A 63,177-nucleotide genomic window follows, 5' to 3' on the forward strand; every position below is an offset into this window, starting at 1 on the left:
AGTACCCTGCCAAAACCGCACAAACCTCTAACCCTTGTAATCTCCATTTGGATGGAAACACGGACCTTTTACGATGAAAAATGGGGGAGTTTGAACCCATTAATGAAAATGGGGGGTGTTTCAACCTGAGCCATTTGACCTGCCCTTGTCGAAAATGGGGGAGTTTGAACCACTTTAATGAAAATGGGGGGTGTTTCAACCCCATTTGAGCTGCCCTTGTCCTTTATGTTCAAGTGGAGGTGTGTTAAAAGGTAATTAGTTGACAACATTGCATTCCTTTATTTTTGTGTGCATGATGATTGGTTATGCTAATTTCTTATTTATCAGCTCAGAGTAGTTGAATTGTGATTTGATGAACATGGTTATGCTGCTTTTTTTTCTCGTGCCTTTGGTTCAGTTTAAATATATGTAGTTGAAAGTGAATGTTGAAACAGTGTTGCTATGTTATAATTCACTAAATGTATGCTTCTTTTTTTGGTAGATGATGATGCTTGTTCTGTGAATTAATGGACTTTTCTAAAAATCAGTCAGAATGCTTGTTTCTATTTAATTGCAATAAGTGGAATAGTCTCTTTGTTATGGGCTTAGTTTTGGTTACCATAGCGAAGGTTTGATCTAGTTCATAGTGTGTTTCTAAAACTAAGAAGGCATAGGTAACCTATTATAGGCTTCTTTTCTTTTGTAATAGTGGATACATATTGTGCCTTGAGTAAATCATCAACTAGTTTCACCTTAGTGGACCCCCACCCTCCTCTCTCTCCCTTCACCCCCCCTCCCCGCACACACACCGAGCTCTATTTGTTATGTTGATGAATTTGGCATTCTAAGTGATTACCTCAATTGTAATTTAGTCTTTTTGCCCATTATATGTAGCTTCTGTTTTTGTGCATATTAGTTCAATGAAAGTTAGTTCAGTCATTTTAGACACTGTCTGAGCCTTAAGATGTACTGAATAGTTCAGCGTTTATAGACACTTTCTGAGCCTTTAGATGTTCTGAATAGTTCAGCCTTTATCTTGTAATGTGGTTCAGTCATTTTCTCCATGAATCAAACTACACATATATCAACTAGCAGAACTATAGAATGGTGCAAATTTATTTTAGCACTTCTCTTTCCATCCATAACATATAAAATCTAAAATTGCGATAGAATGTCACTAATAAATAAGAGCTGGGAATTGCTACTTTCTATTTTGGTAAACAATCATATACTTACATTTGGAATTTACCGTTAGGATCTGGTATCATTTGGCAATCTTATTAATTTGAAGCGAGTAGTTTTTTTTGGTCACTCACAGTGAACTTGAGGCAACAAAGCCTTCACGGAAAAGGTTTGGGATCACAAGAAATGTGAAAGAATGGGATCGGGAGAAAAGTGAAAGAAAGACCAATGTGATATTGTTTTGGCAAAGATAACTTACAAGTAGGCTTAATATAATAACTCGTGCTTCAAAGAAAATAAAACCAATATCTTAAAACCTTGATGTCACTATACTAATTTTTTTTAAACAAAGAAAATAAAAAAAAAAGAATGTAGGTTATTACCTCAACCGGACTTATTACACCCCACGTCGAGTCACCACCATCTGATGGCGCGAGATCAACAATCCTCCTTCAATCTCAATCGGAAAAGTTCAATCTCAATCGAAAAAACAAGTTTAGGCCAAGCCCTCCAATGGAACTATGAACTCCTTGATCACAGGATTTAGACTTAGGTTCAAAACCCACAAGACCTAGATCACAAGATTTAGACTTAGGTTCAAAGCCCACAAGACCTAGATCACAAGATTTAGACTTAGGTTCAAAGCCCACAAGACCCAGTCTAAGATAGCATCCTCTTAAGACTACCCAAACCCTTAGGTTCATTAAAGGTGTGCCCCTCAGGTCAAACTAGAGAAAGATATTTCAAGAGGTAGGGCGTTCCCCTCACAATATACTAGAGAAAAAGAGAGACAACTCTAGGGTTGGGGCGTGCCCCTTATGTCAACCTCGAGAGAGAAATATTTTTAGAGAGAGAGATAAGAGAAATTTTGGTGTATAGTTTTTTTGGGTAGAGGTCATCTATTTATAGAGAAAAATATGATTAGGTTTCTTACGGTTTTCCATGACTTGTCTCTTTTGTGAGATTGAACATTAACCATTGACCTTGGGTGATTTGTAGGGTGAAAGATTTGAACCATCCATTAATGAAAGGTGCTAGAACCTTTATCCCTTTTCCTAAATCATTTTCCCATCAATAGAAATTAAATAAAATAATTTTAAATATAATATTGTGTAAAATAATTCCAAATATAATAGTGTGCATGCCAAAATAATGCACAAGTCTCCATTCAAAGCTTGCTCAAGTTAACACCTTTCCAAAACATATATTAACTGACCCTTCAAGTCAAAGTTCTTATGACAAAAAAAAATAGAAATAAGAAAGCTTCTAAATGGATGGGGCATGCCACCCATGAAAGGATTTCATGGGCCCCAACATCTCGGCCATTGTGGGCCCATGTGCACAATGGGCCTCCATATAATTTTAAATATTTTTAAACTCAATAAAAAAAATTTAGAATTTTATTTGAATATTTAAATCAATAAAAATCAACATCTTTATTTTTATAAATCCAAATTTAATAAATAAAATATTCAGAGATGTAGAAATTTTAAATAATAAATATAAAATAATATATATTATAAAACAAACACAATTAAATTCATTAGATGGAAAAATGATCTATATAGTCTAGGAATTAAATCAATAAATATTGGGGTACCCCAACTTCGTGGACTACAAACAACACTTGTTTTATAAAACCGACCCAGTGTTTCTCATGACTTACATTCCATGCAGAAGCTCATTAGTGGGTTACCGAAGTCTGGCCGATGAGTCAAAGGGTTGTAATCCCAGTACGTGGATTTCATGTTCTCCCCCATAGACATTTCAAGATCACCCAGACCTGACGCGACCATAACTTTTATGGCCCATAGGGGTATGTCTCACACATGCATAAGCTTCAGCATAAAAGGCGGTTCGCTTTCTCGAAATGGTTATCATTATGCATGTCATGTGATGGTACATGAATGAAGCTTTGACCCTATTTTTTAAAGCCACCATCACACACAAGGGCCACACAGTTCCTTCGACTCACTCATCTGGGCACACTCTAACCTCATCAAATGATAACCAGTTAGAGCCCTTATCCGATATTTTTATATGCTCAGGTAACATGGGTTTTTTCCAACTGCCTAGCCTTGCTCGTCAAACTCAGTCCGGTATCAGCAAACATCGTTTGCTTAGTATAGTCCACGAGGGACCATACTCACTGAGTTCATGTTCCATTATATCAAAATGTTTTATTACAAGCACTTATAAGGCCTTTAATGTTTTGTTGGGACAAATGAATGGTGAAAGCAAGCATCGGTAGAAAGTGGATAACCGGATCCCATAATTATATATGAACCCGTAGGAGCACACATTGCTAATTTTTTCTTTCAAAGTCCACTAGCCTTTTTTGGTGAAAAAACCTCAAATCTTACTGTGTTGTGGACTGACCTTGTCATTGAAATGCTGGCTGTTTTCCTCACTTACCATACCCAACCCTTTAGCACCGAAACATGGGAAAGGTTTCTATGCTTCTCCTACAGCATAGAAGTTCTATCCTCCTCCTACCATCCAGCCGTCCAATTTTGATCAAGAGAGTCACTCACTGTTTGATCTTAGATCCGACGTTTCAAAGTATTTTATTTTAAATTTTTTTTTTATATACAAATTGTATGGATTTGAAATTTCTTCTCATTGGGGCACACCTATAAAAAATATTAAAAATAATTTTTCGATAAAATATAATGACCAAAATACCCTGTGAATCTTTCAAGGGCATTTTGGTTATTTTATTTTATTGAAAATATTTTTTTTTTATATTTTTCACTAGTGCGAGTTTAATAGAGGAATGGACATCTAAAATTTAGTGTCAAAATAGTTTATAAAAAAATAAAATAGTGTAAAGACATGACATTGTGATTAGGGCAATCTTCGCCTTCCATGCATAATGGAGAGCTGGATAAGAGGGAGGATAGGACTTCTATGCTATAGGAGAAGCATAGAGGATTTTCATCGAAGAATAGTTTCCCCTAATGCCACAATTCACTTTTTTGTTGGTATAACTTAAAGATGCCTAACCATAGAGAAGAAGGGAAATTTATCAAAATAACTATAATATATGATGCTTAATATTTTCACATATTGTTTGACTTAATTTCAAAAAGCACCTGAAAGCACATATAATCGTGACGTCAGATAGTTGTATATGTGTAATATGTTAAATAGGGATATCCCTCGGGGATATATGAATTTTCCCTAGAAAAAGCTTTTTGTGAATTTTCCCTAGAAAAAGCTTTTTGAGTTTTATATAGTTAATCATTTGGTCGGTATCACAACACTTTATTTCTTGGTTAGTGCTATGTGTCGCTACTTTGGGACACTTTTTACGTGGTATAAAATAAAGAAAATTTTCTTAACTGTGCTTAAAATAAAGAGAAAATTACATACATATCCGTTATAGTTTCCGTTATTATGGTTTTACCAAATAGTTTCCATCATTACCACCGTATCCCTTTTTTTCATGTCAAAACGGAAATTTAAAAAAACAAAATAGACTTTACCCTTTTTCAATTCAAGTACACCAATTTCCGTTATTGAAGAACCGAAAATTTTATTGTTGAAGAATCAACTAAAAATGTTTTCTATCTCTTGTGGCGGTGAATTTTTGGTACCTCTCGTAAGTCATTGTTGTGGATAAAATCAAAGGGGAACAACTAGTTTGAGCTATTCTCTCTCTACCTTTTTGACGTCATGATTGTCGGATAAAATCAAGGGAACAACTAGTTTGAGCCCTTTAAGACTAAATTTAAGAGAAATGTCAGAGATTATGAACTTACCCAAAAAAGACACGGGTGAAGGGGAGAGAGAGTTTTTTTTTGAAAAAACCATCGTTACCTATGTAATGGAGAGAGAGAGAGGTAGAGAGAGGATATGCATACCCACGAGAGAGAAAAAAAATTAAGTTTTAAATTATTTGTTATTCAAAAACTAAAATTGGCCCTGTTTTTGGTGGTTGAACAACCGAAAGTACTTTGAATTTGGTTGTTCAACAACTGAAAAGGGTAAAGTCGTATTTCATTTAAATTTCTGTTTTGACATGAAAAACGGATACAGTGGTAATAACAGAAACTATTTGGTAGACCCGTAATAACGAAAACTATAACGGATATGTATGTAATTTTTCCTAAAATAAAAGCAATTATTTATATATAATTTCATTTTCAACAATAAGAGAGAATGCATGGTTCCCCTCAAGTGTATTTGTTACTTTATTAAGAATATCAGGTTCATGACTTTTTGTGAACCTCCAATGGTCGTGAATGTGTGGTGAGTGTGAAGAAATTGCACAAAAAAGCCTTATAAAACTCAAATGCTGCTTCGGATGCACCCGAACCTTACCCAGGTATCAAACTCATGTTAACAACACTAGTTAACATCTCATGTTCGATTATTACTACTGAACTACTAAAAAAAGATTAAAAAAAAAAGAAAAAAATTGTATAATTCCTCTCTATAATTGTAATTTAAAATAAACTCTCAAATATATGGAAAGCCTATAGAATCATTCCAAGTTAAAATAAAAAGACATTAGGCTTCATCCTTATATTTTTCATTGTCTAAATCATAACATTGTCATTTTTTTTCTCTCTAATAACCCCATTATATAAATGGAATTTGGGGTGCCTCTTTTAACCTTCTTGTAAGGTTCACGAGATGATATGAGATGAGATGAGAGAGAGATGAGATGAGATGAGAGAGAACTGAGGGTTGTAGGAAATTTAAGAGAGAGAGAAGTGAGAGAGAAAAAAGAGAGGAAGGATGGGTTCATGGGTGGGGAAGAGAGAAAAAAAGAAGAATTTTATACTGTCAAGATGATGTGATAATTAGAGAAAATAAAACGAATACTATTGCAATTTGAATATGACGATCAAGGTCCTTGTCTTTTAACTTGAAGGTAGGCTTTCCATACCCTCAGGTTTTATTTAGAATTATACTTGAAGAAAGTCTTATAGCCAAAAAAAATAATAATAATGTATAGAATGAGACAAGTTACATTTGATACAAGGTGGTCACATTAATCTTGAAAACATTAAGGCTGGTGTAATTATTCCATTGATTAAGCACAAACTTCAAAAAAAGGATTTCTCGAACTTTATGATACATTCAACCTATCAAGTTTTACAGTAAATGGTTATAAAAAATTGTAACCACCTTGTATCAAAGATAAATGGTCTCATTGTCTACAAATGCAAAAAAAAAACTATTTGTGAAAACCTTTCTCTCATGATTTACTACTCAGGCATGCCCGAAAACCATTGTTTTGACACTATTTTTCCCATTTGCCAAAAGAATTCATCTTCACTAAAGTGATAAACAAAACAAACCCACAATACTCTTTAAAACTCATGTTCACCAGGATCCCACCTTTAACTTGTAACTTTTCTACTTCAGGCTGAAGAGTGTTTGCTCCTTGTATCATTCAAGAAAAGCGTAAAAAAGAGTGTTTGTTCCTTATTTTTGAAGACTAAAAGTGAACAGCGGAATTCCACTTTCACCCACTTGAGAGAACTCGTGTCTTGCTGGTAAAAATTGGATAAAAAATACCTTATATAAAAGTTCGATGGAGTCCCGTTTAATATGATTATTGTTGTAATAAGTTTTTTTCCATTTTTTAAATCAAAAGATTCTATACTCCTATCTCATAATATTTTTAGGATTCTAAATTTTAGAAGATTCTATACTCCTATCTCATAATATTTTTAGGATTCTAAATTTTAGAGATGTAATCTTATCACACTAGTGACCCACCCCAAAAAGATAAAAAAGAGAATAAAAAATTATTCGACCTATGTGCTCATGAGAAATAACATTTTAAGATTAAACCTACACTATCCAATTTCTAGAAGTCAGATCTAAAACTATTTATTTCCCTTCTCTGTGAACATTCTTAATATCCTTTTTTTTTTAAGTTAACAGTTAAAAAATAAAATACATTTTTCCTTTTTTGAAACATTATGATAATTTTAATTTTGGTTCCCAACATTTAAAATAAATAATAAGATCCTCCCAATGCTTTGGCTAGAGCGAGCAGGTCTATATAATGTATTATAAGAGGTAAATTATATAACTCATAGATAATTTGTTCCCTGGAAAGCAATTAAAAATAATAAATTTATCAAAATACGCATAAGCATGTCCCGCTCCAGCATTTTGTTCTTTCGGTTCAATACTTTTTTCTCTCGGTTCGGCATAACCATGTCCAGGTCCAACTCTTTAGATATTGGTTTAAGGCTGTCTGCACGCAGGTCCGGCACTTGTTTCTCTCGGTCTGACATTATATTCGTATGACCACATCATGTTTGCCCCAATATAATTTCTTATGTACGAGAAAATGCATTTTCATGAAAAAATATATAACTTGAGGATATTTCTTATGTACAAGAAAATGACTTTTTTGACTTGAGGATATTTGCAATAAAAGTTAATTTTGGGGTAAAAATTGAGAAAAAAAACAGATTGAAGGGAAATTATCTAGAAAATCAACTTTGGGGGAAGGGCCGCAGGAGAGGGGGGGGGGGGGGGATGGGGGTGTTATGTGATTTTTCTTGTTATTTAACACTTTAACATTTTATTTTTTTTCAACTATTCTAACTCATGATCAAGTATATTTTGACAGATCTTTTGAAATTTAAATAAGGGTGCAGTTTGCATATGGATGCATCCGTAGGTGTGGAGGTAAGGTGCACCTTCAAATTTTATCATTGTATATAATTTTGATGTAAAATATTCTTACGATTATCTCAAAATCTATTTTTATATCTGATTATAAAAATTTAAATTTTTAAAATGGTTAAAATCAAGTAGATCTATAAACATATTAAAATCTTGAAAATGGACGGTGTAGATAATATGTTGTAAAATGCACTATTTTAGATACTTAAAATCTTTTTATTTTTCATAGTCATACATCTCGTTGTCAAGATGATCAAGCAAAGGGTTTTTCAACATTAAAACTATCTTTTCCAATGGATTTTTGAGGGGCATCCAAAGTTCTACATTATAAACCATTACAAACAGCCACGAAGATGGATGACGAACCCATCATGTGAGATCTATGCATATTTAAGATTGATGTTTTTCTGGATTGGATTGTAAATTTATTGCATTATTCAGATCCAAAGCTATCAGATCATAGGAAATTCCAGCAAAGCTTTGGTTTTTCCTTTGATTTTTGGAGGTTAAATTACATAGGTAAAGACATTCTGACGTATGGCTAGGCTCTAGACGAAGAACAGTGCCCCAACTGTGAAAACTAGATTTTCCTGAAGAATTTGAAGAGAAGCCGCATTGTACGGTGTGGGGTTGAAGCAAAGTGTCCTAATCTTGGAGGCGAAACCCTGGGTTGAGGGCATGATCAATTTAGAGAGAGAAAGTGCAGCTCCAAGAATATATGTGTTTAGCGAGATGGAAGCAGAAGCTGTAACTTGATGAGAGAGAAAAACCCTAGTTTCAGGCGTCCATCCAAACTTTATCACAAGATACAATTTTTGTATCAACAATCTTTTGGATGACCATTTGGGGCTGAATCTGTAGGTGGTTCTGCTAAATTAAGCAGAGGCTTTGAGAGGGGAAGTTTCAGGCTTGAAAGAGATGGGTTTCAGGAGGACCATTTCGGCTGCCATTTTTTTGGAATTCGATTTTGGGGGAGGAAAGTTTTTTCCTGATTTTTTGGGGTGAGGAAGTTTTAGCAAAGGATTTGGAGGAGGTTTTACGGACGTTTTGGAGGGCCCTCTCTCTATTTTCTTCTTTAGAATGAGAAGGGAGTGATTGGAAATCTTGTAGCTTTAATGGGGAGAGAGATGCAGAGGAGGGAGGTGAAGATGTTGTGGTCACTATTAGGTATGATCTGTCAGGAGGACTTCTGTCAGGTGCGAAGTTCCCCGTGGTGGGTTATTTCTCTCCCCAAACAACTAACATTTTTGGGCTTTCAGATTGGGCTAAAAGAAGTTGGAGCCTGACTTATGCTTCAAAGGTTAAAATAATTGGGGATAATAAGATCATCTTCTTTCTTCGTACTAAGGAAGACTCGATGATGGCAATGACGAACCGTTATGTTCGTATTAGGGGGAAGCTTCTGTCCCTTGACCTTTGGAAACCATATTCCCATCTCTTTTATTTATAGAAAGGAAGTATGTGGATCACGTTATTAGGTGCCTTTCATGTTTAGTCGTTGTTTACTTTCGTAAATTGGCTAACAAGTATGGGGAGTTCTGTGATGTTGATAAGGCAGCTTTTGGTGGGGTTGATTTTGCGATTTGTTAGGATTCATAGCTGAAAACTATGTGGGGCCCTCTTTCCTAAGAAGCTGACTCTTTAGGTGGATAAAGAATTTTTTTCCATAGCTGTATTGCAAGAAACAAAGGACAGAAACACTGACCTTCCTGGCTTGCAGAAGGTTACCAATGAAATGGTGGAAAAAAGTGGAAAAAATGGTTGGCAGGAGGTGGTTCGATGTCTTAAACCTCTGCCGGTACATGTAAATTCCAGCCACTTGCAGCTAGATTGCTATCGGAATTTTAGGGCAGGGAAGAGGAAGTTTCAAAATTTGAAAATCCGCAAGCGTTGGATTCCAGTTGGACGTTTTGCCAATTTACCGGCGGCTTCCTCGTCGAGCGTTACAGATTGCGTTGAAGGTCCACGTGAGGTCTCAGTTTGTGCGGGACCATCAAAATTGGGATTGTGTCAAGCCAAAAGTATGGTAGGAATATCTCTGAGCCAAGGTTTTGAGGCACAGTTTTCGGGAGTTGTGCTGACGACGGATGGAGGAAACATCGTAACACAAGCCTATCCGCAGGCACGCTCAAAAGTGAGTTTAAGGCGTTGGAAAGAGCCTCCGTTAGGGTTAAGGTTCTTGTTCTTTTGCTTGCGGGTATTCGTCTTAGGTGGACAACTGCCCTTCAAGTTGTGCTTGCCAGTTTGGCAACTATGTATCCACTGTGGCACCGCCGAGCAGCCAGAAAAAACCGTGTTTCCCAAAGGCAGGCTTTTGATCTTTTGGTTGTTAATTTGCTGCCATTGGTGGTGATAGAGGAAGGTGCTAAAGCCCATGGCAATGGTGGAAGAGGAAGTGCTGGAACCTTCCACAATGGCTTTGCTAGAGGAAGGACCACCTATGCAAGAAGCAAAGCAAGCGATGGTGGCGATAGTGGAAGTCGAAGCAACTACCCCCCTCTTTATGGTTCGTGAGGAACAAGCGCTGCTTCTGCACTTGACAACGGTGCCATCTGGGGATGCAACTCAGGTCTCTTCTGAGGTGATGACTCTGAGTGATCATGTTGTGGCTACAGGTGGCCCGTTGGTGTGCAACAATCTGGCCAGAGTGCTCAGGCAGAGGCTATTATTGGCTAGATAGTGGAGTGGATTTTGATCTGCCAATCAGGGTGGTTTTTAAAGAAATCGTTGAGAAGCTCAGGGCTGAAAAAATAAGAGTCTCTAATGCAAGGAAGAAGATACCTGAAATGGAGAAGAATGGTGGAGATGGTGGTGAGAGTACTCCTGTTAAGGAAGTGGCCAAAAAGAAAAAAGAAAGGCAAAAGCCCAATGAAGGGCACTAGATCATCTGTTCGGCTGATGGTTCGTGGTCGGCGACCTGGTACTGCTGCTGGTATTGTCATTCGAGATGAACAAGCTGTTGAAATCCCCTCTTCACCATCATCTATGGAAGTAGCTTTTGATGAGACCATGGAGGAGGCGTTGATGCTAAAAGAGGTCTATTTTGCGTCTAGGGAGGATGGTTTAGGTTCTTCCTTTCCTAAATTTTCTTAATGCTTATACTTTCTTGGAACATAAGAGGTCTGGGTGACCTCAGACGGAAAAACGATGTTCAATTTTTTGTTAGTAAGTATAAACTTACTGCTCTTGTCTTGTAGGAAACCAAACTCCCCAGTTCTAGTCTATCTGGCGTGAGGGATGTTTGGGGTCCTGGAGCAGTAGATTTTGTGGGTATTGACTCAATTGGTCTATCTGGTGCTATTTGGATTTTGTGGGACCTTTATGTTTTGCTTTCTTTTTGTGTAGTTAAAAAATACTATTTTGTGCTTGTTGGTTTTGTGGGTATTGAAGCGTATTTTCAATGGGGTATTATGAATGTGTATGGTCCCCATGTTGTTGCTCAGAAAGAAAGTTTTATCTCAGATAGGACTGAAGTGATTTCTCAGTTTGACTTTCCGATCTATATTGGGGGGGATTTTAATTTTACTAGATGGCCGGAAGAGTGCTATTTTGGTGGGGTGATTACTTTGGCCATGCGTCTCTACAATAGATTCATAGAAACCCATGCTCTTATAGATTTACCCATGCAAATCCAAATTTTACTTGGACCAATGAGAGTATTTCTAATATGTTAATGTCCAAGATTTATATGTTCCTGGTGTCTACCGAGTGGTCTGAAACCTTTCCTTTATCATCTGTTAAAGCCCTCCGTAGACTTTCATTGGATCATATTCCTATTTTGTTAACTCTAAGCTTTGGTCGGGGGGCTCAAAACTTTTTAGATTTGAAATTGGGCAGTTATAGTAGAAGGAGGTTCTTGACCTTATCAAAAGTAGCTGGGAGAATTCTATCTTCGTTGGGTCTCTAGACTTCTAAATCCATAAGAAGCTCATGAATATTAAATATAAACTTATGGATTGGAAAAGAAAAAAGTACTTTTTTGTTAAAAAGAAAATTGAACAAGTGTTGAAAAATCATGTGGAATATCAATCTTCCATATAACAGAATCCCTGACTCTATTTTCTTTGAACTCTGTAGACTACTAAGGTTATTGGAGGAGGTCTATATTCCTCAAAATGCTGATGAGGAGGTAGTTTGGGAGATTGATAAAAATGTAATATATTCAGTGAAGTCTATGTATTAGTTGCTCTTCCATGATAGATGGAAATAGTCTAGGCTCGAAATAGCCATCACTTGGAAACGACTTCTACCTTTCAAAGTGTAAAGTTTTTATGGCTGGCGGTTCAAAATAAAGTTTTAACGGTAGATAATCTCATCAAGAGAGGAAAAATATTACTAAATATTTGCTTAATGTGTAAGGAGGATGGAGAATCTAGTGATCATCTTTTTCTCTATTGTCCTTATTCTCTTTGTATTTGGAGTTGGTTCTTTGTACAACTTGGGATTGCTTTTATAATGCCGCCTTCAGTTGCTGGAATTTTACAAAATCTGACATTTGATTTACCACAGACTGGGATTATTATTTAGCAAATTACTAGAGGCATCATTTTATGGGAAATCTGAAAAGAGAGAAACGTGAGAGTTTTTTATGGGAGGAGTATGCCTTTTGAGAAAATCTTGGATAAGATCTTGTATTCAATATGGCTATATCTTTCGGTTACTATAGTTGACTAGGATATATCAAAAGTGGATGTTAGGAGAAATTTAATTAATCTTTTCCACATAGGTTTCTTAAAGTGCAGACCTAAAGAAAGATGGGTGGCCCTGGCCTTTGGGATCTACAAGCTTAATTTTGACGGTAGTTCGTTTGAGAATCTGGGTCAAGCTGGTTTTGGCGGTGTACTAGGGATTGCCGTCGGAATGTTATATTTACGTATACAAGTCCACTTAGGATATGTACAACTAATTTTGCAGAACTTTATATTCTTTTTTACGGCTTGCGCATCTTTGTGGTGAGAAATTTGAGGTGGTATTGCATCCTTGAAGGGGATTATCTGAATGTCATTAGGTGGTGTGAGGGGGAACAAAAGGGAGTTCAAATCTTTGCTACTACAAATTTTGGACTTTTGTTCTATCTCTTCTTTCTCCTTTGGTCATATATATAGGGAGGCCAATGTCTCGGTTGACTCTTTTACCAAATGAGGCTCCTTCCATTCTGAAACTATTGTTTATGATTTTGTAATATCTTTCTAGCTTAATACAATTTCGAAACTTTTATAAAAAAAAAAAAAAAAAAGAGTAGCATCCTTATATAAACTTTTTCCTTTAAATAAATATATATATAAAATATTAACCGGTTGATATGTCATGTGTATTTTGATTAATTTATCTTAAAAAAAATGATTATCTTAGGAATCAATCCAAGGAGCCCACTTTCTAAAGGCCAATCCTGAAATTTATTTGTAGAGTCGCATGCACTTTCATATATGAACCCCACCACCAACTATGGGCTGCATCCCAGTGGATGTGAAAAGTTCCATCAAATTTAATTTTATAGAAGTATTTGGAGTCCGCCCGGTACTAACCAGAAGCTTGCGCCGCAGTAGTTTCAGCACCGCCCAAATTCACCCGAATTCAAAACCCTTCTGTTTACTGTAAAAGTCAGGGTTAGGGTTCTTTAACTTTCAGCACTGAGATTAGGGTTTTTCTGCCTGCATTCTCTGTAATTTGGGGTTCACTCGCTGCACTAAAGGAGCGAGTGTATGCAGAGGAGAGTGGCTTTAGTGTTGCAGGGTTTAGTTTTGAGTATAGAGGTTTTCTCAAGTTCTGGCTAAAGGGTTCAGTAGTGACTTATGGGAAATTAGGGTTTTTGAGTTCAAGTTATGGAGCATTTGGGAGCAGGGATGAGTTGACTGATGTACAATTTGTGAAAGATTTGCTTCCGTTGTTGGGTTTGAATTGTGTTTCTGCTCTGATTGAAATGCTGATTTTTTCCATTTTTCACTGCAAATTATGGTAGTCTCAATCTAAACATGTAGAAGGATTGCCACTGTATCAGCTCGAATGCTAGGGTTTCCATTTTTGTGGTTGAAACTCTGGCATTTTTCATGCTATCAACTGGAAGTTAGGGTATCTTGACTTCGTAGATGGAATGCAGCATTTAATGGTGGATATCAACGTAATGTTGCTGAGCGATGTCCATATCATTTCCAAAATTGGAATCTTCATTGCTCTGACCGAGTAGTTGGGCTTTATGTTTTCACAAATATTTAGGGTTTCAGCACTCTATTGATGGAGCAGGTTGAGACTGACATCAATAGAGTACTACAGGATCATCATAAGATCAGTTCAAATGTGAGAAGTGAAGAGGCAAAGATAGATAGGTTAAGCAGAGAAATCAAGGATTTGGAAGAGAGAGTGAGAATTGGCGAATCAAGCGAGCTTGATAGGCAAAGGATGCATAATTTACTGAATTATCAGTCCACTCTTATTATGCGAGCATCATCACGAACACAGCTCCTTCGTGCACTCCATGAAGACCTTCTTGTGCTCTTTACCAGGAGGAAGCAACTTCGACAAACTGGTATACTGATGTGGATTTTGTTTGTTTATTTTTTATTTATTTGGATTTGTGTATTCGATTAAGTAGTTCCATGACAATAGCAATTATGCTTAATTTTTACAATTTAAGTTATTCTCTTTAATTTTTTACAGTTGCTTGTTGGGTTTGTCAATCAGTTTTGTAATACAGTAGCTTGATACTTTTGTTTCTCTTTCTGAATATCTTACTCTTAGTCTTTTTAGAGTCATTTGAAAAGTTCAATTAACTACAGAAGGAATTGATGTTTTAGTATGCTATAAACTTATTTATTCTTCAGCACCATGTTCATCCTGAAAAAGGGCTTATTCTAACTGTAAGAGAAAGGCTCAATGTCCCAAATTATCATCACCATCATCATTCCAGCCTTATCCCAACTATTTGAGGTCAGCTATGAATCTTGTTCCTGCTTAACCGGTGTTGTTCTAGGTTGATGCTGCACATGATCAGACTACCAAAGTCTACTTTCCCTCGTCTTATTGCCTATTGGAGCTATCCCTAAGTTCCAACAGATGTATTCATTCAGAATTCTGTCATTTCTTGCCTTGCCACTCATCCATCTCACCATTCTCATCTCAACTATACTCATTCTATGGTTATGTTGTTTTTTGACTGCACAACATTCTGTCTCATAAAGTATGACTGGTCTTACAGCCGTCCTATAGAACTTCCACTCCAGTTTCATTGGTATATGACAATCACATAAGAATCTGGAAGCGCATCTCCCTTTAGTCCACCCACCTCTAATTCTATGCGCGACAACTTCTTCAGTCTCTCAATTCTCATGGATTATCGACTCAAGATATCGAAAATAATCCTACGTACTTCTTGATGTCTCAACTTGTCAAAAGGCCCAAAAAAAGGTCCCCCTGATAGTGGAAGCAATTGTATTTGTTTTCCCAAGAATGTCTATTATCCCATGGTAATGGAATAGAATCTGGTCTTGGAAAATGCAACTGTTAGAGTAGGGGGTTTATCATATTAGGAGGTGGCCATTTGGTTTGCAAGCCAAAACGAGTAAGGGAGATGGTGAAGCAATGGAAAGGAATGTTTGTAAAAAAGTTAAAGCAAATGACTTTATCCTTCTTGTTGCAACCTGATGCATACTGTAGGGTAGGAGGGTTGAGAAGCACTCAATTGCAGAATGAGGAATCCCAAATACTGGATCCCAATAAGGTTGTGTACCTAACTAATACAAAATAGGCGCGTAGAAAAATTGGACAAGTGCGATTAATAAAGCAAAAGTACACCGCAAGATTTCAAGATTTACATGGTTCCCCCTAAAGGGGCTGTTTTATTGTTTCGGGTAACATATGGTATACCTCTCTCCAAACCTTGGTAGAATCCTCTCCGATTTCCCCTTCTAAACACATTGACCCCATCCAACAACATCGCCAATCAATCTTCGTCTTTTCCATTGTTACCTAGAGAACTTTGAGAGCAATTGATGCTCTCTCTCTAGAAAAAGGAAATTAGGCAAACTCAAAACCCATGGCAAAGGAAAACTACCTCCCTCTCTTTTTCTTTTTTTGTAATTAAACTACCTCCCTCTCGTAGATGCCATGTTTCTTTGTAAAAGATTTCCTTTCTCTCTCACTTGGAAGCCCAACCACTCTCTTTCTTCTTTCTCTCTCTCTAAAAGCCAAATTCCATGACCCATAATAGAGTAACCACAAAAGGATGTGTATTACCTTTCTTTGATCCCCCCATATATAGAGAGAGCATCACGAGGTTGTTTGACAACTAGAAATTTGTTTGCCAAAGGGAGAAGTTACTTGAAGGCTGTAGCAATTCCTAGTTTGGCAACCACAAATACTATTATTAAAATGAGGAGTTAGAAGCCTACGTTTTTAAAATATGAGAAATTTTGTCTTCCACCCCTCCCATGGAAAGTAAATTTCTCAAAAAATGAGAAAAGACAACTTCCTCATTTTATGGAACATTTGGTCATTTTGAAAACATTGGATCTATCTTCATCCAATTTTTGTTTTTTCCAAAATCGGATCGAGTGGAATTCGGAAAGTGTGTGCATCTCATTGAGGCACATTAAATAATTAAACAAAATAAAATGTCCGACCTTTACAATTTCAAGGGTGTTTTGGTCATTTTAATTTTTTAGAAATACGTATATATACTTTTTAGCAGGTGGACTAGCGTGAGAAGTACAAAAGCGTAAAATTTTAGCCCAGTCCAAATTATGGGATGTAAAATAAAATTGAGATACTCACCATGCTCTTTAACTCTCCAATCAAGATCCAACGATTGAGATTCATGGTGTTTGATCAATAGTGTTGCAGGTGAACTATATTTTTTGAACATGTGTTGTAGGTGAACTATAATTTAGACTATTTGGTCATTTTGAAAATTTTAGTCCTATCTTCATCCATTTTTAACTTTTTTTCCAAGATCATATCAAGATATGCACTCCTCATTGAGGTGCACTGGTAAAAAGTATTTAAAAAATATTTCAACAAAATAAAGACCAAAATGCCTCTCAAAGTTTCAGGGTCGGTCCGGTCATTTATTTTTTGAAATATTTTTTTTAGATTTTTTAAAGGTGCGTGAGGGTAAGAACTATAATCGTTTAAAATTTTAGCTGAATTTGATACATAAGAAAATAAAATTACAATACTCATACATGCTCTCAACCGTCTAATCAAGTTTCGATGGTTTAGATAGAGTCTATCCATTTTGTTCGTATTGTGGATGAGCTACGGCCTCTAATCAATAAAAAGTTCAGAATATTCCAGGTTAAACTAAACACAATTTTTCAGAATCCCTAGAATTCCAGACAGTTTAACCAAATATAGTATTTTCCACTACCAGGTACTCAAATTTCTAGAGTCCAGATTCAGACTTTGAGACTGCTTATTCACTTATAAATTATAAAAAATATAGAAGCATAAGAAATTCATTTTTTGGAAGGGTAACCAAGAGAAACGTATTCCTTGAGAAACCAAGCTTATTGTGGTTCTATCCCCTTGGCTTAGGTTTGTTTGGTTTCGGCCTTGATGGATATGCCTTTTCCACAAAATGCCTTGCCCGCATCTCCTACATTTTGAGCGGGCTGTCCTATTGACCCCTTCTTTTAACATACTATAAAACACTGTTTGTTTGCCGCATTTACATTACGTGGGGGGGGGGGGGGGGTTATTTGGAACTCCCAAAGAGGGGAGCACATGGGAGCCTTGACCGACTACAGAATATAAGGTATTATGCCCTGTAGTGGTTTCAAAGCCTTTGCAAACTTACTACTACGGTCAGTGTTTTAAAAAATGGCCCAAGCTCAGCGTCTAGGTGCCCAAGGGGCCCAGGCTGCCTCGCCTAGGCTTGGGAGGGCGTATACAAGCGCCAGATCCTGGGCGGGTGCCCAATGCCCAGTCCTGGGAGGGTGCCCAGGAACTGAGCCCCATTTCAGCTGGAAACGATAGCCCTTGTAGGGAAATTTGGGGCTTTTTGACCCATCAAACTGGGGAAAAAGGTTGTGTTCTAAGCCCCCCTACGTGGAAAAAAAATTCAATCCTAAGTAAAATCAACCAAAATTGTTGCTTTTGCAGGTCTCTTTGAATCGAGAAAAATTGTAAAATTTGAATAATCATCCCAAAGCTTGGCCAATCTTATTGGAATTATTTTTAGGGTGCTAGTGAGGGTACTAGTAGACTTTTTGATGAAAAACCTAAACAATAATCTCCTCTTTCTTTTCTTTTGAATTCCATTTTATCTTTTATATTGCATCATTTTGTATTGGGCTTATTGGAGACTTGGAGTCTATTTGTATGATGATTGTATGTCATTATGGAGTTTAAAGCTTTGGAGACTAACACGAATAAGGACTGTTTATGTTTTTCACTAATTTTTCAATGATTTGAAGTTTTGAACACGTTTCAACATTCATGCACATAAATTTGCATAAAATATTAGTTAGAATACACATAAATGCAAGAAAATACAAAATTAACACAAATATCTACATATATGTGCATTTGGACTGCACATGTGCATATTTCTGAAATTCTTTCACCTCAGGGTGCCTGAGGTTCTGGTCGCCCACCTAGGTGCCGGGTGCCTTACGCCTGGCCAGCTCCCCAGGGGCTGCCTAGTGTTTTTTGAAACTATGAGTACAGTAAAATTGGTATTCTAGCTGATATCTTGGTATTCTGTTCCAAGAGTGACTTAGATGGTGAAGATTAAAGATCTTGCCAATACTATCCCTCTGGGCACCCTAATAGATCACATGTATTATTTGAATTATTTAGAATTCTTCTGTGTCTAAGTACATATTTATCTCTAATTCTCTATTTAACTTCCAAAAGTCAGAGATATCCTCTATTACACCCAAAAATATTTTGGAAATGTATCAGGTTAGGCAAGTATGGAAACGGAAGAGGCGAATATAGCTTTTTGTGCCTGTTGATTTTTCCATTCTTTGTTTCTACTTACTAGGTTTTCTCTATAACTGCATTTGATGTTTCTTTTTTGGTTCAGTATGAAAGGATTTTTGACCACTCACTGCTACTAGATTTCTGTGTACTTAATGATGTATTTCCTTCTTAGCAATTAAAGAAATTAATCAAGCAGTTTTACTGATTAAAGGCAAATCGCTAAAACTGTCAATTGTTGACTTTGTAAAGCTATTAGTAGCAGCTAATGTTGATTGGTGTTTGGCTTTCCATATCCTCAAACTGACTTGCATCTTTTAATCAGATACTACAGGTGGGTCTTCTGTTGATGCAATGCCTAATGTTTCTCTCAGCTCTGGGTTATCAAGTGGAGATGATGATAATCAAGAGTTCCCTAGCGACTGTTCATTGCCTGTGTCATTGGATATTTTGAGAATGAATGATGATCACAATGAAAACTTGGATGAAGTGACCACTGAGCAGGAGCAACTACCGCTAAGTTTGAAAATGCTTCAAATTAATATGAATGAGGATGCATGCTTGACTCAAGATGATGGCGGTGCGTATGGGGATCTCCAATATAAGAATAATATCCTTGATAACATTGCAATGAGCATTTTAGATCCAAATACCAATGTTGATAACATTTTTAAAGAAGCAATGGAAAATTCCGAGTTCCCCTGTGAGGATAGTGAAGGTAATTATGTTTCTAAATGCACCTGGTGTCTTCAAAGTTAACTGCTTTACCTGCTTTCTGCTTGTTAATTTTGGTGCTTATTAACCTGTTCCACATCCTTAGAATTGGGCTTCTACAGTATGGTAAGGTTTTTGATGCATTGTTGTCAAACACTATTTCAGGTTCAAAAAAGGTATCTAGGAGAACGGGGAAAGTAACTTACCGTAATTTACCAAGGCGTTTGACTGTGGACTTTGACGAAAGCGGCAATCCTACCGGCCCAAATGCTGGGGGCTTTAAAAGATCAATTAATTCATATGTCTGCCATTTTTTGCCTGTCAACTTTAAGCAAATTGGTGATGTTCCTGTTGAAGATTACAAGGCAGTTCTGAATGTGTTGACGGTATGTAACTTGCATGTTGGTGCTATGTAACATGGAAAGCTCTAATGTGATAATAATATTTTCTGATACAATTGTCTTTACTTTTATCTTGTCCAGGAAAGATATAATTTTGACCTTAATCGGAGCTATACGCGCAAAAAAATCTCATCTTGTTATCGACAACACAAGTACAAGCTATTGGTCCAGGTCAAGAAAGACTTTGATAGAGGTGTTGAGCCACAAAAACCATCCTATGTTAAACAAGAGGACTGGGATGCATTTGTGGCTAAGACCAAAGATGAAGAATTTGATGTGAGTAATCTTATATACATATAGAACAATAATATATGCAGAAGAATATATAGTTTTGTTAAACATTTGTTTTGGGAAGAAAACTTCTGTTTTGCATGACTTGCTCTACGTATACTACAGAGGATCAGTAAGAAGAATAAAGCCAGCAGGAGTCAACAGAGTTCTCTTAACCGCAAGGGTCTCTTGGGTGCCTCTGTCCATAAAAGGAAGCTGGTGAGAACATAGCCCTACCAGCTGGATTGAAATCTGTAGTTATTTCATGATTAGTTTCTTAATACGTGTGGTTCTTGAATGTGACTGTGGACTGCAGAAAGGATCAGACCAAAGTGATATGGTGGATATTATGTGGTCAAAGGTACACAAGCCCAAGCGAGGTGTGTTATTTTTTTTATTTTTTTATTTTGGGTAAGTCAGTGGGGATTTGGGCCCCTACCCGTTTTTCATTAATAAATAAGAATAGTACAAAAGGATAAAGAGAGGTGTGTTATATTTCTCCCTTCAAATAGTTGTATTGGCTTAGTTTTTCATTTACTTGTTCTCCAAAGATCTTTTCCCCTTCCTAACTTTATTCAAAGTGTAGTTAGGGAGGGGTTGGATGTGTTAAAATCAGCTATTTTGAGTAGAATAATTTCTTACTGCATGAAGCCAGCCATTTATAGCTTTAACTCCCTGCTTAGAGTTTTGGCTATAATACTATGTGGTTATTTATGAACGGGCAATTTTTATTGGTGGTCATGGCAAGTTTCTCTTAGAGTACTAATTTTCGAGAAAAACGTTTCTATTGGGTTACTAGATTCCTGCTGAATATGGGATGTAGAGACTGTGGAAATGGAACAATGTGGGTCATTTTTCAGTCAAATCCGTTTTGAAATTTATGCTCTATGTCTTCTTGTTTGGATGGCCGTCCGCTCAAGATAATGTTCTCACCATATTCCATCTCTAAAGATGTGAATGCTAGCTCCCTATGTTGTCTTCACATGCACTTTGTTGCTATTTCTCATGGGATATGTGTTCGTATGCAAGTGTGGGCTTCATTGTCATATACCATATTGTCAGACCGTTCCATTCTATCTCTAGTATAAGGCGATACTTTGCAAGTCAGCAGCTGATGTTTGAGGCTCTGCATGTCTTTAAATGTGACTCTCTTATATTCGACTGTTAAATGCTTCAACCGTGCTCTTTGTGCAAGACAATGAAAAACGTGAGTTGCATACAATCCATAGAGATACATAATTTTCCAGATAGATGTCTATTTCCCATGAATATTGTATTCTGTTGGTTTTCTATTTCATTTGTTGAATTTATTAGGCTTATTGACATGAGCTGTTTGCTGATGTTCTTACGTACTGGTTTCCTTTACCTTTGTTCTAAGGTCGTCCGAGGAAGTTATTAGCAGCTGTGGAAGAAGACCATGATGTAAGATTTGGTATTTTCTGATTTACTTCCAAGTAGTCCATTGATTATATTGTTACAGTGATGAAGATAACCATTTCAATAGTATTAGTAGTGCTAAAGAGTAAGATCAATAATGATGATGATGATATTGATTAAAATAAGGAAGAGTGTTGGATACTAGTACTGAGCTTCCTACAGTCGCTAGCAATAGCATCACCCAAGCCATCAACTGTAAGGAAGGAACAGCTGGGGAGTGTCTTTCTGCTGTTCAAAATAATAAAAAATTTGACTGAGTTGAGCAGAGGAACAACATATCCTCTTTTTTTTGGACTTTCAGAGGAGGAACAACATACCCAGCTCCACCCTTGACATTGGTTGGTAAGTGTGATGCTAATAAACTGAAGAAACTCAGGTGCTACCATTGCATATGAAGCCTTATAATAATGTCAAATTTGGCTTTTGTTTGAAGCTTTTTCTATTTTAATTTTCTATCAGATAATTAATTATTTTATACATTGGTTTTATGTTAATAACAGTTCTAAGCTTTTTGCAAGTACATATGTTTCTAAATTCAGATTAAATATTTTAAACATGGCAGGAAAATAACTTTTGAACTGTTTTCCATGGGGTAGGCTGTTACTTAACTCTGGTTAAGTTTACTATGAAAATATATGAGCCATTTTCTTTTTAGTGTTTCAGTTTGCGTTGTTCTTGCGTGCATGCATGTAACCTTTATTGGCACTCTGTCCTAGATTCATTTTCGAACTTTTGCCTCAGAATCTAAGTCCTCTTTTCTTTGCTTTGCAGGTCGTGGACAATAACCGTCTAACTACTAACCAAGAGGTTGTTGAATAACAGGTTTAAAGCATCCATCATTTTTTAGCTAATATCTTGGTAGTGATTGTAGAAGTACAGTCATAATAGGACTCGTAACGTGCATTTCATGTGTTAAAATGTCTATGAGACATAAGTTTGTAACATCTCACTATTTGTAACATCATTTGTAGTCAATCCATAAGCTACTCGGTTTGCAATTGTGTGGGAATATGTATCAACTGTGCACTTCATATCATACAACCTAAGTTCCCAAAATGTACGAAAATCTGCCCTAGTAGCCAGCTAGCTAATTTGTTTGCCGTTATGATTGTCAAAGGTCTTGAAGCATCTCTATGTTGGTGGGATAATATAGGGTCCATCTGCAACACAGTCTCTTTTAACTGTTGCAATTTAGTGGAATAAGCTTGGTGTATATGAGGTTCATATGCCATTTTGTATTTAATAGATTGAACTCTTTTTAATCATGCTAGAGGCTAGATCTAATGGTCAATAGTAGTTGGTTTCTTTAATGTTCTTGGTTATTATTACTGAATTTGGGTGGTGAAACCCAACATGGAAAGAAAAATCATGGTTTCATGATTAGCTGGGGTTTTTCATGAGATACAGTATCCTTTCGTGGCAAATTTCATCAGAGATTGAAAAATTATTGTGGGTTTCAGTTTTTCTTTTGCCATTTGTTTCAAGTTAATATAGGGTGTAATTTTGTTTCTTATGTGCGTATAAAGATTGCCAGTTCTCTCATATGACCGATGCACTCAAGTGGCTGTGTTGATTTTCTTATCCATATGCTTCTCTTTAGTAAGGATTGTTGTAGGCGATTTGCAAAGTCCTTAAGGCCTGTAGTTTGTGATTTGACAAGAGCTGTGGGCTTGTGAACCAGGATTTCGGGTCTCTCCGACCCATGAAGACTTATTCAACTAATGATGCAACCCTTCAGTTTGAATATTGGTACGATTGACTTCCCTTTCTCGTTTCCTACATTTCTAATGCTTTCCCATCTTTAAGTAGTTCTGTTTGGAACTTTGGATGGATTAACTACCTTTATGTAGTTGAATGCCATCAAAGCGGAGCATGCAGTTGGCCTTTTTATGTTTGTTTATTGACACAAGTGTTCCAAAATAGATATATGTAATTTTTTTTAAGATCATCTGTATCTAAACACATGTGGAAATGTACTCGTCTTATTTGGATGTATACTGTTAAATTTAAACGGCGCGTGCTATTGTTAATCTGGGCGCGTGTATATATGATGATATGGATTGGTTACCTCAACTTTTTTAGGGCCTTATGCAGGAATTCAACGTGACGTCATTCTATGAGTTCGGGCCATTTTATCCCTGCATTTGCACTCTCCCTTAATTTTATTTCTGTACCTTCTGTGGATATGTTTCCATGTCCATTGATTTGAAGCTGCTATTTCATTGTACAGACATCTCATTGATCCACCGCCCCCCCCCCCCCCCCAAAACAATTGTTGGGAATGTAGTGTGTCTTAGTTTTGATAAATGTAGCCGTCCCCAAGAAGCCAGCATTTCAATGGTTGACAAGATGTCTTCAAGATGGCAAACAAGTTGTACATAGACAATTGAAGGCTGTTGTTGATTGAAGAATCAAAGGTGCGCCAATTTGGAAGGAAAACAACAGAGAGAGAGATAAGAAAACTGGCCTGAATGTTGAGAGGGGTGAACCTTGGCAAGAGCCATCCTCACCAAGCTGGGGGTCTTTTATCAGCCAATGAGAGGAATTAGAGTAAGCTCAATGTGATTGTTACATAAATGTGAATAGTTGAAAATTGATTGAGCCATGCCTTTTTTATGGCCCGTTGTTTCTTGATTGGCTTTTCCTTTATTGAGTCTTGATTCCGTTGACTGTTGAGTGTGAAGCTGTGAATTCATGGCTTGGAGGCAGCCTTTCGGTCTGTATTTTCTTTCCTGATTTGCCTGGTTGGTATTTTCTTCTTTGGACTCTTCAGTCATGTTCTTTCTTTAGTGTTTTATCAATGAGTCTTTTTGTTTGGTGCCATATCAATGTGTCTATTATAAATTTTAGACGACTCAAAAAACAAAAAAAGAAGCAAAGCCAAAAGGTAGAGCATTATTTATCAAAAAGTAGAGGAAAAAAACAGAGCAATGGGTGGTCAGCTTGCCCAGGTCCCATCTGACGAGATTAATCTTAATTCGATGTAATTGTTTTTCTTTTTAGAATGTTAACTCGGTATGGAATTCTAGACGTTTGTGGCGCTTGCCACCCTGATTACTTGCTCTCCTAGAGCTGATGCCTGCCTAATTTTTTTTTGGATGTAATTGTGGAAGTTACCTAAGAGATGTGCCCAAGTTCCTCAATCATCTCCCTTCTAAAATTCTGCAGCTATTAGTGTGGTCATAATATTTTTTGCATGTCTACTTGGAAGTGTCTTTATTTACAGGTGATCCTTTGTTTCCTTCGAATCTGAGTACCAACAATCAGGGTTCTAATGATATTTTTATGCCTTTTTCTCGATACTTGGGTAACATACAAAAAATGTTGTACGTGCTCTACTAAGAAAACATTAGAACTTTAAGAGGCAGGCTTAGAAGTTACTTGTATAGTGGGCTATCACTGGGTGTTCTACCTCCTTCCTAACAACCGACCACCTCCGACCACTTTATCTGAAGCAATATAGGACATGTGTGTGAATATATATATATATATATATATATATATATATATATATATATATATATATATATATATATAAAAGCACTGATCCAGTGCAACGGTTGTATCATATAATAATGAAATGACACTTTTAGAAAACCATGTTTGAGGTGTTTGTATGATCTCAAATTTTGCACGTACACTCGCTTCATCTCAATAACCAATCTCCCCCCAAAAAAAAAAGTTCAATTTGAATGAGAGTATTTACTATTGGTACAAGGTGGTCACATTAATCTTGACCATTAGATGTGAAATTGAGTGGCTGCAATTATTTCATTGAGCAAACTCAAACTTCAAAAGAAAAGAAATTTACCTGAACTTTGTGACACGTCTAAGCGATCAAATTTCACATTGGATAGTTGTAAGTAATTGTGACCACCTTGTATTAAAGGTAAATGATCTTATTGTATAATCCCAATATAATATAGAGCAATGATCCTATGAGGTCTTCCCACACACATATGAGTAGAATCTCAAATGATCACCATCAAATTTGTAACATATCTCTAAAAAAGTCAAGTCTTATACCCATGTAATAACTTTTCTAGAGATCTGTGCCAAATTTGATGGTGGTCTTTTGGGGTCTTACTCGCATGGGTGGGGGAGAGTTTCATAGGGTCATTTCTCTCTCTCTCTCTCTTTATATATATATATATATATATATATATGGCAATGATTTCATGCAACCGTTGTATAGTAATATGATGCAACAACTTTAAAAAACCATTTTATGGCGATTTGTTTGATCCAAATTTTGAAATATACACTCTTTTCATTCTAATAAACAATCACAAAAAAAAATAAAAATTGAAAACACAATTTAAAAAGTATTTTTTTAGCCCAATTAACATAGGCCGTTCATTTTGGTGAGATGATTAGATCTAGGCCTTAGAAGGACTTTTCCATTTTCAATTTTTTTTGGATGGCTTTATTATCATTAAATGAACAATGTTAAAAAGAAAAAAATGATTTTGAGTTTATAAAGGCTAAGATCTTGAAATTCACAAAATGAATGGTCGAGATTCGTTTTTGGAGGGGACTCATTTTGACCATATCCAGGGTTCAAATTGAACAATTTTTTTTGAGGGATTGATTGTTGAGATGAAGAGAGTGTGTGTGCAAAATTTAGTGTCATACAAATACCACAACACATGGTTTTCTAGAAGTGTCGTTGCATTATACTATAATACAACCGTTTCATTGGATCATTGCTTATATATATATATATATATATATATATATATATATATATATATATATATATGGAAAAACTAGCACTCGACAACTATAATGAATAATGATGTAGGAGGAATTTCTGCTTTCAGATCTTCATCGGTTGGTTCAAAATACATATCAATCTGAATTTTAATTATATATATATATATATATATATATATATATATATATATATATATATATATATATATATATATATATATATATATCGAATTGTAATGAAATTTTGGGCATGTACACTAAAAAATAGGGTGCACAAGAAAAAAAATATAAAACAAATATTTCAAAAATATAAAATAACCAAAATATCCCTAAAAAATGGTGGGGGTAGTTTAGTTATTCAAATTGTTGAAAATATATTTTTTATATTTTGATATGGTGTGAAATAGTGTTAAATATATATGTCCAAAATTTTATCATAATTTGATTTATAGAAAACAGATTATAATTCAAATAGTGATACATATATATATATATATATATATATATATATATATATATATATATATGGAAAAGATCCTGTCAACCCATGGGCTGACAGCCACAGTGTCAACTAACGGTCCAAATTGAATTTGGGTTCAATCCAATGGTCATGACCTCATTTCGTATTTTAATTTTATTTTTTTTATATAAATCCAAATATATTAAAATTTTGAGCGTCGATTCTAAAAAAAATTATAATTTAATAAAAATATAAAAAAATATTTTGAAAAACATAAATTGACAAAAATGCCCTTGAAATGTTTTGGAGGTATTTTGGTTAATATATATTTTATGATTTTTTTATATATATATTTTTATTAGGTGCGCCTTGATGATTATAATATACACTTAAAATTTCAAGTGATTTCGATTTATAAAAAATAAAAATAAAAATTCAAATATGAAATAAGGTCGTGAGCGTCAGATCAGCCTAGATTCAATCTTGGCTATTGGTTGATACTGTAGCAGTCAGCCTGTGCGTTGACAACATCTAAATGAGTTGTGAATGGTAGATTTACTAACTGTGTGGTTTATTTTTTTTAAAACGTCATTTTTTGTAATATTCTACTCATCAAGTAAAGATGTTTTTATAAATATCATTAAAAAGACAATGAGTACTTTTGTCATCTTAATAAGGGGTAAAGTTGAAATTTTTACTAAAAAATAAAAATATTTTACAAATAGAATTTTAAGACAGTAATTTTTTAAAAAAATAACATAAAATGTGAGGATTTACCTTTAATACAAGGTGGTTACATAAATATTGACCATTGGATATAAAATTGGATGGATGCAATTATTCTATTGACCAAACTCAAATTTCAAACAAAATTTTTTTGAATTTTGTAACACATCCAAGCTATCAAATTTACACACCAGCCTCGGCTCTATACAAATCGACCTCCTAATTTTAACCGTGTATTGTTTAACTTACCTCGTGCCACATATGAACCACGTTGCTTGTGCCGTCCCGTGGGCCAGAGGGCTCACAAACTTATTTCCCCTTATTTTTTCAAAACTCATAATTCAGTATCTCGATAAGAGATTCACTAATGAGGCAATGCGATCGAGAATTGATCGATCGATAGATAGAGAGAGAGGGAGAAACCGCGTGTGCCTTGTTGAAGATTATAGAGAGAGAGAGAGGAGAGAGACACTGTTCGAAACCAGTTGGTGCCTTTGCCCTAAAATACTGAAGGGAGTTATTGACAATCTGTCGTTCTCCACCCTAAATTCGGCCATGTTTGGCCCTCCTAGGCATCACTCAGAAAGACTGGTAAGCCTCCTCTTTTTTTTTTTTTTTTCATCCATTGATTAATGCAGTAGTTTCCATTAGTTTCTTTTCTTGTTAATCTAGGGTTTTCTTGATCAATAATGCTTTGTTTTCGGTTAATTCCCTTTCCTTGATTCTCGAGGGTTCTGCTCTTACATAATCGGATCAACAAAATTGGGTTTTTTATGTGCTCTGTGCATAAGCAGGTGGTTACTTCATTAAAGTGGCGCTGAGTTTCTTTTATTAATGGGTTGTGGAATTTTTTTGGTCTACTGTAACTTAGTTGGCTATCTGTAAAAAGCAACAGAAAAAGAATTGTCCCTTTCATTGATTTTTGGTTTCTTTGATGCACTGTATTTCCATTGAAGAGAAGCAAAATCAAGGTTCAGAACTGCAAAAAAATGGTCTCACATTGCAAATACTAGCTAAGAGCACGTGCATTACAGATGCTTTCCAGGTGATTAGATGAAAAAAAGCTTTTAGAATATTTAAATTAACTGAAAATTTATTTATTATTTATTTCATTTTAAATCATTGCATTTATTTTCCTAGATGTCTAATTTTTTATCTTTTCGGAGTTTTATTTAGTTTTGTTTTTTTCAGAAGCTGAATTCTCTTAGAAGATTCCTATTTTAGGTGAGAACAATTTGCATATAAAATCCCTTTGTAAATTGTTCATTGAGTATTCTTTTTACACGCTTTTTTTTTTTGACAATATTTTTTTTTTGTAAAGCAGGATTGGGATAAAACATAAGAGAGATTTTTAACGAGAGATTGATGTGAACTTTTATGGGAACTTTATCATTACATTTGGGTCACAAATCAATGATATTTTTTAAGTAAAGAGATTATATGGATGATGATGATGATGATGATGATGAGAGAGAGAGAGAGAGAGAGAGAGAGAGAGAGAGAGAGAGAGAGAGAGAGAGAGAGAGAGAGAGATTTTGGGATATTTGGAGGGAAAAATAAGAACGGGAGAAATTTAAAATTCATGCTTCTTTTTATTTTCCCTATACATATGTACACACACACATACATATATATATATATATATATATATATATATATATATATATATATATATATGCATGTATGTAAGACCTGATTTTTCTCCTTTTATATGTATGTATGTATATGACTGTGCATGTATGTATGTATATATCCACGTATGTATGCATATAAGAACTAATTTTTCTCTTTTGGTAGTTAATTCTAAGATCCAATTCACAGGTTTCACTTTATAATTTGCAAGTTCTATAATATTTACACTCTCACACATCTATTATCCCTTTCTTAGTTGTTGTTCCTGAACTTCATCTCTTTTAGATCTGGTTCCATTTGATAATAAAATTTGTAATGGCTATTATTTATTGATGTGTTATGCTTGCCAACAGTTTTTTACTTGATTTGTTTTGTTCATTCTTGAATAAGCAATGATTCTTTCTCTAACTTTTTTACTAGTAAATAAATTTGAGAATTATATAATTGTTATGTCATTGAGTGGTTTATACTTGGTTTAAAATTAGGTATGGATTTCTGTCAATTATTCAGTAATCAATATGGATTACTTGTATAATTTACTTCTGAAATGATCAGGTTGTTTTTTTCACATTTTGGTTTGAAATTTTGAATTGCAAGTGACAAATTTTATTTTTCCTGTTTTTGAATTTTGATGATATTTTTGTTTTTCTAGAGTGCACGTGGCGGAAGGGATCGTTCACAGAGTGAGTATACACCAAGGTTTGAAGAGCGGGAAAGTTTTGGTTCAGGCACAAGAGGTGGTCTAAATGATACAGGAACGTCTCGGCATCTTTGGGTTGGGAACATATCTCGCCATGTGACCGAGAATGCTTTAGCGGAACAATTTTCTCGGTTTGGCGAGTTGGAGAGTATTGCTATGTACCCCGAACGCAACTATGCTTTTGTTAACTTCAGGAGAGAAGAAGATGCGGCACTTGCCTTAAGAGGCCTTCAGGGGTTTCTCATTGGCAACTTGGCAATGAAAATAGAATTCGCAAAGGGGGTTAGTTTTGATATGTTTGTCCTTGTTTTGATGTATGGCTATCTTACATCACTTGTACGGTTGTTCCTTAGGCTTCTTTGCTTTAGCTTATTTGTTGGTTCCTGCTTTATTCATGATCCAACCTTTTTTGCCTGGATAGCACATTCAAAGACGCAACTCGCATTTCATCTTTAATTTAGTGTATTAATAACACATCGGAATGCATACTGAGCAACTCGTAGATGTAAAGGACAATCTGATGAGATTTTGAAACATAAAGGAATGATGTAATGCATGAATTAGAACTGAAATTTACTCAGCAACCATAACAGATTTTCACAGTAATTGCAGATGACAGCATAACATTCATGGTGGGTTACTGGCTTGGTCATTTTCAATAATGTCTTCTGCGGTTTCATGGATTAATCTCTTTTGAAGTTACTAGTTCAAACAACATAACATGTCTTGTATAAGTTTTGATGCTAAGTGCGAACTAACTATCCCTAGCATGTGGTATCAAAGATGAATGTCAATCAAACACAATGAAGTGTGCCCAGATTCCAATTTTAACTGTTAACAAATTTAAATTCAATAGAATCTGAGCAATAGTGCACACTGATGTTACATATTTGTTCACTTTGTTTCTTATTATTTAGATTAAATTTTTAGCCGACTAACATGACAATGCTCCTATCCAAAATGTCATGTTTCACCAATGTAACAATCTATCCGAGGTTAATGCATGAGAAAAGCTTTAGAGTTTTAAACTTTCTGGAGTGTTAAGCTTATTTGTGTGATGAGCACAAGAAAATCTGGCAAAAGCTTGAGGATAAAGAACATTAGTGGCATGAGCACGCCACAAGCATTTGTACTGCACCAAGACTTTTGATGACTGCTTCATACTTAATGAATTTGGTTAAAAAGGAAATTTACTTTCTATAGATTGCATACAGATTGCAGAAAAATGGGGCATATATTTCCCAGAAAATGGGTTGAGTACGAAATGAAGATCTTGCATTTTCTTTGACACATGAAGGATTTATTACTGTATTTTACTATAGCACCAGCAACATGGATTGGACCTCCCCTCATGCAATGGAATGGTTAAACTTATTATAATGATTGGGTAAACATGTTATTTCAGAGAGTTATATTTGCAACATGGACACAAGCACTTATAAAACAAGTATGGAAGAATCCAATCACTTCTGACTTGATATGGTGTGGGTGTATAGAAACATTTTATGTGGTTTCATTGGACAACGTGGGCGGATTACATTGCAGATTATAGTTCACTATTTTCTCAACAACGTGTAACTATGTATCAAATGTCATTAACATCATGCATCAGATGGCATGAAGTGGTCTTACTTTCTTACAAGTCACTGCATTTAGCGAAACATTATATGTCACCTTTAAGAGTGGCTAATGATCCCACACCTCTCCATATTACAAACCATGCTTATATTCCCAGGTTATGATCACAGTGGAATCATCAGATACGCTATTCAAATCCTGCATATTAAAAAAGAAATGTGCCATTAAATTAAAGCTCATCTTTTTAATGCTTATGCTTCTCCATTCTCATAATGACCTTCTAATGGGGTCACGACGATTAGATTGTTCCCATTCCAGAAAGATGTTCTTATGTGGATCTACTTGTCTATTAATAATCAGCTGGTGGGTTCATCACATAATGATCACAGTAACTTGTTACATGGTCTTAAGAACCTCATCTTACATTATTGGATATGTTGACATGTTCTTTCAGTTCGCCTCAAATACAATTCACAGACATGGAGTTAGTTTATGTAATTTCAGCTGGGCTTAAAGCTCATTTTTTTCAGTAGGGCTCCACACGATCTGCAGAAGTTTTTTTTTTCAACAGGATTAAAGCTCATTTTGATTGGATTCATAACACACTTCCTTGCTTTGGCATATAGGCGTTGGTCCTTATCCATCATGTGCTGCTGCTGTGCACTCCGATGTCCAAGTGCTTATGTCATTAACTTTTAGAAATAAATTACTGATGGTAAAATTACTATTAAAATAAATGAAAATAAGTACATGAACAAGAAGACAACTCTAGATGGATTCTCAGTGATTCAAGTGGCCTCTATAACCAACTATCCTAACAGTGGTTTTTTAATGAAAGAACAATGGAAATCAACAATTTCTCACATGATACACTTTGATTGATGAAGGCACCAGTCTCTACATTTGCTTCCCTCAAAGTATAATGAAAGGAAAGGATTGGGAAAAGGGTGGTATCCACAACCTCTCGCTGAATATCATAGCGAGACTCTCGGGAGAATGCTAGACCACTCGGTAACATTGAGGCTGTTACTATCAACTATAATTTGGGTCTCATTTCTTATGGGCATAACCTTAGACCCGAAGTGAAGCTCTTGCCTCCACCAAGGAAGTATTACAGAAGTCTATCGGGACTGAATAATCCAACAACATATTTCGTTTTGCCTCTTCAATAAATTACCAATCCCCCCCCCAGCCTTTTGGATTAATTACTTTGAAGAGAAAAGCCATGACATTTGATGATACGGAATCCATGGTTGTTGTCTAGAGGAGAGTATCTGATGGTGTGCTTTGTTCAACTATCATTTTAGAATACAGTTGTCTAAAGCAAAGTTGATGTGTTAACTGGAATCCAACAATGATGAGCCTTATGTGATGCAGATGATTTGCTGTTATTATTCAATCGTCGAATGTTTTACCACATGAAGGAGTTCAGCCTGTTGACTCCTATGGCCTTGTTTTGCATTTATATCTGACTAAGCAGGTCTTTGGTATGTGAGAACCTTCTACGCTATAAAAATGGTTATTGTTTTCTCCAACAAATAACTTAATTTTAAGTGACTATGGTCCATTCAAATAATGTTTGAGCATGGTGGTCCTATCAACTTCCTGTATGGGATCTAGTAACATGTTGCATTTGTAATGGGAAAAAAATGGTTTTCTTTCTCTTTGAGCACTAATTAATTTTTAAGTGTTTATGGTTAGATTATCTTTATGGTGTTTCTGTAGCATCAGCTCTCTTTATGGGATCTTGTAATGGCACTGTTGGATTCCCCTGGTCATTTGAGGTAAAATTAATACAATTTATACTAGAAGGCATACTTTGGATTTAATGTTTGAGTCTTTGCGTTGGGGCAGAAAATGACACAATAAGTGAATTGTTGCATTGTGCTTTCTAGAAGAGTTTGGGAGGATGGTTGGTGCCTCTTTAGAGTCCATAGACTGGAGAAAAAGGGCATTGGGTAGGAGTTCCCTCTCTGAAGGATTGAGTTGCGTGGAGATGAAAGCAAGGGAGATGCATGGAGTTTATTACCTTTCAATTGTGGAAATTTTGAAGGGAAATAACTTAATGGCATTTAAAAGAATTAATACTCTTCTGTGAAATTGACCAAGAGGGGAAGACAATCGAATGACCAGTACGTTTTTGTTTATTGGTAGGCTAAAAAACGGAAGATTGTTCTTGATTGGTCTTTTGGGTTCATTCGTAATCCTGGAGATTTGGAGCCCTTGGGCAATTGGCTATATCAAGCCCTGCGGTGATGATGCAAGCAAAAGAATCATGGTCTCAAGAGGATTGGGGGAGACTCTAAATACAAGGACATGGTCTGCAACTTAGTTTGTGGAAATGTCTTCCATTGCATTTTGCATGTGTATATTGGCATGTAATTGCATGCTGCATGCACGTATTTTTTGGGAACCTAAATATTATGTCCCTGTCTTGATGGTTTTGTGAATATACTAATAAATTTCAAGTACTTATATTCTTTTATGAAATTTGTTTTTTTTTTTGGGGGAGACGGGGGGGATTTGGAATGATGCTTTCTCTAAAGCTTTAAACGTGATGTTTTCTGAGCTGATTTATGTCTTTGTATAGTTTTGACATTTACAGGATTAATAAATTAGCTATATTCTATGTGTTCCAAGAAAGATTATAAATCTTGTCTAATGCATCAGCACCACTGCCTCCGATTTTTTTTCTCGGTTAACTTAGAACTCAACATAAATAACTATGGATCTGAATTTTCACCGCATAGATTAAAAGGAAATAACCTTTAGCATTTTCCATAGAAAGTGTTCTTAGCTTTAATGAGCATATTAGATTAGAAAGAAGCAGCATGGAATACCAAATTTTCAAGGTATTGCAGTCCCATTTTTTTCTCAGAGCTAACCAACATATCTAGTGGTATATGGATTGTAGCACACATGTTTCACGATACATACACATTGATATTGGATAGGTTATAAAACATTTACTTGTAAATGCTATACATCAAACTTGCCTTGGATGCAGACAAATGGAGACATATGTACAGGTAGATTAACCAGGTGAGAGAGATACTCTAAACTGCTGAGCAATTAAAAAGAGAAAAAAAAAAAGAAAAAAAGAAAAAAAGAAAAAAGAGAGAGATACTTCAAACTCCCAGGAATCTCTACATACACCTATCCTGGTTATTTCATAGCATTCCCCTGTGAAGGATTGCTCCTGCACCACTATAGGGGCCTATGAGCAATTTAACAACACTGGTCTGGGTCAATCAGTCTGCCTGGGAACTGGGCCTAAATGCAGTCAATTTGGATGGTGGGAACCCAGTTCCCATTGTTGCATGTTAACCTGTATCATAGGGAGGAATGTATGCACAATAAGCTCTACGATAAGATATTAATACATGGAATTTTTAAATGGCATTGCAATAAAAGGCTGAATTTTCTGGCCATTATTACAGTGGAGACAGACCTTTCTTAATTTACATATAGAAAAAGGTTATTATTAAGGATACATAATGGAAGAACTACAGATGTTTGAGCTTTGGAATTACTAAATATGCTTTAAATAACTTTGAAATAGGATGAAAAATGTTGAAAGGCTCACCAGCTACTTGAATCAGTTCATGGATAGATCAACTGGCTTGTGAGAATCCAAGAACCTTTGACTTGGTATCTTTCCTTGTGTGAAATGGCATGGTGCCAGGTTCAGCAGCTAGCTTTTTGGGTCTACGATCTCAAGTATTGAATGTCTACAAATACTGAAGATTGAAAGATATATGCAATTCTGCACATTCTGGTCTTTCTAGTGCAAAAAACAAGGGCACTTTGCATGCTTGATGCTGAACCCAGTCAGAAGCCCTTGTTCTGTGTCTTATTTCTTCTTTTGAGAAGTGACAGTATAGTTAGAAAAGCAAGTATAAATATCTGGTGATGGGATTAAAATTCATGTATTGAATTACCTACCTCTTAATTGGATTAACAAACATGAGTATTAGCTGAACTATCCACCATATCAGTGACATTATTATGGAGTTGCCTTTGCAAATGGGGTTTGATGGGGTTTAAAATTATAAATAAAGCTCCATCATTAGAAGCTTTGAAGACCTATTGGTTGCAAAAAGATAACATCACCAACATCTATTTCATTTCATGAATTAAATTCTTTGTAAGAAAACAACATCATCAAGCATTGAAGCATTAAACTAAAGTCTTTTCTTTTCTATAATGCTTTGTGCGTGAATTATTCTTAGACTTGAACTAAGCATATTCTTTATCATTATTCAACATCAAAACCAAGATGATGATTGGCAACAGGCAGTGATACTTTTTCTTGTTTCTTTTCCTTTTTTTCTCCTTAATTAGGATATTTGTTGAAGCATTTTCTGCAGGTTCACCTTGAATGCTTGCTTTGTGGAAAGACAAGATTGATGTATATAGCAGCTCCATTAAAACAGTTGGTACCATTATGTGTTTGCTAACACAAATTTCATTTCCTTCAATTTTAAAAAAGGTATGTGCATGTCAATGAAGTGCTCTTCATTACTAACCTGCAAAATTGAGTAAATACAGTGAAACCGATTTGGATGTTCAATTTTTGAAGGTTTGGTAATATGAGGGCTAGATTGGAGTATTGTGACATCAGTTGTTTGGAATGGGTTATATTTAACCTGAGAAATAAAAATACGGACTTACAATTACTATCATTTAACAGCTTGGGACTTGGGAATGTTTTTCTGGGTTCTCTAGTCTTCAACCATACTGCCTGTAAAATTGCATTCGCAATAGGCAAGTAGACAACTGCCAGCATCAGATTTATATTGGCTTATATGAATTCTATGGAAAAATCTTAATTATTTCAGACCAATTGTGTTAAGGTAGCAGGAAATTATGAATACCCCTTGCCGTGGGCTATTTGCAAGGTATTTAAGAAATTTTCATTTTTATATGAAGTGATAATGCTTGACTATATATAATAAGCAAGAGAATAGAAACGATAAGATCAGCACCTTCTGTGGCATCAAATCCTATAACCCACGGTATTCTTGGTGACATCCATATTTGCTGACATTTCAACCACCATTTTGCCTCCTTGGGATTGTGATTCATTTGCAAAATACAAAGTGTTTGACAGGAGATCATTAATATCTCAAAAGACTCCATATAGCCTTATGAATAGGTGAACGAATCATTTAACCTCTTGAATGGGAGCGAATCCAGGAAGCACTGCTAATTGAAAAATAACAGTCTGGAGATTGGTTGATTATGCCCTGAACTGTTAGTCATGTGATCAGGTCATACATGGTACTGATTATGTAATTGAATTAATTATTGATCTGGGATAGCTGATCCATCACATTTAAACGTCAGCGATGATATATGGAATGGGAATTGCCAAACTGTGTTCTCATTCTGCTCTCTGACAATCATGAAGCAATCCATTCTATAAAAGCTGTAGCATAGGTCCTTCATTTATTTGGTGTATTTTGGGATCATGTCGGACTCAATTTGTTCATCATTGATTCATATGTAACCCCAAAGTTTAATTTTTGACTTAACTAACCATGGGTTACCGTTACATGAAGCATCTAAGGAAAATATGAGTTTGGGATGTTGGTTTACAATAACAAGTCCTTATAGAACTGGGAACCACAGGGTTGAGTGCTTGCTTCTGGTTAAGGCACTTGATGCTGATTTCAAATGGCTACATCACCCTATTTACTTTGAGGTTCCTGTGCAGCTTATTGGACATTTGCTTGGATGTTTTTGTCAAATCAAGGAGGTTTGACCTATTTCTTCTATTTGGATTGGAACTAGATCAAATTATAAATGATTGTGGGATTCAAGCCACTTGCCAAGTTTTGTCTATTTCTGCTTGATTTAGGATTAAAATGGGTAGGCAATGCCTAACAAACTTCGTTCTTAAGTAACTGTTTTGTCATATTTGTCCGCTCTTTCTGAGTTTTCTAGAATTTTCTTTCCGGTGTTTGCTTTGAAGCTTTTTGTTGAGTGAGGGCTAAAGCTTGGCTCTAGATATGAATACCATGTAGGCATTGTTTGAGGATATATTGAGTTCCTCGCGATGGGGTTTGTCTGTAGTAAGTTAGTTACTTTGGGTCATGGTTGCTAAGAACTTCTCCAATCTATTTATTTGTTATGGTTTATGAATAATTTCTTGCTGCTAACTGGTTAGATTGTGTTGTCCTTTGCATATACCACAACTAAACTTAATGTTACTTTTACTCTTCATTATCCCTCCTGATTTACCCAAAAATTTTTTTTAAAAAAAGCTTCATGCTACTTTTGTTGCTTGGATAGGCCAAACCCAGTCGGTGCTTATATGTCACTGGTATCTGTCCGTCTGTGTCTGCTGAAGAATTGGAGGCAAAATTTTGTAGATTTGGAAACCTTGAAGCTTTCAAGCTTGATCAGGAACGAGGCATGGCTTTTGTGGATTTTGAAAGGACCGATGCGGCCGTTGCTGCAATCGCAAGTTTAAATAGGAGGAGGATAGGAAGACAGGAACTTAGAATTGATTTTGTCAAGCCTCAATCAGAAAAGCAGGTAATTGCAAGAACAATGTAAGATTCAGAAAGTTATTCCCAGTGAGCCAGTGTACTATCTATTTAGAAGATGAATAGATTTTCTTGGTTTATGCTGGCCCAATAATTAGATAAAGTAATAATGCCACATAAAGTAATTGTGGAATAAGCTATTTGTAAATCAGTGGTAGTAGTTTGTATCTCAAGAACCAGCTGCCTTCAAAGTCTTCAGCTGCTAAATCGTAGCTCAATCTTACCACTTAGGTTATCCCGAAGGTCCTCTTTTAGTTCTGGTGCTTATTATTCAAGGCTTAAACTGAGTTGCCCAAAATCAGATTTTAACCCTTTGTCATGGCTTACGGCACACTGACTCTGTTGTTGCTCTATTTGACACATTGAAGCTGCTTAGGGACAACTTGTAACCACCCACCATTTTTTCCAATTTCCTGTGGTCCTACATTATGTATGGCACTGAAGGGAAGGCATACTATCATCCAATGGTCTATGGAAATCATGGGCCATGGAGGTCACAGCTATCAAATGAAATGGACAATGATAGAGTGGATCCAACCATTGGGTTCATATCCTGATCTGATGGGTGCCCCTGCCCATCATGATCCATCATTTTGTTGGACAGTGATGACCTCAATGGATCATGGGGATAGCATGGTCCTCTGGATCATAGTTAAATTTCCCTAATCTGAATCATGTTGAATGCAAGTGGGTACTACTGGCTTCATAAGATCATAATGAGTTTCTATTGCAGGAAAGATCGTTATCTTCGTTTTCAAGGGGTGATGAATATCTTCCAAATAGAATGGAACACCACTCTTCAGAAATGAGGGACTTAAGTTTAAGAAATCCATCAATGCTTGGAAACCGTTCTGGGCCTCCTTCTGACAAGTATCGAGGTGATAAAAGTGAAGATCCCAGTGAAGTTCTTTGGATCGGTTTTCCATCCCATTTTAACATTGATGAAATGATATTAAGACGTGCATTTTCACCTTATGGTGAGATTGAGAAGGTCACAACTTTTCCTGGTCGCAGTTATGCTTTTGTGCAGTATCGAAGCATTGCAGCAGCATGTAGAGCCAAGGAAGATCTCCATGGTAAATTGTTTAACGACCCACGTGTGCATATCTGTTTCGCGAAGAGTGAAATTGGGCCAATTGAACATGCAAAAAAGTCAACCAGTGCTCCTTTGCCACCAGCAAACAAATCTTATGGCAATTCTGGACCTAGTGGAAGGCTCATCGAAAACCCCCACCATGATAGAAATTTTTGGCCTTCTTCAAATGGGGATTTTCGTACACCAAGTCCTCGAGTTTCTAGTTTTGAGAAGATTAGGCCTGTTGGTTCAGCATCCAGTGCTGGTTTTGCCTTTGAACAGAACAGGCTGCGAAGGTTTGAATCTGATAAAGGAAAGGCAGAAGATGCATATGAACCTCCTGATAGAAGACCCCAAAGCAATTCACGTTTTGAGGACTCCTGGGACTTGCCTGATGTCGATGTTCTTTTACGAGAAACAAAGAAGCCAAGGGCTGGTTCCTTGCTGCATGAAAAAGAACTTCCAGAATATCCTTTTACTGATATAGGCCCAAAGAAGATGCAATTTGGTCCTCGACAGTACTTTCCTGCTTTGTCTGGGCATGAAGGCTTTGACAAGAAGTTGGAATTGGGTTATTTTGGAACTAAACATGGTGAGGGGCATTCAGAGAATATGAACCGGCCATCTTTGGAGAGAGACGAACATTGGCGTAATCATGATAATTTTGAAGCACGATCTAGTCCTATGACTTTGAAACCTGCTCAGCATGACCAACTCACTCCTGATGCACACCAATCCCCTTTGGACGAGGCGTGGAAGTGGAATGGTACAATTGCAAAGGGAGGGACTCCTGTTTGTCGAGCTCGTTGCTTCCCAGTTGGAAGAGCCCTTGATGTGATGCTGTATGTTCCTCTCTCTGTCATTCATTCATTTCTCAATATGCGTATCTCCCACTCTCTCTTGCTCAGAGATATACTGAACTATTGAAATTCGAAAAGCTGAGTAGATAAAGTGCGTATACACACTCACACACACATTATAATTTTCTTCTACTTCAGTGATTGTTTTCCATCAGGAACTTAAATGCTTCTATTTGACACTCTTTTTAACTTATCTTTTTTCCAGTGATATTAGGATTTTATTTGATGTATATTTCTTCCCATAGTTTCCTTTCAGGATACAAATGACAAGACTCTCTTTTAGTTTAGAAATATAGCTAAAGGACCCCATATTATTTCAATAGACATAACAATGTGAATAAAAATTCCATTCTTTCGAAGTAGTAAACACTCATACAAGTTCTTATTAGACCTAAGTTCTATTTTTTTATATCTTGGGTACAGACTCATAGTCCGAAATTGGTTTAGTCTTGCATTTATTGAATACAAACATCAATAAATTTCTGCATTTGGAAATTTTAATCAGCTTGTAATTGAACTACTGCAGGCCTGAGTATTTGAATTGCACGGCAAGAACAGGCCTTGATATGCTTGCGAAACACTTCTATCAGGCTGCTAGTGTTGGAGTGGTCTTCTTTGTGCCAGAAAGCGATGGGGATATCATGCTCTATAATGAGTTCATGCATTATCTTGGGGAGAGAGAGAGAGCAGCAGTTGCTAAACTGGGAGAGAAAACCACTTTATTTCTTGTTCCACCATCAGATTTCTCTGAAAAAGTCTTGAAGGTACCAGGAAAAATGAGCATTTCAGGAGTAATATTAAAATTCGACCACACCTCTTCCAATTTTGGTCCTCAGGATGCCTTGGAAGCCATGAACTCAAAGTTACTTCCTTTTGTGCATGGAGATGGACTAGCAATAGGGGAGGATACATCTTATCACAGGCCTCGTTCCCCTGAAGCACTTGCATCTTATATGGGTCGAAATAAAAGCAATTTATATACAGAGCCTCAGCATTCTTCAAGTTCTTTTCCCTCGTTGCACATGCCAGAGGGACTAAGTGGTTCGTATAATCCAGGGCATGCACCTGGGTCCTTCTCACTTAGTACCAAAAGGACATTTGAAAATTTCAGTGAAGATAGATATGATCCACTTCCACACCAGAGCCATACACAGTTATCTAGTTGGTCTTCACGCCAAATGCAAAACTCAAGCCCTAGAAACAGTAAGCCTTTTTTGTTTTGTTTTTTTTTGTTGCCATAAACAATAACCTTATATTGCAATTCAAATGTTTTTTGTTTGTTTTTTTGTTTTCCTTTTTCTTTTTTCTTTTTTTTTTCAGTATTCTGACCCAAGGTTCCAAAACCTTTTGAATTTTGGTGTGTTTTCTCCCATATTCCCCAAGCTTGAAATGACTCTGGACCAAAGTTATCTTAAAAATCCCAAAAAAGAAAATAAAAAGTTACTTTCCTCATTGAGTCCCCAGAAAATGCCTTGCTTGTTCAAAAGGGAATCTTGAGAAAAATTCATCCAATTTTGCTGCATTTCTAATTCAAAATTCTGATTAGCCTTAAGATAATTTATGATTAAAAAAAAAGAGAATGATAATGCTGAAACTAACTTCTCAAGAAAAAAAGATAAAAATGGAATGATAATATGCTAAAACTAACTTCTCAAGAAAAAAATATAAAAATTACGAGTATGCTTTTTTCAGTTAATGAGGAACATCTTCGACAACCAGCAGTGGTCGATGGAAATACAAGCTCAAGCCATTACATACCTGCAACTCCTTCCACATCTTTAGCTGGCAGCAATGCAATGTCTCAACAAGAAATGAAGCTTCCACAACCCTCGTCAACTTCCACATTGCCGTTGCAGCCTGGGCAGATAGCTCAACTAGCCTCACTCCTTGCTCAACAAAACCCATCTGGGCACTTACCAAATATCTCAACACAAGATAATAGAAGCCCCAAAGATTCATTTAAGCTCTCTGAGGAAAAGAAGCCTAGTGGTCTCCAAACTTACGGTTATGCATCTTCTCAGTCTTTGGATTCGCAGTTTGGGAATTTGAAGCAACAGGCACCAAAGGCACCCTTATTGTCGAATACAGAGACTCAAAATCAGAGCTCAGATCCTCAGTCTCAGAGCACAGATAAAGAAGATATGGATGGAGATCCACAGAAGCGCCTTCAGGCTACGTTGCAGCTTGCTGCTGCTCTTCTTCAGCAGATACAGCAACAAGCAAAGGGAGCTTGATCAGATCTAGTTCTTTTGAAGAGCGTATCTTTGTTAGAAGGTATGGACATTGTATTCCCATCTGCCCTTTGATTATGCAAAATAATTCAATGGTTTCTTTTTCCTTTTCTCTATCTTCTACATGTATCTGGCCGCTAAGCCACTAATATATTTCTTGATGTGCCCCTTTCTCATTAGTTATGCTGTATTCTAGTACCTGAGCGAAAACCTTAACCTTAGACCAGTCATTATTTGTGTAGAGCTGACATTTAGTGGTCATTTAGTGTTGCCATATGGTACTTGACATAGTATCTCCCAATTTGAGTTATAAAAAGTACCCATGTTTTTAGTTATAGAAAGAACTCAGTTTGAATTTTAAAAAGAACTCTGTTATTGTTCTGTAAAAGAAACCCATATTTGAGTTGTATAAGGAACCCATGTTTCAGTTGTAAACAGAACCCAATTTCAACTGTGAAAAAGTGCCTTACATGTGACACATTTTCCCAATTGATTGGACTAGGTGATACTTTTGATACATTTTCTTATTACGGACTGAAACTTGAGTGTTTATTTTCTGTTTACTGTGATGAATTTCTGAGATTCCTACTGAGACATTTTCTTTTTCCTTTTATTGAATTGATCTGCAGTGCCTGATTCGGTGTACCTTTTGGGGAATAAACCACGGTGGCGCTGAGAGATCTTTGTTTCTTTCTATTGAGGAAATATGCACAATGTAGTCTGCCATTGCAGCAGCAATGACTGTTTTTTTGACATGGTGGATTTGGCATTTTCAATATAAATCCCACTTTTGGTTATGGATGGGGTTTTGGTGTGTCAGCTGATGCACCTATCAAGTGCGGTCTCGCAAAAATCTTAGAGGTGGATCTGGGATCCAGAATTTACAGTTTGATAGTCTCTACAATCATGAATCTGAAAAAACAAGGGGTTAAAAATAGATTATTCGAAATTTGCTTTTCGACCGTTTGTTTTAATTAGGCAATCTTTCTTTAAGGTTTAAATTTTTTTTTTTTTTTTTTCAGATTCATGATCGTGGTTTGAGATCATTGACCTTGAAATATAAGATCCAAAATTCATCTCTGAGACAGATTTTCGGAAGGGGAATATGTTTCAATACGACCACACTTTTCCCGTAGCAGAAATATTTTTTTAAGGCTTAAATTTCATTTTTTTTTCTCAGATTCAAGATCATGGTTTGAGATTATTGACCTTTGAAATATAAGATCCAAAATCCATCTCTGAGACAGATTTTTGGAAGAGGAGTGCATTGCAATAGGACCACATTTCTACTTTCCCTGTAGCTTGGAGGAAACCAATTCGTCTCCTCCTTCAGTTAGAGCAGCATCATTTTTTTTCTGCTGGGAAGCCACTCTTTATGAATTCCTATTTGGAAAGTGAAAGTATACCATAATCAGTGGGTATGGTATACGGTACTTCCAAGTGGCATCCACCTTCCGTTTTCAATGATGGATGGTAGATATTAACTGTAGCAGACCTATCATGGGTTAGATTCAACTGTCCATCATCAGGAACAACAGTGAACACCCCCATTGGATTTGTTCAGTGCATATCACATTGAACTGTGATATTTCCCTTGTGTCAATTCCAGTTTCTGTTGTGTTGTACACTATTTTGAGTCCAGGTTTAAATGTTGGTTATTGAGAAAAGACGAGAATCAGCCATGACACTTGATCCTGTTCTAGATCAGCCATTTTTAAAACCAAGGTGTGTGTGTCTCTCTCTCCAAGAACAGGCCCAAGCCTGACCAGGCTCAGTTCAGTTCTTAGGCAGGGCTGGGTTGGGCTCAGGCTTCGATGATATGGTTTGGCTGGGGCCAGGCCACAAGTGGTTTGTTTTCGGGTCTGAGTATCGCAGCCCTATTCATTGTGCATATTTACACAAAATAGATCTACAAACACATCATTTGGAAGGATGTGGTTTTGGAAATCCTAATTTTCCATTTTACATGTTCAAATCTTAAAAGAATTGATGGGAGTGTTAATTACTGAGGGGACGTTACTGAGCATTTCTACCTTTAATTAGTAGTGGTCAACCTCATCTTTATTTAATGAATTTAGTGGTGTTTTATGTATTTTAATTTTCTAGCCAGATGCCTCCTAGTAATTCCCCTCGGATCGTGTATCCTTAACTTCTTTTATTAAGCATAAATAAACCGTAAGAATATATTGTTCTCGACAAATATTATATGCATAAATATCCAGCCAAAAGATTTTCTGCTTCTGCAGGAACATATTCTCCATTTACTCCCCTTGGGCCCTTGGACAAAACCCATTCTAGGTGTGATTTTGGGGCCCCCATACATTGAGGATGTAACATCTTCAACCGTTTGACTAAATAACAAAATTTCAAATTGCACTCTCTAATGAACTCAAAAAACATAATGCCTAAACGTTGACCATCTAATATTTTGAGGGTGAGATCTGAGTAGTAAAAAAACTTCAAATTCAAATTCTCTTTTGAAAAAAAATAACCATTATATGGTTTTTTCAAATTTAAATTCTCTCGAGCGTTTCCACAATTTCAAATTGGAAAAGTCCTCTAAATTGGTCATTTGCCTGAGGGTGGGTGCATGGGGTACTCCCGCTGGAGCATGGTTAACATCAGTTTCCTCTCCACTTCCATTTCTGTTACTTATATTCGGATATCGAGAGCCATCGAGCCAAGCTTATTCATTGAAGAAATTACACATGGAAACAAGTTATACAAAGGAACAAAAGAATATTATAGGCGACACAGGCTAATGGCCATTGTATGATCTATAAGTTGAAGTGGTTCTTTGAGGAAAGAGGCTTGGAGCTTCAACGAAATTCAAACATAGAAATAGGATGATGGATCACTCGTATTTTGCGTGTCTTTACAGAGAATAGAGCGTGCTTGGATGACACTGCGTGGAGGCTCAAGGTCCTTCTCTTGCAGAGCATTACCTTGCAGCCTCTGCATCTGAGAGGCAAATGTATCATCCAAAATCTACATGTGTCAATACAAAAGGCAGTAGATCAGTAAATTTGAGAAGCCATAGGCAACATCCTTTACCAGAAAAACCCCTAATCCCTGTTATGTAGAGTGAACATCCTGGTTCCCATCCTATAGATAGTTGCACATATATTTGCTTTAAATAATGGAATGTGGAAAAAACTCTGATCCCTCCCATCTTGTATGAGCATAAAAAATGTAATTCCAGAAAACTCCAATCCCCATCACATCATAACACAAATTTGTTGTAATAATGGCAAATTAATTAGCCCCCACCCGAACATGACTGGAAATGTTTCAATAATGTCAACCTTTCTAAAAAAAAAAAAAAAATTCAATAATGCAGCTCAATTAGACTGATTTTGAGCTCTTCAAAAAAAAAGAAAGATTAGACTGATTTTGATAGGAAGACGTACCCCAAGGGCATAACAAGATCCCTTGTACCGGATTCGATTCTCTTTCCTGCTCTCAAGGAAGCTCAATACTCTCTGTGGAGCTCACAAAATCAAACATGGTTAGAGATAATATTTCATAGAGATTAAAAGCAAGGTAACAATAGAAAATGGAAGGAGCAATACAAGTAGACTATTAAAAACAAGTATTACCTGTCCCATCCTATCCCAAAACCCACGGCATATGGCTACAAAAAGGCGACCTGAGAAGACATCATGCAAGTTCCGTATTGTATCCATGAGCTGAGAGCACAACAGATGCATCCTCTCTCGAATCTCGGCTTCACCCTCCGTCTCTTTTGTTGCCTCAAGTATTCTCTTGAGTTGTGTGGTTCGGGTAGCTTCTGTCTGCAAATAGTCATCATTATCATATTAAAAAAAAAAAAAAAATTATTTTGTTGTGTAATGCATGTGTATAGAATGAGTTTCCCATATGTAAGGGCCCCCGCCCTCCTTGATGCTTAAGAAGATTATTAAGGCCACAGTTTCAAGTCAGGGTTTTAGTACTTGAGGTTTAGATAGTGATTAAAAATGACTGGTGCAATAAGGCCGCCACAGAAGTGCCATCACAAATAAAGCTTTGGGAAAGTAAACTATAATCAAATGGGGGGTGTGGAGAACCAGACTCCATTGCAGACACAATAGTCCTGTGAAATTAATGATGACAAGGCAGAAAGCATGGGGACCAACCATAATATGAATTATTGTCGTCCTCTCTCTCTCTCTCTCTCTCTCGTCGTCCATTTCATTGGATGGGGATGACTTCCACGGGATACCAGAGTTCATTGTGGTCATGATCATCCTATGAACTTGAAAGTGTGGTCATGTCAAATTCTTGTGGGTCCCCGTCTCTCTTTATCACCATCTATTTCATTGGATAGTGATGACACTAGTGGGACCAGGCTCCTTTGTGGTCATGATCATCGAATGAAATTGCTAATGATGAAGAGGGTGGACTGATTGTACGGGTCATGTCCAATTCTTGTGGTCCCTCTCTCTCTATCATCATCCATTTCATTGATGGTGTGATTCCCAATGGTTGCAGGGACAATATATACTTTTCAATAATTTTTGCAAAGAGAATTGGCATAAGGAAAACAGAGTAACCCACGTTGCTGACAAGCTTTTCCACTGTGGCTTGCAAATAATTTTTGTATTTTGTTCTCAGCATGACAGTGACTCCATTGAGTTGCTCCCCAAAGGCCGCCTTTTTATCTCCAGTAGCAGGCAGATATGAAGCCCAAGATCTAAGCACGCTCTCAACTTTACAATGCAGCAATTCTAATATTCTCTTTACCGTATTCAGGAAAGTACCTAACTGCACAAAATGGGTTGCAACCAAATTCAGCATCTCCCCCTCCTCTTTCATCAAAAAGAAAATTTGCCTTCGTATTTCCATTTTGAGTAAATATTTAGTAATACCTTGACACTGAAGAACAGAAAGTATAGAGAACAAGAAAAGTGTGGATTAAGAAATAGATTTTTCAAACAAAAACTCACTTGGTTGGGAACAATATAAAGAGCTACTGAGTGGCGTCTTGTTAGTTTCTGCATCTGCATGCCAAGCTTTTTTGGGATGGTGTCTTTCAAAGGAGCCAAAATATCACAACACTGTTTCTCCAGTGCTTTCATCACTGCTCTCTCTACATCAGCAACAGCCTTAAAGAAAACATATTCTTGCTGATCATTAATATAATCAAATAATGAAAGCATACCGTAATCCAGCGTACTATGAGAAAACCATTATCTAATGAAGTGATGACTGGAGAGAGTGTGGGATCCATCAGAAATAGGACATAGCCCTAATCATGGGCCCCACTCTCTCTTCACCACCATCTGTCACCTCATTGGACAATGATGACCCCAAAGGACTGTGGCCTTTGTACAAACCTCAGATTATACTTTATACTTTTACAATAAAATATTCGGCCCAATATGGAATTATTGAAAAGCTCATAAGAAAACAAAAAGGTAAGTCAGCAGGGATTTGGGTCCCTACTTTTTGGCTAAAACGGAGTCAGAGACTTCATCATAGGGCTCATTGGTACTACCGCCAAGGCCCCAGCCCATTCTCATTAAGAAGTTCATAATCTACCATATAATAATAGTAAATCACCCACATAAATAGGTTACTTACATTCTCTAAAACAAGAGAGTAATGAGGCCATCTGTTGATTACTACTTCATATTCGTTAAGAGTGTCCCTGATGAGCTCATACATCTCCTCGACAAATGGGGATGTGGAATGCTGGGTTGTAATTCCGGTCAATGGGCCCTACACATGGTAGCATTTCGTTAACATGACTAGCAATAGCAGAAGACAATTGATCTGAATTCAGATTTTCAATATTTCAACTGTTTTTTCCTTATAAATGGCAACAATATCTTTCTTACAAATAAATTTTGGCTGGATTTCTCTACCGGGGTACAATATTCCCCAAAATTCATTGTATGCGCAATTGTGCAGATGTGCGCATGCATGTGTGAGTGTGACTTAGAATGCACAGAAGGTTAAAAAGGAATGTACCTTATCTGCTTTGCATTGCTCAAGCAAGTGATTTTTTTTATCCATAATCCACAGCATAATGTATGAATGAAACAAATTCTTTGAGTCGACACCTCCAGCCACTGAACTGAAAAAGAGGAAAAAAGTTAGAGATCATATATGATTATACGGTTCCATTGGGATTAACAAAAACTGTTTCCTTTTTTTGATAAATGAAAATTCCATTAATAAACAAAGCGAACACATAAAAAACCTTGATGATAACAAATTTCAACTTAGTTGTAATGACTAATGTCATTGAAGTGGAAAGGTAAATAAAAAAGCATTTTGTGGCCAAATTTGTTTACACATACCCAATGCTCCAAGCTGAGAGATCTCGTTCAAAATCTGCAGTTGCAATGAGCAGCTCAGTTACGTGAGGGGAGGGGCTTGAAGGAGGGCAAGCCTCCAAAAACCTTTCAAGTTTGTTGCATAGCTCTGTGCTGTAAACAGAAGCAGCTATGTTTGGCAAATCGATGAAGCTGCAATGAATGGCAATGACAATGGAGAATTAAAATACATAAGAGGAACAAATCTACATAGCTGTACCAACCCAACTAGATGCTTAACCAACACCCATAATTTGCCTAAATAAAAGGGAATTAAAATCCAAAACGGGAATTCTTTGTAAAGTAAATTTAAGTTTAGCATCTAGAAGCAAGCATCCTTAAAACCTCAGTTATGAGGATTGGTTTTCTGCTTACATAATGTTATAAACACATAGAACTCAAGGTTAAGGATTTATGCATGAGAATCAAGGTTCACACTTGTCAAAGGAAAAAATATTAATGATACTGTAACTATTAAAGAAACAGGTTTGTAATACTATAAATGAAAAATATCACTTATCGAAATCTAGCCAAAAATAATAAGAAGCCTGAATACACATCCAGCACACTTATAAAGTAAAATCAAATTGTGCTTCTTGGAGCTACTACCCATAAGATTTCAAACCATAGGCACCAGCATTTTGCACAGTAAAACTTGCTAACATTCTTTTCCCTTCTTTCTTTTTAAGCTAACCTGGCCTCGAACACCCAACTTTGAGTTTGTAACAATAAATACAATAAAAGCTGTCTAGAGGATTCAGGGTTTTAGTTCCTTAGAAATCATAACTTATTGTTTTGGGGCGTATGCATAAGAGCTGGGTCATAAAAAAATTGTGGTGGTAAAAATATCAGGGTATCACCCATCAATCAAAACAATAAAGAAATGAATATACCTGGGTAGTATATGCTGATTGTGAATTTTAATATCTGCCTGAATCTCATTGCTGATATTGATACACAAGTTTTTCATCTTGAGGTAGGCTGACGAAATAGTTAGAGGGTCCATCAGGAAGCCATCAGTATTGCAGGACATAAGCTCATCAGTTTCCAACATATGACGCTTACATCTCTTCCTAGCAGCTGTCTGGAAATTTCATTAGACCTATAGTTAATCTGTTGCTCTAATGTATTACTGCAGTGGGCACTACAAAGCATAACCTAGTTTACCCTAATCAGTGATCAGAAGGAGTATATAAATAAAGAGTGCACGGAGGTGCAAGACTTTGGAGAACTGATTAGCATTCTTTAACATCTTATTTTCTAACGGAAAATAAGGAAAATTTGACCCAGAAATGTTCCTCAAAAGTACGAGGACTACTGGATCATACTGGACCCTGACTTTAAGCATGTTTGTACTAGGATAGTTCCAAGATAGGTGGCCATCAGAGGTTCTTGAGCAGCACCGCTTCTTAACAATCAAAAAGTAAAGAAGGACTAGGTTTTATCATGATTTCACAGTGAAGGGAAAGTATACTATTATCTAATGACCCAGGCTACATAGCCCACTGAGGTTATCACAATCCAATAAGATACAAAGCGATGGACATAGTGGGAGCAATCAGAATAGGATATGAACCCAATATCATCTCTCTTTATCGCCATCCATCATTTCCTTCGATGTTGATGACCCCATGGGACTATGAGCATAGCTTAGGCCATTGGATAATAGCTTAGGTCGTCATGGGACCATGAGAATGGCCTAGGTCATTGGTTGATAGTTCCAAGATAGGTGGACATCTGAGAGGTTATTGAGCAGCACCTATTCTTAACAATCAAAAAGCAAAGGAGGAAAGTATACTATTATCATGACTTCCAGAGAAAGGGAAAGTATACTATTATCTAATGACCTTAGCTATACTCATAGTCCACTGAGGTCATCACCATTCAATAAGATAGAAAGCGATGGTCACAGTGGGAGAGATCATACCAGGACATGAACCCAATGTCATCTCTTGTTCATCATTTCCTTGGATGGTGTTAACCTCATGGGACTATGAGCATACCTTAGGTCATTGGATAATAGTAATGTTTCCATCAAGAGAATGCTGCTCTTCCTTGACATAAAATATGCCATACCTGCAAATAATTTCTCAAAATCATCTGTGCTTCATGTGAAAGGATATCACTAAGAAGAGTGTATATCTGCACAGCAGGGGCTAATGCAGGTGCAGCTGAGTCTGAAGTTGGGGCGAGCATATCCACCAGTCCAGTAGGAGAGAGCTCATCCAGTGATTTATAATTTTCGAAAACTGCAGCCAAGAGACGCCCCACTTGATCTTCACAGTCCGATAGGATCCTTTTCTGCACAAGATAAAACATTACTTCAAGCAATTATTCCAGAAATAGTTTCAGGTCTTCTACCAATTATTGAATACAAAAAGGAAGCACATGCAGTACAGAGCAGGAACAAACTGTACCATCATGTCTGGTTTGAAGTTTAAAAATACTTTTCCAATAAATGCTTTATTTTAAAAGGTATAGCCACAAAGTTTGGATCTGGCAGTATGCAACATAGATGCAGCTACAAGAACCAATGCGAGGAGAGTGTTCCCAATTAAATTCTAACATGTTTAATGTGGAAATGTAGTTCACCTCTTGCCGAGTCAGATTGTTCTCATCTCGAGCCTTTATTACAGGTGTAAGCAACTCATGCACGAGATCCAAACAATCTTTTGTTGGTGTGGCCACATCCATGACATATGAAAGATATCTGTAACCAAACACATAGATGCAAGCACATAATCACGACTCAAGAAATCTTGCATGAGAAGTGGAAAAATATCAAGATAACAACAATGCAAGATTATGTGTGGTTTATAGTGCGAAATAAGATACTTATTTCGATAAATGGAAGTACCTGAGCTTAGTGTATGCATCAGAAATTCCATAATAATCAGAAAATTCGGCTAATAACCATTGCCATACTCCATGTAAGCGCAGGTTTCGTGAATGAAAATATTGGGAACGCATAGCAGCCTCCAGTACCAAATCATATGCTAGAGTCTCCACAACAGTGCCACACTAGCAGAAAGGTCCAAATACAAAGAATCAAACTTAGTTGTCGACAAAGCGGAAGAGTGTATGCAACTATTACATTTCCATATTTGAATGAAGAAGTCATGCTAAATTTTTACCTTTCAAGTGCAATGCAAATTATTCCAGAAAAAAAGGTAAATTTCTTTAATCATCATGGTATCTGCATGGCCATTCAGATAACCAAGACAAACTAGCATGAACATTCTAATTATTACGTAATGGTCACTAGTTGCACAATTATTTCAGCATATAGCATGAATTGTTCAGAACCAAGTAGATGTTGCACGATATGTTCATCCTTTAAATTACACTATTATTGTTTTTGACATTTACTTGGCCTTGGAGGTGGCAGACATGAAATATCTAAGGGTTGTAAAGCAAGATGCATACCAGAAACTGGACCATCTTTAAAGAAGTTAATACTATCCAATTTAAATGATGCCCTAAAAAAAGAAAAAGAAGAAAGAAACAGCTATATTTTAAATCCAACAAAAGAAAAGATCTATACCTTGATGGAGCTTAATTCTCCAGAGGTACTTGTAGTACTATCCAATTTAAATGATGCCCTAAAAAAAGAAAAAGAAGAAAGAAACAGCTATATTTTAAATCCAACAAAAGAAAAGATCTATACCTTGATGGAGCTTAATTCTCCAGAGGTACTTGTAGTGCTTATGGATAGTTGAACTTTCCCCACACATTCCTGATCTTCGTGGTATATTGGCCACCAACGTATTCTATCATTCTGCTTCATTTTTAATGAGTTACTAAACATGATCGACATCCAAAAGCAATAAATAATTTGGAGCCAAATACTTCTTTAGAAGTGATGTTCCTCCTCAGTATGATAATTCTTTGCAAAATTCTAATCAAAATATGTTGCACCCTTGCTCTTACTTAAATGTAACATACCGGGTTATCAGTCAAAGAAGAAACTTGAATTGTTGCTCGACCTTGAGTATTTTCCTTAGAATCCTGAACCAATAACAAAAGAGAATCTCCCTGACTCTCTGGAAAACTGAAAAATATGCATGTTAGGTACTTCACTGCAACATTCTTTATGGAAATCAGGCAACAATAGCATTGACCTACTAATTGACGAGAGAAAAGAACCCTTACAAGACATGAGGTACACCGGATCCAGGTTGCATGCAAATAGCAGCACCTCGCTCTAGTTGTGCATCTTCATTTGAATTTTTCAATTGGATGAAGCATGACAGTACTTCTGGAAATAGAAAGTATATATCAATGAGAAAAATTATCTTACATTATACATATCATAAACGTTAAACAGTACAACAATTACGAACAAATCGAACCTTGTTGTGATGTCACTGGAAATCCCATTCGGGAAGATGCTGTCTTTATTGAGCTAACGCCCGATTTTAGTAATGCTGAAACATGTCTAACATAGTGTGCACCTGCTTGCATATATGCTGCACCCAACTGTGAATATGTGGCATGGAGTTTTCGACGAGGTATAATGCGGATCTTTTTCACTGCCATTTATACATCAAAGAATTAATGCCATGTAAGAAAGATGTTCCTAAAGATTTTGGAAAAATATTCTAAATCCATAAGATTACCCATGCACACAAAACCATTAAAAGGAATCGAGCTTAGTCTTGTTTCTCATATATGTGATTATCAGAAGGCTGACAACTTCTAATAAAACTACGCTTTACAAAATACATATTTGTTTAATATCATTATTGGAATCAATAATGTCATAATTTACCTTCCACGTTGATCTTTCCAATAACTTTCTTGGACTTCACTGAACATTCTTTTACAGAGTCAGCTGTCGCCCCTTGCCATGGGATTCCATGTTGAGGTTGCAACAGGAATTTGTGCAACCTATAAAATAAAATCCAGTACTTTGTATCTTTAGCGTTCACAAGCAAAGTTTAAGAAAAAGAACCACTAGAATCAATCACAATGCATAAGAATAATACAGCACAATTTGGTGTTTATCAGGAAAGGCAATAAAGGTGGGCGCCGCTATACGAGAAACAAATATCACATTTTGGAGTTCAGCAGTCAAATATATAAACATCAGAACTTGCATGACTTAATTATAAGGAATAAGTAAACAAAAAGAACTTGAAAATAAATAGATGCATCTGTAAATATTATTGGAACCTGAGTTGGTGGAAGGGGTATCTCAAGACATCAATGGGTTGTCGGAACTCAAGAACCCAGCCCCCCATATATGTTATGAGGAAGTTTCCTTGAAAATTTGTGCAATTCTAGTCAATAAATTCTGTTCAAAAACAGAAAAACTCCAACCATCTATGTCACTTGGGGTCTCATCTGAAAATGGTATAGCACACACTTCAGACCTAATAGCCAATCGGGTTTCAACAGCTTTCCCCAGTGCTGTGAATGTGATAGCCATCGAGGCATAATAAGCTACAGTACTGTGTATGTGGTATTTTTTTTTTTTTTTTGTATATTTAAGGTGTAAGTGGTATCAGTATATTAAGATGTAAAGAGACCATGAAGCATTCAAGTTGTGATCTTTGCCACTAAAGTTGGAATTGATATCCAGAAGGCACAAGACGACTATATCCTTGATTTTGTACCTTTTAATTAGAAAAAAACATTAGAAGTCCAACACTATGAACATACCCAAATGCATTTCGCAGCGCCATGCACTCATCTCTTAGGAATTCAGGAGCCTCCATGCAGCCTCTAGCCCATGCATGTAGACATAAACGAATACATGCATCATATGCTACAAAGAATTGCCAAGCACTCTGACCACTGAAACGTAGAGACAAGCCAAAAAAGAGAGAAAAAGGAAAAAGAAAACAAAAGAAAAAAATTGGGTCAAGTACTTGAAAAGAATCACAAAAAAATCAGACTGTAAGGACAATTGGAAATCAAATGCTTCATTGCAAAGTTCATACCCAATATCATGATATGCAGGTTGGTCCATTGAACTGGGTTGCCGGCATGGCATTTGTGTTTCAACTTCTCCAGGAATATATCTGCAATGGAGCTCACCATACTATAAGAAATAACCAAGTAAGTTTTTTTTAAGGGTGTGGTTTGCATAAGGCCCCAAACTTAAACAATCAAAGTAAAGCGGAGCTCCAACATGTGCGAAAAGATGCAGTTTTGGCGCCAAAAAACCCTTCCATGGCCTGAAAATCTATTTTCACCCCAAAGTACGAAATATGAGGCTCCAAAAGTGGTGTGGATCGAGCAGGTTGATACTCTATAAACTCTTGAAAATATTAAAAATGGAAAGTTCATTAATGCATCATAAGACAAATAATTTTATTACTTGAAAATCCTTTTCTCTTCATATTCACATCTTGAGGTCGAAATGATTAATTGGAGGGTTTTCTAACATAGGAACAACCTTTCCAATTAGGGTTTTGGTTTGCATAAGGCGCCAACATTAAAATGTGCCAAAAGATGCAGTTTTGGTGCTAGAAAACCCAGCTATAGCCTGAAAATCTATTTTCACCCCTAATTACAAAAATATGAAGCTCCAAAAATTGTGAAGAACAAGCAGGTATATAAACTCTTGAGAGTCTTAGAAATGGACAGTCCATTAATGTGTCATAAGATGAATAATTTTTATTACTATGAAATCCTTTTCTCTTCATATCCAACATAGGAACAACCTTTCCAATTAGGTTTTTGGTTTGCATAAGGCGCCAACATTAAAATGTGCCAAAAGATGCAGTTTTCGTGCTAGAAAACCCAGCTATAGCCTGAAAATCTATTTTCACCCCTAATTACAAAATATGAAGCTCCAAAAATGGTGAAGAACAAGCAGGTATATTAACTCTTGAAAATCTTAGAAATGGACAGTCCAATAATGTGTCATAAGATGAATAATTTTTACTACTATGAAATCCATACATCTCGAGGTCAAGGTGATCAGATGGAGGGTTTTCCAGCATTGCAACAACCTTTCCTTGTAGGTTTTTGAGGTGCCCTTTTCTCTATAGAATGAAGTTGATACATTACATAAACTTTTTTTTTTAAATGGTAAAAACTATCACCTCTATGCTGACTTGCAAAAAGATTTTATGGCACTTTTTGTTGATAGAAACAGTATGAATTACCTTGGACATGGTTCATTTGCTGCATGTGACTGAGCACCAAGATCTGTTAAACATTCCTTACTATCGCAAGAGAGATTCGTTTCATCTTGTGCATGAAGCTCATTGTATACATTTTTCGTTTCTGATATAACACGTGCTCCTGGCAATGTGGTCGCTTCCATCTCAAAGCTCTGAGATCCAGTTCTTGAATCAACCATAGGAGGTGCACTAGGATTTCCTGCTTCTGATAATGTTTTGGGCTTAAGATCTCTCTTAAGGAAGTCCTGAAATCAAAATGGAGTTGGCTTTGAATAGAATATCTTAATCATAAAAAATTGAGATCACACTCAATTATCTCAGCTCAGAAGGATGATATCCAGTGCTTATGTCAAAGAATTTCTGCTGGAATTATTTATCTTATGGAAGATACTGAATATGGAAGGCTGAGTTCAAAATCTATTATCACATGGAAAAAATATAGCTATTTCTTTTATTGTTTTATTTTCTTTTTGACGCACAAGTAAACAAACCAGTATGTACAATAATAAGAGGGCAGAGAGAGAGAAAGAGAGAGAGAGAGAGAGAGAGAGAGAGAGAGAGAGCGAAAGAGAGCATAAATGCATTATTTACAACATGGGAAATCACCTACCAAGAGGACCTAAATAAATTTTACGGAGCAAGAAAAACTGATCCAGATTCACTGAAAAATAAGGAAGAGCTTTCTTTTGTCATCGTAAAATAGGAAATTGTTTGAATATATTGAGTTGTCAAAAGATCACAACCTCAATGGATTAAAAGGAAAACAGACAATAACCACCATTCAAAGTCAAATGCTGATATTGGACCTGGTAATCCATATTTGGCATAATTACCAACGTAGACCAATTCGGCGCATGTTCATCTAATTGATATCAAAAACCATAATTTTCGATGATGACATTGTGACACCTTATGAGAAGCTCTCTCTCTCTCTCTCTCTCTCTCTCTCTCTCTCTCTCTCTCTCTCTCTCTCTCTCTCTCTCCCTCTCTCTCTCCCTCCCTCCCTCTCGCTGATGTTTTTTTGGGTAAGTCACACTCTCTGTGATGTAAATCAAGAGATGCCTTAATCAAAATTTTCAAATTTATTTTTTGACATGGGTGTACTAGTTTTTTATTTTTTTGACTGGTGATCAGTTTCTTAGTTGTTAGACTTAGGATGAGATTTTCTTTAAGAATTAGTTAGTTCGTTGGTTTCCTTGTATTTTAGTTGGGACTTATGAATGAATCATGCGGGGTTCCTATAGTTCCTATTTAATGCGAATATGGGGCAGGAATTTCGGAAAGAACAAAATATTTGAACATTAGAGAGAAGTGTGTGAGTTTGAATGAGGACCTGAAGTTGTGAAGCTAGAATAGGGAGCGACATCTAGGAAAGTGGAAGGAGTGAGGGAAAGTAGGGAAGTTATTGATGGACAAATATTTTGTGTATTCCTAAAATATTGGCTCTGATATAAGAGAGATAGAGGGAGGAACCTTTTAGATATTTTATCTTTATTTTGTTTTCCTTGAGTGCCTGCCTGTATTAAAAAGGGGGAATAGGAACCATAGCAACCTAATATTGCTTTGGGTTAGTTATAGGAATTTGGCCTAGGCTTAAGTATTTAGCAGTTGATTTACCAATGCTACATCTAAAGTTTGATAACTACCACTGACCTACCCAAGAAAAAGGGGGGGGGGGGAATGAGAAGGATATGTTATTTTGGACTAAAGTCTAGTTTTTAAAAGAAGTAAGTTCTTCTTCTCCTTTATAGTCAACAAATTGATTTGAAGCCCTAATATTGCAACTATTTCAGGTAGGTCACATGTGCAAATCAGTGCATTGGAAAGAGGGTAGATTTCATTTCCTATCTTTCCTTCATCACTGTGTGTGTGTGTGACTATAGTCATCAAATTGATTTGAAGGCTTAATATTGCATTGCGTTCAACTATTTCCGATAGGTCATGTGTGCAATCAAATAATGTGTAAAATCATGAGTAAAATCAGATAGGTCATGTATGCAATCAAATAATGTGTAAAATCATGAGTAAAAACTGATTAACTGGCAACTAGTCAGAGACTGGATCATTTTGATCTATATGCTTAGCAGTCAGCAAAGGATCTACTTCAATAGCCAATGGTTGTGATAATTGATCTCAAAAAGGCCAACTCTCTAAAACTGTCTGGAAGACAGTTTCATAATAAAGTTGCATCCAGTGAGAGTATGACTTTCTATCTTGTGATTTTGGATTAACCTGATAATCAATGCTCATAATAAGGTCCATTCTCAAGTTCAATGTCTTGTAAAGCCAATTATAGCTTGGTCATCATAAAATAACCAGGAAGAAATACCGTGGCAAAATTACCTAATATAGAGGTGATTATCAATTGAATCTACTTCCAAATTACTACCATCAATGAAATAAACATAGTAGTAAAGGAAACTCTTTGAACATTATTTCTACCATCTAGAGACATGAGTTTAGTTAAATCATTTTTTACCATTATCATAGGTAGAAATTACAAATGGCAGAAAATGCAACACGCTAAGAGAGAAATAACCGTGTTATTATCACTGTCTAGAGATAAGCCTCAGATGAACCAACTTCAAACCATATATCAATAACAAAAATAACAATTAGCACTTTGTCGAAAAGGAAGCACATTAAGTGAGGAAAAAGATAACAAATAAAAACTTACCCGGCCACTGTACTGATCCATAGCATCTTGCATGTTGTCCCCAACACTCGATGCTGTTACGTTCCTCACAAATTCCCTAATCCCCAAGTCCCCATCTGTGAATCTCCGAGCATTTTCAGGCAACTCCACTCTTAAACTCCCCTTCCAAGTCCCTTTCACCCCCAAAGCTTTAACCTCTGGCTCACTAAGAGGCACTTCTGAACTTGGTCCAACAACAAGCAAATCTTCATTACAGTTTCTCACTCTGGGGTTCTCTTGGAGATCAGAATCACTAGAAGCCAATGTCTCCTCAAAACCAGCTGAGAAATCTGATTCATTGTCATCAGATATGGAAGCATTGCTCTCTTCCTCATTGTTCGGATCCAAACTGGAATTATAAAGTGGCCCTAGGTAACCTGAATAGAATTTTAGTGGTGGCAAGGTTTGGGGTAAATATTCCCTGTTCTGAAGGGGTGAAATCGGTGGATCTCTGATAGAATCAAGACTGAATTTCTTCGTAAGCGGGGACTGTTCTGCAATATCTCCATTAACACCCTGCTTGTTGAGAAAAAGAGCCACACCCAAAGGAAAAAGAGAGAAGGAACACAGACAAAACAAGTGAGGAGAAATTCATTAAGAAAACTAGAAACATAAGACCAATTTAAGTTTCCCAAAAAATAGAGAAAAATGTATAAAAGATGGGACTTTAAAAAAAATGATTTATAGCCGGAAACAATTCAAAAAAATCCAAAAAAATGAGAAAATAGAAAAATTTAGCATATGATAACAAACACTCACAAATTATCATGAAAACATCAAAATTATATACAAAATATGTATACACTGATTTAGTAAAAACTTATTTTTTAATTTTTTATTTTTATATAAACCAAGTTTGTATCTAAAAACTCAGCTCAGCGATCTGCTGAGTCTGAGTAGCTCAACCAAGCTTTAAACCTTTGGTTATGAGAAAAAAAAAAAAAAAAGGCTTCCTGAGTTTGAGTTTTATTTAGAATGATTTATAGAATCATAGAATACTGTGATAAAAAAATAAAAGGTAACTTTGTGTTTTATTTATTGAGAAAAACCCTAATCGGAGAGTTCGATCAAACACAAAGTAAAAAAAAAAACTGAGAAGAACACCAACATTATGTTGTTCGTCGCTGATGTGACTAAATCCATGGGTAAAGACAATCAATGGTTTCACCATCCCAAAAAGCGCAAAATTGCCCCAAACCCTAAATGATACGGAAAGACCTTACATATTAAACCCTACTTAATCCAAAGAAACATATTCACGTGCCTAAAATCTGATGAGAACCCTGGACCTCCGGGCCACAGAGCAAGAAGGCCCAAGGTCACACAAGATAGATGCTAGATTACACCTAAGAATTCAAGACATAACTTAACTGTACACAAAATTATTGACTCAGAACTCATGAAGAGAAACAACTATGAAAAGAGCTACAGAAATATACTTGTTCTTTTTTATTCTTTTAAACCATCTCGAACCCTGATTTCCGAGAGATTGATAGTTCATCAGAATTTTCAACTCTGTAGAAAGAACTATTTTGGAACTTTCAAATGCAATTTAGGGATAATCATTTCTAGATTTTTCATGTCTACCAAGAAAGCTCCACAAACTTATCTGAAAAATAGCTTGCAAATTAGAAGTAATGAACTCTGCAAGCTCTGAGAGATCATCTTCTATTTTGGGTACGAGTGTACAAACGACTCATTGTTGAAATAGCAAGGAAAAAAAGTTTCAGCAGAGACAAGGAAAAATGGCTGTTAACACAATTATTGAAAAAGATGAAATATAACCAGAACCCTGATATGTTGATATCGACTGAAAGAAAAGATGGCTATCAAAATATTTACTGAAAATAAAAAAGATCAAAGAACTAACCAGAATCTTTTCAAAGTAATTTGAGAAAAGCAGCCATCAAAAAATTTACGAAAGAAATCAGAGGAACCCAAAGAATTCAAATGCAGAAAGAGAAACGGGGTTTTTAGGTTGAAATGCAAAAAATATCAAATTTCACTTCAAAACTTCAGATGCATGTGAAAAAATACAAAATAGATTTTTGAAACAAGACTAAAGTATTCCGAACATTAAAATGCTGCAGAAACAATGGGGTTTCATGGCTGTAACATCAGCTGAAACAGAGAACCCAGAAAAGAATTTGGAGTTTTTAACAGAAGTACAGGGTTCCCGACAGAAGATTAGGGTTTCGGTACCTGGTTGATCCATTTGAGGGCGGATTCGTCAAGACCGTCAGTGAACATGTCTTCTCACGTTTGAAAGACACACAAACAAAGAAGAACGCAAGAGGAAGAGACAACGCCAGAGACACAGAGAGAGAGAGAGTCTAAAGCTCTCTATTTTGTGAAGAATCAGAGAGAGAAGAGAGAGAGAGAGAGAGAGAGAGAGAGAGAGAAAGAGAGAGAGAGTTTGAAGGTGTGTTTCGTGATGAATGAAAGGGGTGTTGTGCTGTTATTAAGAAAAGAAAATGCAGGATGACAGTCGGCTGATGAGTAGTGGGTTCTTCTAACGGCTACTCCGAAGAGGAGCGGGACCTTCCCCCCTCTCTCTCTCTCTCTCTCTCTCTAAATATGAAAATGACAAATTCACCCTTTTCATGACTTCAAATCATCTCACTCTCTTTTCCTCTGTTTTTTTTTTTTTTTAACTAATCACATTGTCTCACTGTCTTCCCTCAATTTCCTCGTTTACTTTTTTTTTACTAATCACATTGTCTCACTCTCTTCCCTCAAATTGGGCTGGGCACGACCCGCATCCGACCATAGACTTGGACCGAACCCTGTAAAGTGCTAAAGAGTTTTGGGCCCGGTCCAAATCTGGGTTGCATTCAGGTCGGACCGAACTCAAACCTACTCGATGGGGTCATGGGTCTTTAAATAAAAAATTATTTTATTTTATTATATAAATTATAGAATTTACAAAGTGGTGTCAGGTTACCTTGACTTCGATCAAGATTTGACCTTTCGTGATTATAGCAAAGATGGACAGAGACCTACCCTAAACCCAATTATTTGGGTCCTTTGGGTCTAAATATATCGGGTCACCGACCCATCAGGTCAGACTCGACCCACTCTCCACCATTACGCATTCGCCTCGTCAACAATCATGCATGTTCCTTTTCTTGTCACTCAAAGTAGAGGTGACAAATTTGTCATTTTTCTTATTAAGGATGCAATCTTTCACCATCCCCCCTCCTCCCTCTTAGGGTGCATGCATCTCTACAAGAGGAAAGCCTTCTCATGGAAAAGGGCAAGCACCCCTCGTATCTTAATCACCATTTTGTAGTTTTCATTCTTACATAAATAGGGGTTTGTATTTTTCGTTGAATTACAAAAAAAAAAGAAAAACCTTTATATGGCTATGCTCTTTCAAAATTATACATTTTTTTTTATTCTTTTATTTTCTGATAGCTGAGATTAGCTACATTGATGATAAATATAGAAATTGCTTATCTAAAAATGAAAATAGTGTAATTATAGGGGATGTGGAACTCGCCGGCAATAGGATCGACTTAGGCCTAGCCAGCCCAGCTCCAACCTCGCATTCATACCATATTTTGTGACCAAAGGCCTAGTTTTTTAGGACCGGATAAGGCACCCATCCTCTCTTTTTTTAAAGTTAATTTCTCTCTTACATAATTGCCATCTTGCTCATCAAGAACTCAACATTAAAAATCTCTAACCAAACAAATGCTCTATTCCGGAGATTGTACGCCTTTTCTTTTGTTGGACTGCTATAGCATTAGCCATGTTAGTAATCTCCTCTACTGCAACTGCCCACTCTGCTTATTCGACCTAGCAAGAACACTCATTTCCAAGCCTGCTTATCAGCCTGATAATTCCTTTCTCTTTTTACAATGCTTGAAAATAACCCCCTTGCCTTGTAGCCACAACCTTTTTTTCTTTTCTTTTTTTTTGAAAGAATAGGTTTAGGTTTTCTGATATTCAAATTAATGCTCCCTTTCACCACAACCTGACCTCCTCACGATTTGTCTTAACCTCCAAGAGACCTCCTCACGATTTGTCTTAACCTCCAAGAGGGTCTAGTATGGGTTAGAGACTCAAAGTTATCTGAAGAGAGTCTCTATGTCTATTAATCAATATGAATATACAAGCTTGTCTTATATAGACAAAGAATATAAATAAATCATATACCTATATATTATACACTGACTTACCTTAAAATATAAGATATTGTACCTACCCTTCCCATGCATACTAATTTGACATTTAATGAGTAAGAATGATTGTGACTTCTATGTACAAAAGATAAATGATCTCTTTGTAGACAATCGTTTATATATGATGTTAAAGTTTATATCTTATAGCTATTTTGATAAATTTCCCTAGTTTGAATAACGGTTATGGCGGCTCTCATGCCTTTGCATGGAAGCCGTGACTCTAAAACAATCAAACTGGTTTAGGGAAATAAGAAGGGTCAGTTTTATTTTCTCAAGAATATGCATGTTTATAAGGTAGGGTTAGGAATAGGCTGGGCTCAAGCCAAGACAATATCAAGCCGAGTCTGGCCCACCAAGCTAGAGCCCTAGAATGGAACAAGCTCATTGGAAGGGTGAGGCTCGGCCTTAGCCTGCTTTTTTTTCTTTTTTGTTAGATTTGACTACGATGGCTGCCCGGCTAGTTCTCTAATTTGCACTTGGCTTGTAAGGCTATGACGTTATGAGCTGTTCAAAAGAAGACAAATTTGATTCTTTCAAAATATTTGAAAAGCTAATGCATCAAAGAATTAGCTGTTATACAAAGATGTTATATAATTCTTGGTTGTATTCACTACTGAAAACTCATTTCTTGCAGCCACGAACTCTACATTCCTGTCCAATAAAATCATGGTAAGAAGGCAATTTTTTATTGAATTATTATATGATTAAGAAAAAGGCCAAAAACATCCCAACGCCTTCCACAAATTG

At 36.3% G+C, this 63,177-nt stretch overlaps 3 protein-coding genes across 35 annotated transcripts; 2 read left to right on the forward strand and 1 right to left on the reverse strand.

The window, feature by feature from the left end:
* The first annotated feature begins 13,374 nt into the window (after positions 1 to 13,374).
* LOC18447447 (uncharacterized) lies at positions 13,375 to 24,383 on the forward strand. Of its 29 annotated transcripts, none has more exons than XR_016042334.1 (10): positions 13,375 to 14,344; positions 19,064 to 19,456; positions 19,618 to 19,838; positions 19,935 to 20,129; positions 20,250 to 20,342; positions 20,440 to 21,330; positions 21,502 to 21,545; positions 22,332 to 22,382; positions 23,242 to 23,309; positions 23,655 to 24,383. XR_016042334.1 is itself a non-coding variant. In XM_088849291.1 (10 exons), exons 1-10 carry the CDS (start codon positions 14,053 to 14,055, stop codon positions 23,665 to 23,667), a joined length of 1,431 nt encoding a protein of 476 aa, XP_088705417.1. In that variant the 5' UTR covers positions 13,375 to 14,052; the 3' UTR covers positions 23,668 to 24,383. The 29 variants fall into 29 exon arrangements, 6 of the variants coding, with proteins under 6 accessions (XP_088705417.1, XP_011628225.1, XP_011628226.1 ...); XR_016042335.1 differs by having other exon boundaries at positions 22,332 to 22,367; positions 23,643 to 24,383; XR_016042331.1 differs by having other exon boundaries at positions 22,332 to 22,367.
* A 3,495-nt stretch (positions 24,384 to 27,878) lies between these two features.
* On the forward strand, positions 27,879 to 42,889 carry LOC18447446 (RNA recognition motif (RRM)-containing protein). Of its 2 annotated transcripts, XM_088849296.1 has the most exons (8): positions 27,879 to 28,053; positions 28,419 to 28,507; positions 29,747 to 30,076; positions 37,670 to 37,915; positions 38,660 to 39,843; positions 40,388 to 41,064; positions 41,554 to 42,135; positions 42,722 to 42,889. In XM_088849296.1, the coding sequence occupies exons 3-7, from the start codon at positions 29,951 to 29,953 to the stop codon at positions 42,093 to 42,095; spliced, it is 2,775 nt and encodes a 924-aa protein (XP_088705422.1). In that variant the 5' UTR covers positions 27,879 to 28,053; positions 28,419 to 28,507; positions 29,747 to 29,950; the 3' UTR covers positions 42,096 to 42,135; positions 42,722 to 42,889. The 2 variants fall into 2 exon arrangements, with proteins under 2 accessions (XP_088705422.1, XP_006857605.4); XM_006857543.4 differs by lacking the exon at positions 28,419 to 28,507.
* A 1,868-nt stretch (positions 42,890 to 44,757) lies between these two features.
* LOC18447445 (portal protein) lies at positions 44,758 to 60,679 on the reverse strand. Of its 4 annotated transcripts, none has more exons than XR_016042349.1 (22): positions 60,446 to 60,679; positions 58,226 to 58,759; positions 55,531 to 55,793; positions 54,358 to 54,438; positions 54,077 to 54,211; positions 53,184 to 53,302; positions 52,765 to 52,944; positions 52,565 to 52,670; positions 52,358 to 52,463; positions 52,080 to 52,190; positions 51,270 to 51,433; positions 51,005 to 51,122; positions 50,489 to 50,713; positions 49,306 to 49,496; positions 48,398 to 48,565; positions 48,066 to 48,166; positions 47,676 to 47,813; positions 47,039 to 47,197; positions 46,650 to 46,856; positions 45,692 to 45,886; positions 45,503 to 45,574; positions 44,758 to 45,080 (listed from the first exon to the last, which is right to left on the reverse strand). XR_016042349.1 is itself a non-coding variant. In XM_020675604.2 (22 exons), exons 1-22 carry the CDS (start codon positions 60,456 to 60,458, stop codon positions 44,922 to 44,924), a joined length of 3,528 nt encoding a protein of 1,175 aa, XP_020531263.1. In that variant the 5' UTR covers positions 60,459 to 60,679; the 3' UTR covers positions 44,758 to 44,921. The 4 variants fall into 4 exon arrangements, 3 of the variants coding, with proteins under 3 accessions (XP_020531263.1, XP_020531262.1, XP_088705421.1); XM_020675604.2 differs by having other exon boundaries at positions 48,066 to 48,171; positions 58,226 to 58,737; XM_020675603.2 differs by having other exon boundaries at positions 48,066 to 48,171.
* Between the last annotated feature and the right edge of the window lie 2,498 nt (positions 60,680 to 63,177).

The sequence above is a fragment of the Amborella trichopoda genome, chromosome 10 (genome assembly GCF_054954075.1).
Source record: "Amborella trichopoda isolate Santa Cruz 75 chromosome 10, AtrichopodaSantaCruz75HAP2 v2.0, whole genome shotgun sequence".
In the NCBI taxonomy this organism is placed as follows: domain Eukaryota; kingdom Viridiplantae; phylum Streptophyta; class Magnoliopsida; order Amborellales; family Amborellaceae; genus Amborella; species Amborella trichopoda.

What these genes read in the sequence shown, in the direction of transcription:
- LOC18447447 (XM_088849291.1), top strand. Translation starts at nt 14,053, where the DNA reads ATGGAGCAGGTTGAGACTGACATCAATAGAGTACTACAGGATCATCAT. An exon ending in CCCCTGTGAGGATAGTGAAG is followed by an intron (nt 19,457 to 19,617) that starts GTAATTATGTTT and finishes ACACTATTTCAG; the next exon opens with GTTCAAAAAAGGTATCTAGG. An exon ending in GGTACACAAGCCCAAGCGAG is followed by an intron (nt 20,504 to 21,501) that starts GTGTGTTATTTT and finishes CTTTGTTCTAAG; the next exon opens with GTCGTCCGAGGAAGTTATTA.
- LOC18447446 (XM_006857543.4), top strand. Translation starts at nt 28,018, where the DNA reads ATGTTTGGCCCTCCTAGGCATCACTCAGAAAGACTG. An exon ending in GGCATCACTCAGAAAGACTG is followed by an intron (nt 28,054 to 29,746) that starts GTAAGCCTCCTC and finishes TTGTTTTTCTAG; the next exon opens with AGTGCACGTGGCGGAAGGGA. An exon ending in AAACTCAAGCCCTAGAAACA is followed by an intron (nt 41,065 to 41,553) that starts GTAAGCCTTTTT and finishes TGCTTTTTTCAG; the next exon opens with TTAATGAGGAACATCTTCGA.
- LOC18447445 (XM_020675603.2), bottom strand. Translation starts at nt 60,493, where the DNA reads ATGTTCACTGACGGTCTTGACGAATCCGCCCTCAAATGGATCAACCAG. An exon ending in CCCTCAAATGGATCAACCAG is followed by an intron (nt 58,760 to 60,445) that starts GTACCGAAACCC and finishes CTCAACAAGCAG; the next exon opens with GGTGTTAATGGAGATATTGC. An exon ending in AGCAATGCAAAGCAGATAAG is followed by an intron (nt 47,814 to 48,065) that starts GTACATTCCTTT and finishes TACCATGTGTAG; the next exon opens with GGCCCATTGACCGGAATTAC.